The following is a 72,089-nucleotide window of genomic DNA, read 5'->3' on the forward strand; positions in this document are numbered from 1 at the left end:
ACCTATTGTAGGTCTTGAGATATTGACGTCAGAAAATCGCTATTTTTACTATACACTCACTGACTGACTGATTCACTGACTCACTCATCAAAAACCTAGACCACTTCCAATGGTCGTATTGACTTGAAATTTGGCATGTAGGTAGGTCTTTATGTCAAGGTAAAGGGAAAAATCTGAAAATGGCCAAGTGTGAGTCGGTTTCAAAATAATGAAGGTGTAAAATACCCAGTGTAAAGGACAATGGGCAGATTGGTATACCCCACCAATAGCAATGTCATATATATCATTGGATAGGCCTTTTTATGTAGAACAACATTTACTATGACAGCTTTGCTTAAATGTTTGTCCGTTCTGAGATATAAATCAAAAACTGTGCAAAAGTTAGAACTAAGTAATCTATTGATAACTCAAGTTTTTAAAGGAAAATCTAAGTACTACCAAGTGTAAGTCTTGTAAGTGCTACCTGCTGTGCCCGTTAGGGTCCATAATTGTTACTATTATGTAGCATTTCAACCTTTTATTGTATCAACTGGATTTTGGGCGTAATGAGAAACCGCACCAATAGCAAAGTCATATATATCGTTGGATAGGTCTTTTTAATTGGAACAATATTTACTATGACAGCTTTGTTCTATTGTTTGTCCGTTCTGAGATATAGATCAAAAACAATCTTTCAATCTTTCTGATCAAAATCAATCAACAATTCTTTCGGTGTTAGATAGCCGATAGCTTTTTACCCGGGTTCGTGCAGAGGTTCCCACGGGATGCGGGTGAAACCGCTGGTGCTACATAATAGTAACAATTATGGACCCTAACGGGCACAGCAGGTAGTTCTTACAAGACTTACACTTGGTAGTACTTAGATTTTCTTTTCAAAACTTGAGTTATGAATAGATTACTTTGTTCTAACTTTAGCACAGTTTTTGATCTATATCTCAGAACGGACAAACAATAGAACACAGCTGCCATAGTAAATGTTGTTCCAGTTAAAAAGACCTATCTAACGATATCTATGACTTTGCTATTGGTGCGGTTTTTCACTACGCCCAAAATCCAGTTGATACAATAAAAGGTTGAAATGCTACATATAATAGTAACAATTATGGACCCTAACGGGCACAGCAGGTAGCACTTACAAGACTTACACTTGGTAGTACTTAGATTTTCCTTTAAAAACTTGAGTTATCAATAGATTACTTAGTTCTAACTTTTGCACAGTTTTTGATCTATATCTCAGAACGGACAAACATTTAAGCAAAGCTGTCATAGTAAATGTTGTTCTACATAAAAAGACCTATCCAATGGTATATATGACATTCCTATTGGTGGGGTATACCAGGTCCCATATATTTGTGCCCATTGTCCTTTATACCCCTAAGGAACTAAAACGAACTAAATTTATCTATATTTATATAATATATCTTCGAATGGTCGTACCGATCTGAAATTCGTTACAAAGGTTTGTATTTAGGCAAAGTAAAAATCTGAAAACGGCCAAGTGTGAGTCACTTTCGAAAATAACGAATGTGTAACTTTGATCCACGAACATAATATATGATAACATGTCATGTCAGTCAGTTGGTAAATCTAGTCCATTTAGTTAATCTAGTTCATTTCTTTGTAAGAAGCATAGTCCATATTCAAAAATCTGAAAGATAGTATAAATGAGACATTTCCTTAACTAACTTAATCATAAGAAAAAATAAAATAAACAACCTTACAAAAATAAATGAAATCCCACCCAAAACAAAAATGTGAAAGGCTGCCAAGTTCGATAATATGGAAATCCTTCGCCTATAAAAGAAGTGAGATCTGAATAAGTACCAAGTTCCATACACATACCTCAGTCAAAAATAGTTACTTTTTAATAATGTTACTTGGCAAGTTTTAATAGAAAATTAAATACTTGATTCATTGCGTTTAGTAGGTTTATAAAAAGGTGTGTGAAAACTTGCCAAGTAACATCATTAAAAAGTAACTATTTTTAACTGAGGTATGTGTATGGAACTTGGTACTTATTCAGATCTCACTTCTTTTATAGGCGAAGGATTTCCATATTATCGAACTTGGCAGCCTTTCACATTTTTGTTTTGGGTGGTCAAATTAAAAAGAAGTGCCTATTAAAGTTCATTTATTTGATAACTCAGTTTAAAAATGAAACGAGGTTAAAAATCTATGTAAAAACAATAATAAAAATTACTTAATTAATTGAATAATTATTTTAAGCAGTATTTTTTTTGTTTAATATGTATTTGTTTGAAAAATCTTATCTTATTGTCACAAATGGAGTATTGCACACCATGTTCTAAATTCAAATCACTTTGCCGCTCTAGAGGATAAAAACGACTTTTGCGCTCAGATATCAAAGGGTAAAACTACTCTTTCCGAGATGGTAGGATGAAAAATCCTTTTCCACTTCGCCATCGACGATATACATATGTAAGTTATATTTTAACGTTAATCTTTACTACGTTTTTCTAAGTTTCTACATCAAAGAGAACGTTTGCTTTTTCTATAAAATACCAAAAGTCGCTGAAAAAAGTTTCATAAATTAATAAAGATTATAACAGCGTCGCACAATTTCAAACTAGTTTAATTACTCACAAAGTCTATATCACAGACTTGTATTAATTTAGTTACAAGACAGAGATTGATTGCGCCGGATGTCGTCATTATTTCAGACTTGTTATAATCCCGACCTAAATTCTAATTCCATCTCAGACTTTACTATTATTAAAGCAGAATTTGTAATTTGAACGTGGATTACACTTTAGATATTAGTTCGTGCTAAAATAATCATAATGGTAGAGCTAAATTAGTATAATAGAAGGTTATTAATCTGTTTAATAGACTGAACAATGTATTTGTGTAATTAAATTAAAAATCCCTCCTTCATTGTTGAAGATTTCGTATAGTATTAGGTACCGCAACCTGTTTGATTTAGATATTTATTTCGACGTCTCAAGGGTCGTTTGTTAATCATTCAATTCTTAAATTTACCAATACACTCATAAAATAAGCCGATTAGAAGTAATCGTGTAATTAATATTTTACTTAATAATATGCTAGTTAATACATACACACAATTCTTTAGAGATGAATGTGCACCTAATAGATACAAAGATTACATGTAGAATGAAAATTATACACACACAAGTTGTTCAGACTTCATGGTCATATCCTCTTTTCTATCTTTATTTTTCTTCCTGCCATGACGGGTTTCGCTTTTGTTTTCACTTCTCTTTGGGAAAGTCAAAAATTTGGTATCGCCCGCGGTTCGTCGCGCGATAGAAATAAGAAAAACCCTTAAAAGCCTCGCTAGAAGTGCTGTTCGTTAGTACCTCGATCACCCGGACCCGTGAAAAGACAATACGAAGCAAGTGCAGAGAAAGTGTCCCGCTGGCCGGCCGGCATTCGAGCGCCCCGTCGTCGGCAGACTACCTTCCTGTCCACTTCCCTGTTTCCCAGGTAAGTTTGCCTTTTTCACCTACATTGAGGGTCACGGGGTTTCAACGGGGACTTCAACGGAGTTTGCAGTAACGCCACAAGTAATTTAAATACGGTAAATATATTTGTCGGCGCATTGATAACATTAAAATTATGAGCGGGTAACCCCGAATAGAGTAGTAAGTGTCACGACGAGTGATGGCAGCAGTCATTCTGGTGACAGGTGCCAACTGAATTGTGCACATAGTAACCTATTGGCTCGAAATCTCATTCCATCTTACTGATTGTGAATAAAATGGTGAGGAAACCAAATAATGGAACGGTGGACTACACAAGCGTGCCTTTATTTTTGAATTCCGGTCGTTGCAACGCCCACGAAGCAACGTGACAGCCATGACCGCCGCGAGGCTCCTTCTGACGCTCCCACATATTATTTTACTGCATATAAAACTTAATTTAATCAATAAAACTATTAGTGCTTCTATTATTAATTTAATATACTTGATAAGATATGTCTACGGTTATAATGATTAAAGATAAAGAAAAATAATATTGCTTTAACTTTTTACATTATGTTGTCGATGCGTATCTGCCATTTCATGTCGTTATCAATCCAAATTCCCAGTTTGGTACTGTTCACCTCTTTAATTTGTGTCTCTTTATATACTGTATTTCGGAAATATTGCGCTTATTGCGGGTAGTTGTTTTTTTTTATTTAATTACTAAATTAATTTTAGCTAGCCATTCTATGACTGAGATCTTATATTACGTATTTCATGTAATTAACTTTTATTTTTTATTCTGTCAAGTTTGCAACTTGCAAGTTGCAAGACTGGATAAGAAGTCGGTTGTTAATACAGTTTGATTTTACCTTCACAAGGCACACGCATAAAGATAAGCAAGTTAACCGCTGTTCTCACCATTATATCCATAACTCATGAGTGTAAGCCCTCGAGATCGGTGTAAGTTTCCAAACCTGTGATTAATAACGCTCAAGACGGGATAATCTGCTATTAAATACCTGTGTAAAGCCAACCGTATCGCTTTACAAACTACACACCCACGGCAAAATATACGCTGAGTTTGTAACAATTTCTTTACATATTATGTTCGCGTATTTAGATAATTAAAATAGGATCCTCGTAACGGCAATTTGATGAAAAGATTTGAATTGCGAGTGGGTATATAATCCAGCTTTGTGTCCGAACATTTGTACAAACGACCTCAATTACTCATCTTTTATTCTCCACTCAGTTTGATGACTTTCCATTACCAAAATCATAATCCTTCATGAAATCCTCATGCGCATTCCAGTCCCCCGGATTTAACGGAATAGAAATTTGACATTATGTAAACACTAAATTCGAATAATTCCGTTTGTATGATAAGGTAATGGAGTCGGTGGGTGCCGTATTTGGGATGTGTTATCAAATGGACCCAAAAGTTCGGCCGGGCCTGCCCCGTCTGATAATACCTACTTGGAAGGACCGTTTTCCATCAGACCGGATTTTGGGAATAAAATTACCATACAAACGTGTTATATACGGTAATATACTGAACCGTTTTGGAACTTTATCAAACTTGGTAGATTTTATTCTATGGTGTTTTGTTTTACTTACTTTCCAACTTTGTCTGTTTGGGTTAGCCAATCGGAACGTCAAGTGGTTTAGCTGAAAACTGTAATTTAACTATTTAACTATCATTTGTATCTTCCTCTTCTTTCTTACTTAAAACCACTCAAACTTACAACTAACTTACTACCCACATCTAATAGTTGTGATAAAACTGAGTCAGCAATTTCCCGGGCAAATATTCTCGTAGTGCGTACGAGTGCGGCCACTGCGGGCAAGTGTGGGCAATTTAGTAACATTTTTGTGTGGCCGCCATATGTTGCGAGTGGCCGCCGCTCTTAATTGCCTCTGTTGGAACCCTTCTGCGGATTGTAGATTGCGCTGCGGTGAAATAATTCACAGAGGAACTTCTGTGTGAATTAGTTCTGCCTATGTGCTGTGGTATTGACTTAGTGCGGATGAGTTTCAGGGGTGGAGTAAGTGGTAGCTTTGTACGTATGTTGTATAACTTTACTGTCTATAAGATTGTGAAATTAACATTTTATTAGGTGAACAGTTCTTTTGTGAATATTTTTTTCTTCAATCAATGTTAAATTTTACCTTTTACTACACGATTAATTGCAATAATGTTAATTGCAAACTTTTAGGCCTTTGGATCCTTTGCAATTCGGTACTTTAACTTTTCCATGTTTGAAGGTACGTTAACAATTCCGTAAGAGTATATCAAAAGTTCAGAACTCCACATGGAAGTAACGTGAGCAATATATCTGGAGTCTGTTAACTGATCGCACTGGGATTACGATAGTTTAATAATATCAGTTTAATTATGACTTCACCTACCGGGATAGTATCGGTCTCGCTGTGAATAACCCTGTATGGATCAACCTTACATTAATGCTTTTAAGAGGATTACTGACTAATTGATCCCCGTCGGCCGAGACGAACTGACTGCCTTGATCCCAGATTAATTGTTATTATCTATAGCCTATATAATGGAAGGAAGTACCTACTCTTGAGTTTCCCTTTGACGTAAGATCGAGTAGAAAATAGGATTATTGTTTGGCGATTTGTGGCTAGATTTTAATTATTTCTTATTTGTCAGTCTGTGTTTGTAAAAAAAAATGAAAAATATGCCATTTTGACTATATTATATGCTACTTTTACTCGAACATTTAGTTTTACCAGTTCCAAAATTACCATCTTTATATGCAGGCTGATGAGGAAGTGGTCATGTCTGCAGACGGTCTTTGAGTCCAGCGTCCAGGTGGACTGACGATCGATGAAGAAGGTGACACTTCGTGGATGGCTCCGAGTTGCCCAAGACCGGGATAGATGCAATGGTAATGATATTCAGGATAACTTTGTAGGAAAGTCTGTGATAGCCGTATTTATGTTATTATGTCGCAATTTACTATCTTTTTAAACTTTGATTCTCGTAAGATATGATGGCTTCCGGAATATAAAAATACTGTGTAAAACTCTTTATTAGAACTCGCAACCTTTTCATTCAATTTGTTGTAAATAGCGCAGTTAGTTTCCCTTTTTATAAGGGATGCTCAGAAGGGCTCGGTAGTAACCTGTGATACTTTAGTATGGCAATCTTTTGTTCAACGGACAGCTCTCGTCCTATTCCACAAAATTTCTGGAAATCACAGGCTACAGTATTTCTACTATCTTATCCCAATTCAGAAATTAATGCTATACATACTTATGTATTATTTACAATATCCTAAGTAATGTGCAGTTCAACCAAATGCACAGCCTAATGATAACTATTTTATTAAATTCTTCTATTTATTTAGTTCTTTTTAAGGTATATAATATCTGTTATTCTTATAGTACATAGTAACTAGTTCTTTTATCCATAAATAAGCCACAGCTTTCATACTAATGTGGTTTAATATCTCCTATAAATAAACTCAAAGATCTTATGTCAACAAAGTTATATTTGTTTGAGCTTTTCTATCATCAGAAATCCAAGTAGATATTCACAAATCAAAGGCTTTCCACGAAATTAGTTTTCGTATGAAAACCACAATATTGTAAAGGAAAATAAATACAGACGTAATAATGTGTGACATTATTATTTTATTGAAAATATCGGGAAAATAGGTAGAATAAAGAAAAACATCGTAATATAAATAGACAATATTATTGTATAAATTTTTGTATACATATTAATATGTATAACCGAATTAACTATATTATTACACTGACTAGATATTTTTCACTAAACAATTTGGCAGTTTCGTTTCTCAACTTCCTGAATCTTGTGAGCAACCTGAGGACAAAGACAAACAGAATTAATTACATTGAAATGAAAAAATAACGAAGATTTATTAAAAAAGAAAATACATCCGCTGAATTAAAAAGAGGGGAGAAAAAGACGGTACCTTACATTTATTGACTGACTTAAAGAAGGATTCACATTTAGTTCTGGCATTTCAATATTAATTTTGTTTCCTTACCATGGTCCGGGCAGTAATGTCGTCGGCGTCTCCGTCGCCGTTGAGCGTCGCATGCGTCTACGCAGGTCTCTTCTGTACACAAAATAAATTAATTTATTTACAGAGTGTACAATTACCTCTTTTTAGGACTTTGAAGTATAAAATTAATTAACTTAGCTATTTAAAAAAATTACAAGACCTTGTTTTTAAAAAATGCCATAGTTTTACAGATTTAAATGCTTGTAATAATTGTTTTAGAAAATCCATCAGATTCTAGTCCAAAATCTCACTATCACAGCGTTTTCACACGAGTGAATTTTCCGAGCGAAACTGGTGTTTTGCTCGGACTTTTCTATTGTGTTTTGTCGGAAAATTCGCCAGTGTGAAAGCGCTACCAGTGGACGATAAATGATAATGAAACTTCAACTACCAATAAAACCTTTTACTGTAGCACTAAAACTCATTATTCTCTTTACCGTCACAGCAGGCGGGGTGGTGCGGCGGCGCGGCGTCGTCCTCGTGGCGGGCGAGCGCGCGCAGCTGCAGCGTGTAGGCGCGCGCGCCGCCCGACGACGCGTTCGCGCCGCCCGCGAATGTCGCGTATGGACTTATTTCGTACACATCTGATGACAATACTCGATAAGTGAGGTTTTGAATATAATTTAGCCGGACCTAAAACAGTTGTGTTATGTTTTATACCAGCGGATTTTCTGCTTGGATTTTCGGAACAATAACGCACGGGCGTCTTTTTGTACCGTCAATTTATTGTCAATTGTTTGCTTTTGTAAAGATATAGTGCTAGGTTTTCCGGCTCGGAAAATCCACCAGTATGTAAGAGACGGACAAACTGAAATGTGTTGCGAGATATATAGGCAACTTATGATTCGCTCTAGTTAATAGTTTATTACTATTCAGAACCACTTTTATGATTGAATAAGGAAGGGAAAATTAAAATACTAATGAATAACGTTTGTTAATGGCATTTGTAGCAAACAACCAGATTTTTTCAGCATCAGAATAATGCAAATTGAATTTCCATTAAAGATACGTAGACAATACACACAAATAACCAGTACAATGCCATGTGTCCACAACAGAGTACTCGGAATAGGGTAAAAACCAAACCATTATTCGGTACCCAATATATCCGTATCTAAATAAATAAGGCTTTAGTGAGCAGCGAATTTCATGCTCTTCATGTAATATAATATTTATGCGGAACAATTTTTACGAAAAGTTAATTATTGTATCTGCAGGCCTTTGTACTTTATAGAGTTGAACAATGTGATATTACAGGCCCGGCCTAAGCTTAAAGGGATATTTGATGAAATTGGAACCAGAGTATTAAATATTAAATTCCCCAGAGTGTCTTGAAAGCCTGTAAAAGGTTCTCGACGCATAAAAATTCTTAGTAGCCGTATTCCCAAGGTTTTAAAGGAAATTGATGATGAAAAGTATATTGAATAAAGATGTCGAAATACTTGAACTGTGCAGAATATTTTTACTTCCGTTTAACGTAATAGAAATTATTTTATATGTATTAAAAGTAGATAAAAAATAAAACGTGATCGTAAAACAAAACGTGCGCGAACCATCTCCGGGCGAAGATTTTATTTTCATTCGATTTTCTATGAGATTGTGACGCTCCGGAAATTCGTCACATCAGGATACCATCGGGCGAGCACGTGTGACATACAATGGAAAGCAACAAAACTAAAAAGTACTCTCTACTTCCAAAACAGATTTGTAAGGAGAAAATAGGCTAGTGTAACACGATTGAAGCAAACTTACGTCAAAGACTATTTTTGAATTTCCTCTTTAAAAACATTATATTTGCGTAGATTTGCTATTATTTAAATACATATTGGAATAATCACTCCTTGTTCCACGGCATGGTTTTTCAAACAATTGACCAGTAGCCATACACAGATGACGTTTGAAACCGAACGACCGATTTTTGCCATTTGCAAAGTTTCTCTAATAATGTGTATGCGCGACAAAAATTCACCACTTTGACCGCGCTATAACTCTTTCAAATTGTACTACACTTCAAAAGGAATTCATGTTTTCTTACCTGGCGGGTCTGGTGGCAGTTTTGTAGCTTGATGTTGTGGCGCCCTGTAGGTCCCACAAGTGGGCTTCTCAGCGCTCGTCGACACGCGAGCGACGGCCCCGTCAGTCCTGGTAGAAAAACGTATAAAAATAAATAAAGGAAAAAACCTACCTATAAGTAAAAACAAACAATTAGACGGCAAACCAAAAAAATAAAAAAACATATATAAATGATTAAAATTAATAGTGTGTGACGATGAAACCTTTTAATTAATATTTATTGGTATTATATTTATGTACCTATTTATTTCAAATGCTTCGTGATTTCAAAGTGACCCAGATTCGGTGGTCCCAAGTGTAATGGGCGTACATATTCAAAACGATACAACATTAGCATTTTAAATTAAAAATTGTACGGACAAATCGCCTCCCTAGCGATTCAATAATTATGCATCGCCGAATTAAATTGTAATTGTAAATTCATGGTTCCAAAAGATGTAATTGGTTTTGCAGCGAATATTAATAAATCCTTTTTTTTATGTAAAACGGCCTTCGTCAGATTAAATCTGTAGAAAGAACTTGAAAAATGAAAAACCTGTCGTCGATATACAAAGACTATTCCGATTCATTGTACCCACAACGCGTGCTTTACAGATTTCAGTTTTCATTATCGAAATGGATATTGATGGTGCATTCCCGAAGTATAGGCGACGTTTAACAAACTGTATCTGGGTCACGTTTAGTTCCAATCCAACCGTTTATGAATATAGCCAGTGAATATTCATACAATGTAGAGCCTGAATTTATTACAAGTCGATCGTAAAACACGTTTACAGCCGTGCCTGTTGACTTACTAACTACTGTGGATTATTTTATGGCTCGTATATTTGCAGTGTTGCCATTGTTTTGTTAAGTTTTGATAATTACTGTGCAGTTCTGTGCAACAAGGAGGACCATTAAGTCCTGGTGGTCTGGCAAGCTGCTTTTATTCCTTTACATGTAAAATGTTTTGTGTTTCGGTTTTATTTTTCTACGTATTTCCAGCATTGTAGAGAAGTGTGTTGAAAAATAAAATACGAATATTCTAGAACATTTTGTTTCTCAAAGTTATTTAATACAGTTTTAATGGATGGGTACTTTTTCACAGAGTAGGATCGCAAATCAATCATGATCAAAAGTCTATTGTTCAAGTTGAAACGTTACAGGCGACTGTTGAACAAAGTTGGCAAAACATTAAAACAAAAAGTTTGCTTTTGAACAACTTTTAGTTCACAAAATTGATGATCAGTTTTAATACACTACATTTGGATCGATCCAAATTGTTAAGGCCCCTTATATTGATAAAATTACTAAGTTACTATTTATTAGTATTAAGTCGTGTTTTTTGTAGGTAAAAATACAAAAGTCAACAATATCAGTCCCCTGACTTTCACACACTGACTTCGCATTTCACATGTCTCATTTGTCGATCACATATAAAACGTACGTGAACACGCAAGCCGACGCGGCGTTAATAATTTCCGCGTAAAACGTAACGCAAAACGAATCACTCGCGTCAAAAGGAACGTTCACCCGTCATGTCATACGACTCTCCAAGACTGGGTGAAAAGGGTCGATGGAGCGACACCGCTTATGTCAGCACTTTGTCACGCACAGATCACAAAAGCTAACGATCCACCTTTATTTTTACTAATAAATATTTTTATCGTACTCAGCTTAATTATTTGTCTTTGATCAATTTTAGTCGCGGTTGATGTTGATTTTGATCTCATTTATTTGAGATACTGTCTCAGGCACTTTTACTTAAAAACTAAGCTGACAACAGATAATTATCTTATCTTCTTTCTGAATATTTATTAAGAGAGTATGTTTACTAAAATCAATGGACAGGGTAGGCCGTGTCTTCGATTTTTTAACGCTCCAGACACTATTAAGTAGGTACTAGAGTAAACGAACTAAGGAAACGAAAATAAACGAACGAAAAAAGCTCGCTGTACTTCAAAATATTAGAATATTTTGCTTATCATTTTTCTATTAGAAGAATGTATTTAATCGACTTCACTTCTAGGTTATGGACACAACACATTTGAACAAAAAAGTTTAAAAAAATCAAAACTTACCGTTTTCTCCTCAACAATATGGCGAGTATAGTGAGCGCTGCGAGAGACAACGCGGCACACAGCGCAAGCAACAGCGCGAGCTCGCCCGCCGTCGCCGGGAAGGGCGCGTCCACCTCCTCCGCGAGGTGCCCGTCCGACGCCTGCGTGGCGAACTCGAACACCTCGCGCGTCCAGCCCGCCTCGTTGGACGCGCGAGCCGCCACGCGGTACCGGGAACCCGGTGATAGACCTACATGTACGTACAGTCAACTTCAGGTCAGTGGTAATAGTTTTATAGGAAAATCGTACTTATTACTATTGAGTTAATGGGCATGACAGTTACCACTAATGTGCAGTTTACTGTACTTATAGTAATTTCCATCTATCCTAATATTGTAGAGAGGAAATGTTTGTTTGTTTGACGTGGATAGGTTCCGAATCGAGCGATTCCTAAAATTCTCTCCCTTTTGGGAGGCTATATTATTCCCGGTAAACATTGGCTAATTTTTACCCGAGTACCGGAAGCTGTATTTTATATTAATAAATACTCGAGTGTATGATGAAATTGTGATCGCCATAAAGCTGACAATGTTAAAGTTTCGCGCAGCTGTTACGTTCGATTTATAGATGGGTCGTTAAAACTTGGGGACTTCCAGCTACCTACTAAAATAAAGTGTACGGTATAACAAACAGTAATTGTTATCAACAAATTATGTTTTTAGCATGGGAACGAAACGTACCTCCTAAAATAACTTCTCCTCCAACAGGTACATCCCTCGCGCCGGCCACACCTGACCCTGCCCACTCTAGTTTCAAGGCCACTGGCCCACATCCCCCATCAGTCCAGGCACTGGTGTCGAACCTCGCATGTGTTGCATTCGCTCTGATCCACCTCGCATCTGGAGGAGCAGTAGGGGGACCTCCAGAGGTCCGCACGGCAAGTTCGGAACCCGGAGCCCCTCCGGCCGAACCGTACGCTCGATACGCGGAACCACAACGGAGACCAGATAACGTCACCGGACCGGGAGTGGCCAATTGTATTCGCCATTCACCCTAAAATGCTCTTGAAATGTAAGCAATAGATAAGGCACGTTCAAAAGGCAACTTAAAAAAGGGCAATGAAACATTGAGAGCCAATTATGTGCCAATATTATTAATTTGCCATAAATATGAAGACTAAAGCTAGCTACCTCTGGTGACGCCAATCTCCAATGTAAGCTGTATGTCTTAGGTATTGCATGTCCAGGAGCCCTTGGCGCTGGCCTGAGTTCGAGCTCCAGTTCCCTGGACCTCGCTTCGAGTAAGGCCAGGCCTGGTGGTGCCGGCGGTCGTAGAACTATGACGCGCCATGTCGCAGAGTCAGAACCGTGAGGGTTCTCCGCGACGCATGTGTAGTTATCAGCGTGGGATAACTCTAAACCTGTGTACGAATAAATACCAATGCAAATACATCTTTAAAAGATTTTCTGAAAACCAAAACGATTATGAGACACTGATATGTTTCTGTTACCTCGTATGAGCAAGGCGTCTCCGTCAAGATGAAACGGTGGTCGTGGATGCAGTGGAGTGCCCGCTCTCAGCCAGCGCTTAGCTGGGGGCGGAGCACCCCCAACAACACAACGCAGTGACAACGACCCGCCCGCCGCGCCCAGAGCCACGCCGCCAAATGATGAGATGCGTCCCGGTGCTAAACCATCATTCAACTTGGATCAATATTTGAATTACGAACAGTTTCAAGTTTGTTTTGAAGGACTTTTGAACTATATTTGACCAGTACTAAACATTCCCTTGATTCCTGTTCAGTTTTGTCAGACTATCACGTTCTTAACTTTTCCGGATTTAGATTTGATTTAGCAAAATTTAGAGCTCGTAGTACGAGTTTTGAATACAATTGAAAACTTTTGATCTACGAAAATTTTGCTGTTGAAACTCAAACCAACTTAATAGAATCATTATCAAGAGAATTGTGTTAATTGGGCTTTTACGAATACTTATCATAAACATTGTTCAATATAATATTATATCAGACCTCACAAGCATGTTATGAGAAAGTGATATACATATTATTTGCAGGAAACTCACCCAATGAGCTGGTCTGGCAAGCCACAGCCGGAGAAGGTGGACCTTCGCCAGCAGCAGTGGCAGCACGGACCCAAGCCTCGTAAGTACGCCCCGCGCGGAGACCTCGCATGGTCCGCATACATTCTGAAGTGGTCCCCTCAACTTCGGCACATGCATTTACGCGGGTAACGTTGGGCTCTTGTGACCTAGGAAAGGTATACGCTTTGTTGTAGATTATAGCAAAATCAAAAATATTGGTTACTCTTGTATACCTACAACTTTTGGAAAAAAATACAATATTATACCCCTAATATGCTGGCAAACTATAAGCAAGATATTTATACTTGGACTAAATTGAAGAATTCATTTGAAATTTCGATAAAGTTGAAAACCGTCGGCACACCACGTAGAATTCAGTTTCTGACAGCACAACTTTATGATCTAATTTATTCCGTGAACATCTATGCAGATACTCAATGCTACAAGAGGAAATTCCTTATTCGCAATAGAAACGTTGTTGCTTTGAAGGCAACGCTTCCCTGCAGGTAGGTATCGTCCGGTACGAGGGAACGTTAGCACAACAAACTAGCCGAAGTAACGCGGTTAGACGTAGCTCAATTGGAGCGGTATTTAACTTTGATTGCTGAACAACTTTGCTTATTCCCAGGCAGGGTACTGTTTCAATTATTTATTAACCACGCTTACGGCGGTTGAACTACGTTATTGCTTTTGTAATGGCCGGGAGGATATAGATTGTGGAAATGAAGAATTTTGCATACAATTGTGTATTAAAATGGTGTATTTGTTCAGTCCTGTTTCTTTTTCATTATTTTCTAAGACGATGATGGTAAGCTCTTAGCTGCCAAGATGAATGACACAGTATAAAAGACGACTTTATTTCCCAGGGGGGAAGAATTTTTCCGTTGTTGCTACCTAAGACGTTTTGAGTTATACACACCATTGCTTACTATTCATCATCTGCCTAGCCTTTTTACTTATTTAAAGATACCAATCATGATTGCCATCAGTTCTCGTCACTCTATGCCAATATAGGTCCGGTAGCTTAATGAAAACATTACCAAAGCCGTTATATGAATGCCTGAACAGTTTACCTGGTGCAACGCAATATCCCTTTCGCTTTGTCAGTCATCTCAGTGCGCTCGCCGTATAATCTCATTAACGCTCTCAGTGGAGCTCGGCTATCTATGTAGTTAGAACCATCGAACTATTCAGATTTGTTGCCGGTGAAATGGCGTCAGATTGCTACGATTCGATTTGGATGTACAGATTTAACAGTTTGTTGCATAAAAAAGTAGTATTATTTCTTTATATTGCAATTAAGATTTTAGACAAAGGTTCGATATACGCGATCAATCTCCAATTAGAGTTTATTTGAATAAATCCACTTATATTTGTTGGTGAGAGATCATCAAATGACCCCACTACAGGTGCAGCGTGAGAAACTGTCTAGCTCTTACAGACCCACCCTATTCTCAAGCCCTTTGCCAACCAGAGCCGATAACTCTTTCGAACAATAGTAGTACAGCAGCACTTACCCAGACAGATCCTTGACATAGAGCGTGTAATGCGTGAGCTTGCCGTTGGGCTCGGGCGGCGGCAGCCACGACGCGCGCAGCGACCGCTCCCCCAGCGCGATCAGTTTCATGCCACCCGGCGCGCTTGGCACTGATATACAAGGACATGTTAATTACAGCCCACGATCGAAGGAGGTAAAGAGTACTTTGAATACTTTGTACTTTGATACGAGGAAAATAAAAAATAATTTTATTGAGGCTGGCAAAGATCAACAAGTGGGCATTATGAACAACAAGTGCACAATTTGTTAGTTAGGTACCTGTCAAACCAAAATATTTTTTGTTAATAACGAAAAAAAATAAAAGTAATGAAACCAAAAAATTTAAACGCTTCGTAATAAACCCAATGAGCTTTTTAAACACTTGATAGTGAGTAGATGATAGAGTCTGCCAAAAATAAAATATGTTCAACAGAATCGTTTGAGTTTTACACAAAGATTACTAAAGATGTAAGTACTACGTAACAATAGTTTAGTTCCCTCAACTTACCGTCTTCATCAGTCCTGCAAACTTGCGGCGCGGACAGCGGGCCCTCGCCGGCGGCGTTGTGCGCTCTCACGCGGATCTCGTATTCCGCGTACGGAGTTAGACGAGAAACTGTTGCTTCTTCACCCTACATGGACGAATTTCGTAAGAAAATTGACGAAAATAAATGTACTGGATGTAATCTGTAAGCATTTTTTTCCTATGGTAAAATCATTAAATGATTCCTTTTACTGATTAAAAACCCATCGTGTTCCTTCGTAGGCCTTTTATGTACCTACCAGGGAAGCGGTGCGAACAATGTCGCAGCCCCCGGCACAGATTATGTAATTACAAGTCTGGTGTACCTATCAGTTGGATTATACATATGTAACAATACCATCAGCATACATTTTATATATCATATATTATATCAGCATATAATTAAGCATTAATAATTTTATATCTGCCACAATTGTTGCCGTTTCCTTTTGACAGTTCAATTAAATACATTTCGTTTTTTAATAATAATTATAATGCAATTTGAACATAGGTATTGTATTTCATTGTAGTTGTAGTTGAATTTACTCCTATTTTTGCCAATTGTTTCAGGTTACACCTCATTTAAAGCCAAACCCCATCTTTCTAAATTCAAATCACTTGAACTGGTTCGGTTCTACAGTGACAGAATTACTAACAAAGTTACTGACAAATATTTATAATATCCATAAGCATCGTAGTTAGCGAAGTAAAGGTACAACGTTATGACCATTCGTCTGTAAAAAATCATCGTATACAGAAATAAATCTCATAGTTACCTGTATCCTTAGATACGCATCCTGTGTCGGCAGCATGGGGTCGGCGTCCCGTCTCGTGTATTGTAACGTATAGTGCGTGATCAGCCCGCCTCGGTTGTCTATGCCCGGCGGCCGCCATGATACCCGGAGAGATGAGGATCCGCTAGATATGCAGGCCACTCCTTCTGGACTGCCCGTTGGAGCTATTCAAAACGTAAACAGTACTAAATCTGAACTTGACCTCAGAGAAAAGAAATATATAGATATTCTTAATAGGTGTAATAACCCACTGGCCTAGTTACAAACTATCCTAAATAAAACAAAAATCAATCACCTCATCAAGAAACAAATACACCTACAGTGTTTTGTTTGATCAACATTAATGATCCAACTTTCCTGAGACTAATAAGATCTCCTCAAAGATAAACTTCTCAAAGATCTATTCCAGCAGCTGTTAAATATTGTTTGTATTAATTTTATACTCTTGAGTTAATGTTCAAAGCTTTTTCATCTCTAAACGGTTGCAAAGCAATTCCTTAATAACAATCTTCTAAGATTAATTACGCGAAAGCTTGTTGAGCGCACATGTGACTTATTAAGAGCATTAATTATGTCTTTTCAAGTCGGGATCGTTTAATTTTAAGGAGAAAAGAGCAATGTTTTTACTACGCGAATAGATTCTAATTAAGTTGATTCAGAAAATAAACAACAAACAGTACCTAGTACCTATCCATAGCGTAGAGACAAGCCGATAAAATGTTAAGCTTAATTCTCGTATTCGTAAAAGCGCGCTGTACTGTAAAACCTCTCTGATCGATTGCAACAGATGGACAAACGGATAGACGAACAATTGAAACTATATTTCTTTTTGCCTCCGAAATATAGTAGCTACCTTAAAAAGAATTGGAATTTCTATTTTTGCATGAAGAAATAAAAATGAAACAAACGCAGAATACAAAAGTGCCATCAATTTGTACTGAATCGTTTGACCTAGATCGAGAAGGCCACAGTCCAATTAAGCCATTTTGCATTTTGATGGGAAAATTTACGATCGTCGCTTCACGTCGATAGCGGCGCTCAGCTATTTACTACTACGACAAAACTTGCCTTGTCCAAGTTTCAACTCCGATACACTTCTGCGGCTGACGGGACATTAAGCAAATCGATCTCATTCATTTTCCAACTTTCAAATTTTACACCGCTTTGAGGGTGATTATCGAAACCAGGAATAATTCTGGGAAACTTTGTTTTTGGCTTCGCTCAAGATCCCTCTTAGCATATTTCGTAAAGATAAAGTATTGAGAATTTATCGGAACATCAAAGTGAAAAAGTCTGAAGCAGTAAAGTGATCAATTATAATAAAACTTTAGCTTACCACTCATTTGGTTCATATTTTTACTTATTTAACAAGAGGCATAATAATGCTATTTTAGCAAGCATATAAAAATCTAAACTCACGTGACTCAAGCGTGTGTCGATAATGTGGCGGGGAGAGTGGACCAGTGCCCGCCGCATTATAAGCTCGCACGGTAATCCCGTACCGCGTGGCCGCCTTCAGTCCTCTCAGAGTAGTGCTGGTCGCGTCAGCACTGGCCCCGCTTTCTGAACCCGGACTGTCGCTAAGTGTCCCTTTACCCTCTTCCGATACTTCCCACCAACGAATAGTGTAGCCTAGTAACGTGCCGTGCCATGTTTCCCGCGGTGGTGGCTATAGGGAACAAACATGTTATGGGTAACTAGGAACAGTCATGGATAGAACTTGGTAAAGTCGTAGAAGTTTACATAGACATTGTGATATCTAACAATTAGTGAAAAGCTATACCTTGTAAATGGTCCTAAAATATAGAATTGAAACGTAAACACCATCACAACTTGAACATGAACGTTGAACCCATCAGCATATTTTACGTTATCTCGGAATAAACGAGAGTGCTGTATAAAATACATAAAAAAGTTAAAGATAATGCCTACCTGCCAAGTGATATGAAGTTCTCGCGCCCTAAGTGCCCGCACGGTAATGTCGCGAGGAGCTCCTCCGGGCGCTTGCAAAAAAACCACTGTTAGAAACGGCACCCACAAAAAAACTTTGCACATTGACTACAAACTCTCAACGAACAATCAACTTTATAGTCCACAGGATAGAGTCGAAAATGACTTGTAACATAAAGGCGTTTTCATCCTGTGAACAAAGTAGAAGCACATTCTCATACATCCAACACGCATTTACGAAGCTTCCTGCGGAAATTGCACAGCACTGTTTTTTAATGGGCGGGAAAGCTTCAAGTTGGTCTCACTTCGAGCCGACCTTCAGGAATATATTAATGATATCTCCGCATATTGTGCGGAGGTACTTTGTAAGCGTATGTCACAGCGATGTGATTTACATAATTTATACAGGAAGAATTAGGACGGTTTCCATTTATAGGACCTAAGTAATTGAGTGAGGTTATATGCTTTTATGGAAATGTTTTATAATGCAACTATAAATAGCTCTATTACTTAGCGACCTTTTCAAAGTGACACCCAAAATTACCTTTGCCATTCTATTGGGTGTTTGTAACTATCTTATTTGGAAATAGGATTAATACTACTGAGGTAATATAAAATGACACTATAAATACTATACTATGTATATTTTCTATTTTGGGTCATGTTACTCTCACCCACGTTTTTAGGTCACCTTCCCAGCTCTAGCAAACACTTGTAGGTAATAGGTGTGCTGTATACAAATATTACCTTCCTCCCGTGTAGTGAAATGCAGCGGCGTGGTGTAAGGCGAGGCACCGACGTCGTTGTACGCGGCCATTCGCATCGCGTACCGCGTGTCGGGAGAGAGGCCAGCCACGGACGCGCCTGCCCGGCCTGGCCCTTCAGACCTATGATGGTATTTTGAAAGTGTATTGGTTGCTTCAGAATAGCTCGTGTTGGGACAAAGGACCAAGAAAGACACTCTTCGTAAAGTTTATAGTTCACACTTGTTTCATTTTTAACCCGCTTTACGAATAACCTTATCTCTAGAGGTAATTCTTTGAAATTATAATATTATACTAACAATGTTAAAGTTAATGTTTATTCCTTCATAATTTAGTAGAAACTTGGGAAATAATTCTTTGCGATTCTAATTTAAAACTAAAACATCGTATAAAGTCCACGACAACATCGTAATAAAAACTGGAAATTAACTTGCAAAAATTACGGAAACATTAATTGGCTGGTCGGTTGATTTTTCCCGTCTAGCCGAGTTATACAAAGGATTATAAAATTTCAGTTCTCCCTGTTGGCCTAAAAGCTATTAAAGTTTAAATCCAAAACAACTGTTACAACGTAGCCGGTACCTTTTGTAAGAACTTGATTTTTCTGATCGACTTTTCCTGGAAATACACTTCAACCGCTATTCTTCTTGTCACTACTTTTAAAACCCTGGTACTTTGAATGACAAGTAGCTAGATATAAAAATTTTGGATTTGCCTACATTCAGAAAAAATATCAGATTATGATGATTGGATTGTTTAATAATGTAGCTACATGAATAAAATCGTCGTTCCAAGAAAAAGTAATTGGACAATTTTACCGTTCCTACACAACTTCTGGAAACCCAAACACTAGATTTATTAATCTAAGCCGGTTAATACAAACTTAGTAATTCACTTTCTCCAAGTTGCGCCTAAGTTGGAAACTGAGATAGCTATCAAAGGTAATAAAGTTACCCTCGTGTGTCACTTTGTCTCAGAATAGATAATTTGCGACGACACCGTTTGTAGATCCCACTAAGTAATAATTTCTCAGAAACTGATGTCATGTTCACGATGGTCAAGGGAAGCACAATAATATTGCAAGTGCCAACAGTGTAAAATAGTTCAACGACATGATTTTCAATTATATTAAAGAAGTCTAAGTAATAACATTTTTGCAAAAATAACTTAGATGCGCAGAAAGTTCGGAGTACCCAGTACATAAACTTACCTTGGAAGTGAACCTAGTAACAAAAAAACAAAAATATTAACAAGTAAGAAAATATAAACTTACGCGACGTGCAATAAATCCGAGTTCGCCAATGTGATGTTGAGGACATCTTGAGTGTCCCAATTGTCGAGCAGAGCGGGCAGCGGAGCGTCGAGCGGCGCGAGAGTGAGCTCGCGCGTCAAAGCGCGGTATTGTAGCGAGTAGTGGGACACTAGCGCACCTCGCGCGACGCGCCATGTGACGCGCGCCTTACGTGACCATACTTCCGAAACACGCACCTCTTCTGGCACGCTTGGACGTTCTGTGTGAAACGAGGATTTCGTCAATCGAAGTTACTTCAAGATTAATTAGAAAGTCTCACGACCGATTTTCAAAGTTATCAAAACTCGGAACAAGTTATTTGTACAGTGCGGAAATGAAACCAATAGACTTGTACTTGGGGCCAATTTCTAAGTCATTAACAGTTTCAAAATATTTTTATGTCGAGGATTGCAAATTATTATGGCACTTAGATGTAACCCCAGATAAAGTGCGGTATCTGACTTCTAGTAGATATTTACGTTAGGAAGCCCACTTAACTGCCTTCACGATATATTAGAGAAAATATAACGACATCATACTCTTTACGCCCGGAAAATGAAAATTTTAAACTTGGTATATTTTATTTACGCCATATATAATCATAACCGAAACATCACGTGTAATAAATTACACGTTTGTAAGGGTTGAGGCGGGCAGCGCAAAATGAAATCAGAAAACCCATTTTATGTGCTTTCGCACAGGTCAGAGAAATAAAGTGTTTAATAAATGAAAGAAGGCAAAAGGTCGCACTCTCGTAATCTAGAACCTAATTAAGAACTTTTTCGCAAAAGATTTTATTTTCTCTGGTATAAGTTAGGGTCACATAAATTGGACTTTCATTTTAATTACGTGTCACGTTCCCACAAAATGGAGTTTTCGGCTGCGCACTCTTCGTTTTCAAACGCATTCCTTGCCTAACATGGTTTATTGTGGCAAAGCGGCCATCTTATGCTGTGGTACTTCTGTAACTATTTCCCTACTCGAAGCTGCAGTAGAGTGGAGCCACGTATTCAGTATTATCGCGGGCGCACATTACGCTTTATGGCCCTCGACGCGAGTACATGACGACCGGTGGTCGGCACGGGAACAACCACTACGTATGTATTGTTTAACTTAATGTTGTTTACATGTTAAATAGGGATGCGAACCGAACTGCTAGGATTTTGAGCAAACAGACACTGTTTAGTTTTAAGGTGGAAATTCGAAATGTTATGCAATTGCTGGGTAAGTGTAACATAAAAGGATGTAAGCATAAACGTAGTTGTTAAAATATACAATTTATCAAAAATGGTAAATATATAGATTCATATTTATTTTGTGCTTGTTGTTGATTGCCAACAATGATTGCGAATAAATTTTATTTTGCACGACAAATACTATTATTATATTAAAACTCAATCGAACTGCATACAAATATTTTAATGTTCATCCAATAAAACATTCTGAAAAATGTTGTTGTCTTTTTTCTGTGAAAAGCTATAATTTCATAGCTATTGTTTTCATACAATGTATGCACCACAGAATGACGTAGGTAGGTACTATTCATGGAACTATATAGAAACCTATACCTGTTTGTAATCGGTATTCAGTATGCCTATGCCTACTGGTAAAATCCATAAGTCCTAACTACTGGATAAGTTACACAACTTCCCGTAGCATTTATCACTACTGCACCCTTTGATGGTAAATACCCTTATATTTTATGACTACATAACAAAATAATAGCCTACCTTTAACAAACAGTCGGTAGACCAGCTCATCACTGCCATACAGATTGCGCGCCATACATCGGTACTCCCCGGCGTGTTCGGGGCCAGCGTGAGGTATGGTCACCTCTGATGTCATCGCTCCACCACTAGTCTCACGGTTTTCGACGCCACCTGAGCCACTAAAACAATAATATATTTTTAATGAATTATGCTTGGGTTATATGTTTTTTTTAATTACACAATCACTTTCATGGTCATGATCAGCTTTTTTATCGCACCACAGCTAGGCACGGGACTCCTCTCACACAGAGAAGAATTCAGCAAACATTACCTATTTAATATAAATTCCTTGTGAAAAATGGAAGATGCTCTTTATTTAAAAACTTATTACTATGAGTCAAACATTGAATGTAATTTTAGACTATCATTTTTCTGCAAGAAAATATTGAAATTGATTTATAAATTAACATTGGAAGTATTGGAACGCGTTATCGAACCAAATATCAATACAGGAAATTAAATTGTCAAGTCTTCACGCAAAATGATAAAGTTGTGAATTCTCCCGTAACTTTAATCAATCAAATAAAGTGTTTTTGATTGAAAATGTACGAAAGATGACGCAATCATCGCGGCTGTCAATCGCAAAGATTTTGACTGAATTACGGACCTAAATAAATCTTAGCAATACCAGTAAAGAGCCTTATTACGAAAGATCAAGGAATATCTAAGTATACTTACTGCAGAGATAAAGGTCTAGAGTCATGAGTCCAATGCACGTGTATCTCTGGCTCCCCTCTGACCGTGCAAGACAGTCTCGCTGTAGTTCCTCTTACGACCCATCTCGTCTCACCGCTTCCACTTCTGCTGAGTCTTGGAGGTTCTGTTGGGATTTTGTTAAACCGTTAAGAAATATCCCTCGATAGCACACAAATGCATGTCTTCGATAAAAGGAATATAAAAAGTGACAGACAGTCTCTCACTTTGCTATGGAGGTCAAAACAAGAGAGTATATGGTTCCATATTATCAGTATTCAGCTCTGAGTATCAAGTTTATTTCATTCGACTTTGGTTAAACTTCTAGAACAAGTTAAATTGTTATCCATTATGTTGGTTGCTTTGTCTCATTAAAGAACAAATTAACATAGAAAATTAGTCACTAGGGTCAAAGAGAGAGTTAAAACTACCTCAATCGAACACAACTTAGAACTTACCTCTAACATCGAGATAGAATGAATGGTGTAGGAAGGAATGCTGTACTCTTGCAGTGCAGCGATACCAGCCTTCGTGTTCAGGACTAGCAGCTCTAAGCCAGACAGTACCATCTATTAGGATGGAACCACCGCTAGTGTCTGTAGCTTCTGATTGGCCCCAGAGCACGTGACGCCAGTTGTCACCGTCTAAATAATTGAATAATATTTCATCATCACCTCAGCATCGACAAGGAGCCGAGCGACTACCTATCTAACCTCCTCAACCCAGTTAACCGGGCAACCCGGCCTTGGTTACTGGCTTCTGACCACTTCTGACTACCCGTAACGAATGACACTGACAGCAATTGATTCATATTTCGATAACTAGTAAATCTCTTTATATGATTCGCCGCTTTCCCGCGGTTTCACCCGCGTCCCGTGGTAACTACTGCCCGTACCGGGATAAAATATAGCCTATGTTACTCGTGGATAATGTAGCTTTCGAATGGTGAAAGAATTTTTTTAAACTGTCCAGTAGTTTTTGAGCCTATTCATTACAACCAAACAAACAAAGTTTTCCTCTGTATAGATGTCCAATTATTCTTATCGATATTGTCCACCTGAAAGTGCCTAAATACCTATAACTTCTAACTTAACCATGAAGTTTCTCGCTGACCAACAGTACCTAAGTCAATTTCCTTACAAAAACTTTGCGGGTCAACGGTCGCGTTTGTTGGAACAATTTTGGCTTTGCTGTTACATTACGTTTATTATTCTTGTTTAGATTTTCTTCGGCGTATATCCCTCATACTTTCAGCTGCTTTTTATTAGTCCTAATATACATGCATGATCGCATTTAGATCAATTAGCCCATTCATATTAAATGCTTTTCAAATAAACCAACTCACTATAGAATTACCACAAGTCCACAACGTAATACATATCAACATATAACATGACCTTTGTTTTCTATTATATGCACGTAATCGAAATACATTATTGGATATCCCGGTGCCTGAAATTATGTGACCACTGAAATTTGGTTATTACCTATACAATTCAGTTCACCTCCATTTGAAATTAATGCTATTATGCACGTTTGTTGGAAAATGAGGGTATTAAATTAGATAGGTAAAATCCTTCAAATAAATGGTTAGTGTGTTTGACCAATAGAATGTAAAAAACCATTTTAAGACATATTTCTAAAAATAATAACGTTCTCAATTCGACTTTCATGACTTGAAATTTCAAAAAAAAAACCGACACCTACTGAATACTTTAACGTGACTTTTAACACGCATGACTTTCAATCGATCATGATTAGAGTTCCGTATTGAACATGTTAACAGAACTTTCGAGAACATCATTCTACTTACCCGTAGAATATTCCCAAGATATCCTCGGCGTGGGTTGTCCCTTAGCCGAGCAGGGCAGGAGTAACGCCGCTCCGGCCGACACCGACGTGTTCTGTGCTCGCCACACCCATGTCGGCGATTCTGTGCGGAGAGACTGCTTTATATGTTACGCTGGCCCTCTTAACAGTACAGAAATAGATCAGAAGAGAAGAAAAAAATGTTTAGGTAGTACATGCGGAACAAAGTAGAGAAGAGAGTAAAGTATACAAGTATCATTCATAAGAATTTAACTAGCATTACTGATTACTATGGAGCTACATTAAATGAAGGTGATCGTTGCAAACCAAGTCTCGATTCTCAAATATTTTTTCTGATATTTTCAACAAGATTATTATTTTAATCCTCAATACGATACCAGAATTCAAATATGCACTAAAATACTCGAGTTGCTCATATAACTAGGCCACACATGGTACAGTGCGACCAGACTAAACTTAGAGGTAAGATAATAAATACCTTTGACAATCAGTGAAGCGCTATGGCTGACTGTTCCGAAGTCGTTTGTAGCTCGGCAAGTGTACTCGCCGCTGTGGGCCGAACTTAGATCTTGTATGATTAATAGAGAGAAAAAGTCCATATTTTTCTGTTCAACCTGATGAAAACCAAACAGAAAATGTATGTAGAACAATTTTATGTTTCGCCAATATCTGTTTTAGATTGCTTATTGCTCTGTCAAATATACACTCGACCATAAATATCACTATGCAAATGTTAATAATAATGTGATATGTGGTGAAATGCAAATGGCGCATTGTTAAATTAGAGCCTGTATTAGCATAATTGGCTGTTAATGATAGATCAGCGAGATATCCCCTTGTAACACAACTTACTTTGAGCATTGAAGGAATAGGCAAGTTATCCTTATGCCACGTGAACTGTATAGGTTTGTCTCCAGATATCAAACTACAGGTAGCTTGAGTGCTTCCCCCCACTTCAAGTTCTTCGGGGAACTGAAAGGGGGCTATTTTCGGCGGCTCTGTTGACAATACACTAGATATTTAAATATTGCCAGAAAGTTGTAGTATTTCGCTCAAGTAAACGAAGTCCTTACTATGAACGTCAAGGCGTATGGTCCTTCGAGCAAGTTCGCCACTCTCGGCCCTCACTTCACACGTGTAAGTGCCCGCCGCCGAACTTCTCACTGAATTCAGTCTTAAAACTCCTCGTTCGTCACTCGATTCTAATATGCTGTCTACTATTGAACCGTCTTCTCGTTTCCATACCACTTCCCTAGAAATTTACAAGTGTTTTGTATCATGGATACCAATGACATCATTAAAACTTGTGAACCGTGTTAATGACTTACTTAATGGGATATCCCGAATATGGGCAATGTATTGTCACATCAGTGTCAGTCTTTACGTGTAATGCTGGCAAATATCTGATATTTGGTGGACCTGTGACAGAAATAAAACCACTTGGAACCTCAATCATTCTTTAGTTTAGAAATACGCCATTTATGAGCTCACCTACCATAAACATTCAGTCTTGCTTGGTGTGCATGAGATCCTTGTGAATTGGTGGCGTTGCAGCCATATCTACCTCCTTCGTCTGCTGTCCTGATTGTCACACTTAGAGTGGATACTATAGTTCCCTCTTCACTTCCTGGGACTGCTTCTGCTCTCGTGTTTACACTATACCTACCATAAGAAAAGAAGACTTAAGACGTTAAGAAGACGACTGTATTGCTCCAAACTGGCTGCCGTCTTCTAGAAGACTCCATATTAATTTAAAGAACAATTTTAACAGCAGTAAAATTTAGGGCCCTTTTTTGACTTACTTATCTGGAGCAGCTGGTAACGGTCTATCATCTAACGTCCAAAGGATCCGTGGCGATGGAACTCCAGTGGCAGCACATCTTATAACAATACTTTGTCCGATCCTTGTTACCGCTCCACTAAACGTTGACACCAGCCTTGGAGGCCTGTCTAAAATACGGAATCAAGATAAATGGTTGTATGAAAGTTTACTTTATAAAACACGAGTCTAGAAGGTAGCTAAGGCAAAGAAGTTTTTGTAAGGATTGCCTTGATTCTGACCTGTAAATCAAATCACCGACAAGACAAACACAGCATTTTTATAAACATATTTTTTTTTCTCAAACTCATTTGCCTTAACTACCTTCTTTACAACTTCCAATATTCAATAATTACCAGCAATAACCAACTCGGCGCCAGCAACAGCGGAATCAGAATGATCATGAGCAGTGCACTGGTATAACCCCGCATGGTGGGACCGCACTGGACCAACAGTGAGACGGGACTGAGGTGCATGTAGCGGCCGACCTTCGTGTTGCCAACTCAGTGTCACCCCACCACCACGACCTCCCACCACTGAGCAATTTAGGTGTCCTGATCCGCCTGTGCCTATCATCTACAAAAGAAGTCACATTACGGAGTAAGTTTATTGAAACTCACAAGCAACTACAGTCTTAATGGACCTTATACAGGCTGTATTCTTATAAAACTTGGGAGTACCTATTTTTATTGGCCTGAATGTTGGTAAATGCCTACTAGGTTCAGTGAATTTAATTTAGAATTTTACGAGTATACGGAATGCAGTAGTGGTGGTTAAGGATTTATTATGAGAGTGCTAATGATTCAAATGAATCTAATTATGTACATAGGAAATATTTTTTGAATCACAAGACCGTTCATATTTCTATAACTTACCAACGGATTCGGCGACACACTAACAGTCAGCGGTTCATAAACCACCAGCTTAACCAACACTCGTGACGGCGACTCAGGATTGGCCGAGCACGCGTACCTCGCGGCGTGGTGCGCGCGCGCGGCCGAGAGGACCAGAGCCCCGCCTCGCACCGTGCCCTCGCCGGACACGGCCGCCCAAGTACCGGACACTTCCTGCCGCTGCCAACTGATGATTAAATGCTATACGTTCAGTGGGATGAAATGGTAGACTGAACTAGTGGTGAAATGAAGTTCAATGGACATAAGTAGACGCTGTTATATAGAAAAAAGAACAGCTTCAAATTAGACCCGTTTAATAGTTTGTGCATCTGTACTTTGGGTACCAAAAATGATGTTGTTTTTATGAAATGTTCCTTATTCACTAACGAATATTCTGTTGATATAAATACTGTCGGTATGACAAATGCAATGAGTGTAAGTACTTACCTAACAGCGTGTCCAGTGATATGTCGTAGTATGCACGGTAAAACAACAGTGTCCCCAACACGAGATTCTATTGAATTCAGTTCAATGTTTTCCAGCCAGCTACTATCTATACAAGAGAAGAAAATCACGTGTATCATTTCATTGTATAAAGAAAATTTAGTACAAAAAGGTACACAATAAGGTAAATCAGTCATTTAAAGGATGTCGAAATGAACCTTTGTATATCCATAATGCTATTCTAATCATGCGTATTCCCTCTTTGACGATTAAACACAGAGCAAATCCAGTAAATCTAATCTCTGCAGATTGTAGGGGACATTCTAAATGCATATAAGCTTGACTGACCGTCGGTAGTGAGTTTCAAAGGCGGACTAGGAGTGTCGAGCGCCACGCATGAATATTCCGCCTGTATGTCCGCTTGAGTCAGGTCTAGTCCAAGCAGGATCCCACTGGCCCCGGACACCCAACGAGGTTCTAAAACAAAATTGAACTTTCTAGAATAATTAGTCGTTTGATGAAAATCTCATGCAAGAATTTCAAGTGACTCTCATGAAATATGAAAAGATGTTGGAATTTCATGGAAAAGGTCAATGTTTTGAAGAAGAAGAACTTCTATAAATAATAATTACCAGAAGAAAACTTAACAGGTAAATAAAGTTTGCAACTCATCTTACCACCACTCAGATATCCAGAGGACAGTGGGAGCCCATCCTGCAGCCAAGTGATATCCACTAAGCCGACTTGCGGTGACAATTCACACCTCAGTATCACAGCACCGCCGATCTTGGCCGGAATCAGCTGCCGAGCAGTATGCGAGAGGACACTATCTTCCACTATAGAAACAAAACACGAGAGAATGCCATTTTATTAAAATAAAAAAAGAAGAATGAAAAAAATGGGTGTTATGATTTCAAAACCTGCATTATATAGTAAAGTAGTAGTTCATTTGTTTTGGCCAAACAAAATAGCTCTGCCTTTACCGAAATAGAAACTTTATCAAAACAGAATCCTGTACACTGTAGTAATGGACCTACTACGAAACTTTGTAACTCAAACGTAGTAAAGAAATGAACAAAAATGGACCTCGCATTCACAATACTTGTACATTTGGAATATTAAAAATGTTCCTTTATTTATGGCCAGATTGGGGTCTGCTTTAAATCAAACAAAAATGGTACAACATAAGTTTTTAATTTGTATCTCAGTATTTTATAGGTACACCTCAATGTTTGCGGACTTGTTTAGGAAAATATATACAAAAGAAGATGTTTTATTTTACATGTTTTGAAAACCATGAGACATTATAAAACTTTACGTTCATTTTAATAATGCGTAACTTGAGACTTTCATAACTTGTCAAAAGAAATAACGAAACAAAAATGAGACGGAATAATAAATAAAGGAATAATTGCGTCCGACATGGCTTTGTTTGTGAAGCCATCTTAGGCCTGACTCCCGTCAATTTCAAGCTATATTTAAGTTCGCCTTTTGTGTAATTCTTTTACGTCATCTTATTGCTGCCCAGACGAAATAAATTGAATAAATATGCAGAGCTAAAAATATAATATACTTTGAGAAGTAAAATAAAGAAACTGTTTCGTAACGCGTTGTCTTTTGATTTATTTATCGCGCCGTTTTTAGTGCCGGATGAGGTAAATCTCTAGGTAGCTTAAATTAGTTAGTGAACGTTTAAAAATAACAGTGGATTATATACTAATTTACCGATAGATTGAAAAACATAGAAAAATCAGTAACAAGGTAAATAAGTATCGCAATATCAGAGTGTCGAATACTTTCTTCGGAACTCATTTGAATGAGAATAAGCTTCTACTGCGCCCCCATTTGTTGCCTTTCAATTTTCCCTTTGTACTCAGCTTCATTGTAGGGGAAAATATTAAAATATGGTAAGTAAAATCTGTAAGTTGAAAGCTAGTTCATGAGTTTGTAAAGAGATGTTCTTACTAGCTACCACTTACGATTGTGGAACTCGTTAACGTGGCTGCGTTGTTAGGCATTAACTCCACTGGTTTTGTGTTGTATCGAGCCCCGTAACGAAGTTCATTGAGTTAACGAGCTCACTGAAGCATTTGTTTGGAGTTGTCTTAACTGACAGTCTCAATTGATTAATGTGCCTCGAAATATGATGAGGAACAAAATGAACGAGTAATCGAGTGGTTTATTCAAAACTCAGGATAACAAAACTCCGCGTTTGTTATACAGCTGTAGCAGAAAGTTACGACGTAACCACATTCATACATTGTTGTGCGTTAACTAAATATTACCGTTTTCTTTTCATCACGAGGGTTTGTACCAATTTTTTTTTTTTCATTTTTCATTTTGTATCTTGAATCTAAGTCGAGTTTAAGCTGTACTTAGACAATTTCATTTAACTGATTTATTACCCATATCCTAGTTACAGTTTCTAATACTTTATGAAATTCAACGTTACCGTATCCAATACTAAACATAAAAGACTGCTTTAAAGACGAGACGAGAGTTTTTTTTTTTACTAGGTCAATACAAGAATGTAGTAGAAACGTTAGGCTCGAAGAAACAAAATTATTTTCAATAACAGACCGTCGGCTTCGTTATAACAAGGTTATTTTTCCGAGATGAGGGACATAATGTCGCTCAATCTTTAATTAAAACTTTCCGCGTCTCGCTGGAAAAAGTAATTGGAGTGAAAAATATTCATCTTTTCAAATACCTAATATTAAAGTCTGGAGGCTACTGGTATGGAAAATAAGTGTTGTTAATATGAACTAATTATTGTACACAAATATAAACTTAAAAAAAATGAAAACAATAATATGTATTCTTATGTTTTGAATTAAAGTTCTCAAATTCGTTCTCAAATTCCTCTCTAAATAAATTATTTATGTCTGAAAAGATTTTTTAAAAATCTGCAGCAAACCAGCGAGTTGATAAAATTCTTTTAACTAAGCCAATTACTTTCGAAAAAAGTAATTAAGAAGTTTATTTAAATAAACAGATCATGACTAATTTGATAAATAACCCACTTTTGTTTCTAACGTCCCCGAAAAGTGCTTCCAACTTTCCAACATTTTGTGTTCTTAATGAATGTTGCGAAACTTAAGTTACATTATTTTTCTTTCTGTAGCCCTCAGGGACGGCGAAGATTTTAACAAGACTTATAGTGAGGCAGCACTCAGTGCTTATCTATTTACCTAATCGTAATTTAAGCCCTGTTCGAGCTTGCCTTGCGGATTCTCAGGAAACAAAGAGAAAGTTACGTTGCTACGAACTCACTCTAATGTCATTTTTAATCCCTTAATTAAAAGTTTTTCTGCGTAAAAAAACTCTGGAGCCGTGGGCTGTTTTTCATTTTATTTCATATTTCCCCTGCTGTAACGGAAAGTTAATTGGTCCAACTCGACTCGAAGTTGTAATTTGTTTTGCCCTCTTGCCGTACATCTGTTTATTTCACAAGTCTGTTGTGTACAGTTTTTATAATTTCCATTATTGCCTCTGCGTAATTGAGGCAGAAGCTACGCTATAGGTATCTGTGTGAAAACGACGATCAAAATAATAAATATTTTCGGTCCGCAATTATTTATTCATTACAAATGTTGCTTTACGAGGTCAAACCCGAATAAATCTCTTTGTTTGAATAAATAGGTACCTTTTGTTCGAACAGAATTTGGCTAATTTTGTATTATAATTATGGTAATAAAGAAACACGAGTAGTCGCAAATGGATGATATTTGTAATCAGTTCAGATCTCTACAACGTGAGAACAATTTTAATATTTATTGTTTTGTTGAAAGTGCTCTTAAATTATATACCAACGTTGTTATCTTTAGAAAAACGTAGTCTTAGATTAAATAACATGGAACTCACCGGGTTGTAACATAACAGGTCTGGATAGTACTGTGCCTGCTCGGTTCGACGCCCGACATCTTAGCATTGCGCCAGCGCCGCTTCCCGCGTCCATCAGCGACCGTCTTGCTCCAACCACTAGTCTGCCGTCACTTAGCACGTGCCTAGGGCAAAAATACTTTCTTAACAACTAATTGAAAAAAAATATTTAAAAAAGTCTATGTATAGTGACAGCCGACTTAAAAAACTGTAAATATATGACTGAATATTGTCTTTCTTATTTATTCTACTTAGAGCTAATGGAACGGTACCAAAAGGGGACTACTATTAGACGTATAATTTCACATCGCTCTTGCACTGAAATGCGGACCATTTTATCTCGTCATATCGTAACAAGGCTTCTGCACTCGACATAAAACTGCGTTTAAATTAAATTGATAGCTATCAAATAGAAATGGCACAGCTACAATATCTATTATTCTGGAGTAGACGCTTGTCAATTGAGAAAACAGAAAAAAATAATTGCTCTAGTAACCAATGAGTAGGAAATGAAAAGCTGAAAGAGTCAGACACGCTTTAATTAGAAACTAATTAAAAATAGCGGTCTCTACAAGTGTTAAGAATTTCACCCGTTTTTTGTGGTAGACAAGTGGTCAAATGTCTTCTACACGATCTATATTCAGCCGTTTCAATAGCATTTCTCAAGTCGAGTTTGTAGATATTTATTTGCGGCCCATGGTAGTGTGCTTGCTTAACCAATTCCATGTGATTAACCCAATATTATAGGGATACCAATTTTAACAGCCTTATCATTAGGGGGTAATGTTTCTTAACCTTAGGATATCTCTGTGGTAATTTATCGTAAGGTTTTTGCACTGTAATATTGACTTTCCAAAAATAAAATTATATAATAAATACTCTTTCAAATGACTTATGAGGCATGATTGTGTAGCTAAACAATCTGTCACTCAAAACCTGCATGAACATAAACATGAAAATGATGAATTCGAAAATGGTCGACATGTAATTATTTTGACGAGACATCTAGCTTCGAACATTTACCAAAATGATTGACATTCAATTATTGTTTGCCTTACCATACAAAGAACATGTGTAATAAATACATTTTACTAATAAGATATCTGTGTATCAGAAAATAATTTTCAAACTGAAAACACGGATATATGTATAAAACTTTTTAACAGCATGAATCTTGGCCCAAATTTATGTAATAGGTAGAAACTTATATTAGTTACACCAGAGTCTTAGCTACACCGACAATTATCTCAAAATTCCACCTACGAGTTTCCCCTATTCCAATTTGAACACCGCAACCGCAAAACGTATGCACCAAGTTACCTGTTCCGAAAAACTTGAACGAATTACTGTCATCATGCGGTTTCATTTCCATTCATTTGTCAAGATGTAAGAGGCTCGTTTACAACGCGTCAAAACTTTAACCGGCGGTATCGGTACGGAACAGCCGACTAGGAGATGGAACTTGGCTCGTATAAAAGTACGTTATGACGGTAATCGTTAGCAGTAAAGATACAGCCATTTCTTTAAGCGCCAACTTCTTTACGTTCATGCACGATATTTGTGATCATCTTAAAATCCTGTATTAAGCTTCCGATATTAAAGCTGAAATGTAGGCGCGTTTTTATAGGCGAATTACGTTTCGGTGAAAATATTTCCGCTAAAAGTAGGTTTATTCAAAAATAGGAATATAATTTCTTCTTGGATTTACCTTCGTTTGTAACAAATAGAACAAACAGATTTAGATTACACTTCTTGGAATAAAGAAAATTGAGGCACAGTTTTATCGAATCTTTTATTGACATATTAAATATGATAGAAGTTAGCCGTTTATTCCGTTTAATGAAACTAGCATTAAGCTTTAATGATTAAAGGTTTACTTACGTAGTTCTTAGTAGCGTATTTCAAAGTTTTCAAGACTACGTCTCAGCGGTCTTATAAAGATAAGTACACCATGTTACAACAATAGAACGTTCACACCTACTATTTATCGATAAAAGTCGTATATAAAAAACAGTTAAAGATTCTTTTGGCCTCAGAAACTTCCATTAACGGGAGTTAGAAACTTCATTCTTAATAAGTTAATTTGTGAGTGATTATAACGACGGGCAGTAAAACTGAGTGTAATGTACGAGAACTAATAGCTATATTGGCTTCAGACGCGAGACTATAATAAATATATTGCGACTAGCTTCCGCCGGCGCCTTCGCCCGCGTAAAGTTCGGTTGTATCGCGTTTTCAAGAGAATTCTTCAAAAGTCGGGGTAAAAACTATCCTATGTTCTTTCTCAAAGTCAACTCTATCTCTGTACTAAATTTTATTAAAATAAGTTCAGTGGTTTAGACGTGAAAGCGTAACAGACAGACAGAGTTACTTTCGCATTTATAATATTAGTAGGGATGGAGAATTTCATGTTGTAAATTCTTTATTGTAAAAAAAATTTGTCTTCCTAGCATAATATCGAAGTGTGGTTAGTTAGTTAGAAAGGAGCTCTTAATCAATGTTTCTTCGTTGAATAATGCTTTGTTATGAAATTGTTATTTTAATCAGAGTTATGAATCTATTTACTGGGTTATTTCCAGAAGCATAAAGAATTTAATTAGTGCACCAGACTGTGGAAGAAAAATAATAACTACTGGAACAAGTTTTAATTCATGCTCCTAAATGTTAACAGTGATTTAATAAGATTATGAGTCAAGGTTGTCTTAAGATTGATATTCTCAACTCTTGTACTCAGTGGCCGAAACAATAATACGTTTCCTATAAATTATTTAAAGTCGAACAAAAACAATTACAGATCTTTCCTATTAAATTCCTATATAGGTATGATAATGAATATGAATAAAAGAATGTAAATATGATAAGAATGAATAAAAACGCTTATGATAAAAACCAGTCCCGATAAATTATCTTAAACTATAAATTATTGCTTTCGACGCCACGTTTTCTCCCTACTTTCAATTCCAGGCTAAAGTAAAAATTTCAGTTTTATGTTACTTTTATAACTTTATAGGTAATATCTAAGTGTTTTTTTCCTGCTTGACGTCGTGATTAATTTAAGGGAACACATTTTTGGCAAATTTTAGTTTACGGTCAAAAATCAACTGCCTTTTTTGTCTCAAGAATGATGTTTGAAATGTTTTCTTTACAAGATCACACTTTTACCTATTCTTGAACCAACATTTTTCCTCATTTTCATTTCAGGCTCTTTTACCCAAAGCAAATTATCCTTTTATTGATTCGGTTTGAATGAACACCAAAACACTTTAAAACATATTTAAGTATGTTTCGATGTTTTTTTATCTAAAATGAATGCTTCTACATTATTACAAAAAATATACAGAAGGAACATTACGCAACGTGCGTTACGTGATCATAACTATAAAGAGTGCCATTATATTCAATCTCTTCCCGTCATCACACAGTCGTTGCTGACAGGTTATCTTCAGCCGTCTCGATATTCGATCATTGCCAATTTTCCGCTGACATAAACGTGCTATACAACTTTGTCTACCTACCTATTGATATGGAAATGGAAATCTAATTTTCTATTCCAATGTTTTGGTATCTGGGCTTAGTTCTGCGTTGAAACAATGTGATTAGATTGATCGTTCGGAGGACGAGTTATTTTATGCGAAGCAAAGTGAAATAAAAACATGCTTAAATACGATATTTAATATTTACGACATGAACACGAGAATTCCGTAGCGGTGTTTTTAAAGTCTCATGACGAAAATATTTTTCAGCTTTCATATAACAGGAAAATAAATGACCTGTCCATTTTTATTTCCCAACAAGTTTCATTCAGATATTGTGTACCTGGTTATCGTGTGCTCAGGCGAGCTATCTCCACGAATAAACCTTAAAATAAGTTCACAGGTGAAATGTCCAAAAGTTTCCAACTCGGCGAGAGTAAACAACGCCTTGTTACTTCTTACTGCTGACACGAGTTGGACGTGATACGTAACTAACCCAAACTACGTTTATTTTACCGCACAGAATATAGAAAACGACCCTCATGCCTTCACGGAGAGCTGTACAAGGTTTATTTAAGTTTCACGCTACTTGGTGTCGCTAACTTGCCACTCCCGTTCAGTATGCGAAAACTTTAAGTCTGACAGTGTCATAATAAGCCGCAGACTACATAATTCTCGGTGATTTTAAATGAAGACGTAAAATAACCTTGATAGTTTGTGAAACGAAACGTAATATCCCTTTGTTGTCAAGGGACCAAACATAATCATGCCGATAATGGAATGTGGAATCACGTTAAACGAGATCCCTCTTGTCTAGCCACTATCAGCTCTGTAACAATAGATTCCATTAGCGTTCAAACAATTGGGACGGGCACCTAAAGTATTAACTGATACTTAATACTAAAACAACCTCTGGCTAATGTTTAATCGTGCTTTAAATGGGTTCTGTACACATATAAAATGAGTATTTTTCTAAGATTTCTTGTGAAGAAGCTGTCTTACTACGTTATAAGAATTACATTTGAAACAAGAGCGGTTAGCATCGTTGAAAAAATATGGTAGCGTGTGAACGTGCCGTGGCCATTTATCGCTGCTCGCTGGCTATAAGTCAACTGTCACCATAATCGTTTGTTTCATGCTCACTTTGCCGTCGCCGGGAGTGGAGTGTATGGTAATTGAGAGTTACTTGCTCGTTACGCCGAACCAGCGTCTTGTTACATTTCTACAGGATAAGTGCCCCCAGTAATATTTTACTTGGGACAATGGAAATTATTTTCAAAATGAAATCTGGTTTTCAAAGTGCTCCGTTATAATTTCAGTATTATTTACTGTGCTCGCAAAAGTTTGTTCCAACGTTATGATGTTATTGTGTGTTATTTTTTGGTGTAAGTTGGCAGCCGCTCAGGACATGTAATGGCACTAATGAACAACATACAACATGCGTACGACGTGGTACATCGTATATTTTCAGGACTATAATTCAGGCAGACTATCTTAAGTAGTGAACTGCGCTTGCAATAAAATGAACATGTCACATATTGGAATGTCCATTTATGCAATTCTTTGTCGCTATTTTAACAGAGATGTGGGTAAGGAGCAAACTTATTAATATCTGAGATGTGTGAGACCAAAACGTCTTTTCATATAATAGACAAAAGCACGGGTGCAATTTACTAATACTTTCAAATTCCTGAAGACTACATCGAGATACTCTTGCTGAGAATTTGGTACAGCGTTAAGTTAGCGAACACTGAAGACTTTAGTAATTGCGCCTTGGAAGTGTATCGGAGATCGGCAAAGTTTTCAACTCAACACATAGGTAGGTCTCTCCAACACGTCCTCGCCTCGCAACTTACCCTTAACGGACTCTGATCGGAAACTCTGCCAATTTATTAGCGGCACCCCGCGGGGAAACTCGAATTAGTTACCCCACACATCATTTTGTGACTGTGTTGCTCTCCGCAGAAAACGTTAATTGAGCATTGGCTACGTTTCATTCAGCTACTCTATAAGATGAATAGAACATTCGTGCAAGTTCTTTATTTTTATTTTGTAAGGTGTTTAACTAAACTTGTTGTTTTATACGGTTTAATTACTTGCCGTAAGGGCAATATCAGTACGACATTGTACAGAGAAATGAGCAAGCTTAATTGAATCTAAGTGTGCAAGACAAGTCTAAAATGGCTCATTAACGAAAAATCTCATCAATCACTCGAATGGCCAGTCAATAACAATGCACATTATCTTAATGCACTTTTAAAATAACTTTAGAGTATTAAGTAAAATGCTAAGAAACTTTGGCTGCAAAGTTTTAAATGTCTCTTCGGTAAAGTTGGTGAAGTCGCCGGCACACTTACACAAGGCCTTATTAAAAATACAAAACTCGTCGAGTCGCTTGCTGTTAGTCATTAGACACTGTGAAGTAAAAACTTTGGGACACCCGGCGCTTGCGTAATGTTGATACATTTTTCTTGTGAAATTTCAACCGAGATTAATTGACACAACTTTGTCATAAGCTTTTAGAGATGGATGTTTTATTCTGCGGAAGCATTGCTGGTCACTTACTCTTAATTAATATTGCGGTAACTAAATACGGTGCTTTACAGTAAATGTAAGGACAAAAAGTGAAAAAAAACGCCAAAAAGTCTTTATTCTTCTAACATGTTTCGTCCAATTCAAAAATTGTAGCTTGAAAAAGTCTCTTACCTACTACTGGCTAACTATAAGTACAAGAAAGGTTAACTAGACGCAGGGGCTTTAGAGTAGGTATATAGCAATACTTTATGCTTTGTAAAACACATTAAGAAAATGTTTCTTAACAATACTCAAACCCAAAGTTCAAATCGTAAGTGTATCAACTCTCCAAATATTCAACCACTTGATCTTATGAGTTTCCTAATTGATATGTAATGTAACATAAATTCAAAGTAAAATATTCAACTAGTACACGTGTTTCAGAACGTAGCGAAGGCATTCGCCTGGGGTGCTCGCAGTAAATATTAACTTGCTCACTCCGGTATCGCTTTCTTGTAAAATATAGGTGAAGTTCGAGTAGTTTATTTAATGGACCCGTCGCCGACTTTCGCCTGCACCCTAACACCCAATCCTGAAGCAATCTAAAGACCGATCAGACGATCAGTCGCGCTTACTCTTTAGAACGCTGAGAGTGCCGCAAGACTACGTACAAAATAGCGCTTAGAAAACTTTTTACGTATCTATTGGAAAAATCTTTACTCGACTTTTTAGGATTCTTTCAGTATAATTAAATCTGAAAAAGGATAAGTGCACAAAGCATGACAGTGTGAAATTTTAAGCAATAGCTAAATAGTAAATAACAACCTCGTAATGTACATTAGATTAGATAAACGTATTAGATAAACCTGTGCATCCATTATTAAGTAATACACAATACGTAATAATCTGTTAGCAGAATTATTCCTATTTCCTCTATTATCACCTAAAACCGAATATACCGTTAATTGGGAATTTAGGTCGAACAATTTTAATGGAAATCCATTTCCTACGTCATACGGTCTACAATGCTACTGGCTTGTTAAAAATGTAATAGTCCAATGTTCACTGAATTGTTGCATCGGCGGATTGGCCAATATGAAATAGAAAAAGTTCAATTTTATTGCAATTTATGATTTATTGTTTTCATTCGTTTGTGGATTAGCAATAGGCAAATGGTAGTTTCGAATTGTTAATGCTTTTTGTGGATATGGGTGAATATTTTAGTGATGCTTTTTAATCATGTAATAGGATTAGGGTAAAGGCGGGATAGATGCCCCACTTTTTGAAATATGCTTCTAATTTAATAAATATTGGTGCTACATTAATAACACCTATGAATGTAACTAGTTTAATCCTTTATGTTTATTTGTGATTTGTCTTTTTGGACCTATATACTACACGTTTTGCAGATTTCAGCTTTTTGTAGAACTCAATTTTTGGGGATAGATGCCTACCCCTATGGATAGATGCCCCACCTTTAAAATACTAGCGAGGATAGATGCCTACGGTGTGGGATAGATGCCCTTCATACTGTATAAGTACATTATATTAATAATATTTATATATTTTTTTACTTTAATTTATTTGAAATGAAAAGTATTTTGCAGTTTTTTAAATCTTTTTATATTTATTATCAGATTAATTAAAATTAACACAATAAATTCAAAAAGTATTTGTTCAACAAAAATAATGTATTTTAAATTTAAACCCTTATTATAAAATATTAATTATTAAGTTTCAACATGCAAAATCATTAAAATCATTCTTTCTTAAAAACTAAAATAACACAATATACTTAGCATCATAATATTTAACCGGACAGTGCCTTAAGTTTTCCACATCTTGAGCAAAAAATTCTGAAAAGTGTACAGGTTTCATGTAACCAGTACTGACAAATTACACATTGAATCCAGTCGGATTCAGACTTTATTTGTTGATAGTTTTTAAAGCATTCTATGCAGTTATTTTTATTTGTATCTTTAGGCTCATCCCGTCCATCTCTTTTAGTCTTCTTTACCGGCAAACCTTTAGTTTTCTTTCCCTCAACTTTTTTCTGAATTGTCTTCATCTTCACTGTTTAAACTGTAAATCATTCGTAATCAATAAAAAGGGTAAATACCTATAGGTACATAAACACGTGAAAAATATAAAAAACACAAAAATATATTAAAAATATATATTCAAAGCACTTATAATACATTCAGGGTATACGTGGTGTATAGAGGGATAGATGCCCCTAGGGGCACCTATACCGTTAAAAATCAGGGCATCTATCCTTTTTGACAGGGTTAGATGCCCTAGTATTTTTTTAAATAAATAAGTACAATAGAGCAACTATTTACATCAAAATGTATACTTCATGAAACAATATACATACGTAATAAAAAATTTGACGGAATTAATATCGACTTATAAAGTTATACAACAGCAAATACTCACCTTTAAAAATTTGACGCTCGCTTTAAGTTCGCCGCGGAGATGAATTCACATACGAGCGAAAAGCAAACTCACCCCTCGACGGCGCATGGCTAACTTAGGTGCGGGGTGCTTGAGGCTTCTAGTTAAACGGTTGTTTCTCAATTGCGAGCATTGGAAGTTAGGTTTTTCAAAAATGGGGCATCTATCCCGCCTTTACCCTACGCAAAGTATTATATGTGCCTATTTAAAAGTAGCGGTAATCCTCTTTTATAAAATGAACTTATAGGTAATCTCACCTTAATCCAGGTATAGTAGTCAACAGTTGCCCTTCAGCGGTGACCCAATGCACGTCCGGGGGCGGGTGGCCGGTTGCCCGGCAGAGTGCGTGCGCGCCTCTTGTGGCGGGCCACAGCACGCGCGCCGGTGGTTCTGTGACAAACCGCGGCCGCTTGTCGCTTGCGCCCACGGCTTCTAGTACTGCCAGAGTGATTAGCATCCATGGCAGCTTATACTCTGAAACAACAATGTACGTATGAAAATCAGTTCACCAGTGACGAAGATGACATAAAGTGACCATATAACCTCTACCTCTATTCTGAAGTCGTTAAAAGCATTGAGAGAAAGTGTACCAGATTCAAAATAATATTTCTCCAGTAAATTAACTTGAAAAATGTTTTATCATCTAGCTCTTCTAAAAATAAAATTATTTGATATTAGAAAGCGCTTAGTACGGTATTTCAAATATTTTTAGATGAACGTTTGATCATAACTGGGAATACCTGACATTTCGTAGCTAATTTTATAACCAGTTGCGCACAACTTACTTCCTCAGAAATAAATATTTACAACGCTTTCACACTCTGATCAAAACCGAGCGTTTTCGCTTGGATATCAGATCCACCCAATATAATAACTTGGATTGTGAAAAAAAACACGATTCAATTTATCCAAATGAATTATTATTAGTATCGTTTGTTGAAAATACAATATGGCGGATTTTCTCAATAAGCATAAACATTGAATTTAATTTGGCCATTAGTAGGAATTAATCCAGAAATTAGTCTTGATTACAATTAATTTACCAACTTTCCACCACCATAAATCATAATTAAGTAGAGAGAGCATCCAGAAATACGAAAACAGTTACACGAGTGTTTGTTTCAAAAAGTTGAACTTTAATTTCCTTTAGCGTTTTAACATTCTGCATCCACGAAGTTGTTCTCCCTGGCATAATCCATCAAAAGTGAACCAAAACGAATCAACTGCCGGATCGAACGCTGAGTTGCGTTTTAAAACTTTTTCAAGGAACGCTTTGTATAAAATGCTTGGAGTCAGCACTTTTCACTAGTAAATTAAACTGGCCTTTTGGTAGATTGCGTGGCTTCTAGGAATCCCATTCGTTAGCGGTTCGTTTTCTGTTTTGCTTAATTTCAAAGAGTGCTTATAATACTTTGCGGAAATCTCATTTTAAGTTAGATAAGAATTCAAAGCAAAGCTTAAGTTTACTATTTCTAGAAATAATAACACAGGTGCTGGGTATTTTCATCTGCACAAATAATATAAATAATATTCTCAGAAGAAATGCAATACTTCAGCATTCAAACGATACTTTGATACGAAACTAGATACACCTACGCTATACATTACTTGTCAATACGAGCGTAAAAATATGTATATTTTCAGTATTTCAAGATGAAGCGGCGGTGTCGTTCATACCGGGGTCATAACATAAATCAGAGAGAACCTCTATCGTGAGGGGTGACGGTTTATTTACTGCCGAGGTGCGACCCACTTGCCGGGAACATTGCTCAGCTTTTAAATTGAGATTTTAGTTCACACATTCGTATGTTGAAATGTAGCTTTTATGGGTTAATAGTTGGGTGTTAGGAAACTACATTTCTGAAGTATAATATCTGAATATAAGTGAGTATAATAATTTTGTAGAATTCACCTGTCATTGGCAGAATCGTCGACATTGTCATCGACACGGATTGCCATAAATTAAAATAGAATAGAATAGAATTTTGTAGAATAAATGGTGCTCAATTCAAAATACCTATAACTCGTATTATAAAACACCACAAAATTTTTTGTGACCTCTGAAAGAGATTCAGTTTGTTATTTGCTACCAACATGTTTTCTGCCTGATCCAAGTTCTACGAAATATCGATGCTTTTTTTAAACCAAAAAATATGCCAACGTGCTTCTTTATGATATTCTGTTTCGTGTTATAGACGGTATCGTCTCTTTAAATCTTTATTTAACAAATATTTTCAAAGTGACATAAGCTTTTGATACCTACTTATTACTGTTACAGCCTTTTTTTTATACTTATAATAAGACAAACATTCTTTCAAGAATGATTTTGAATGAAAAGAATTTAAGTTGAGTAAACCCTAGAGATTCTGCGCTACTTCTGAAAGCTTTCAAATTATGTAAAATCGTTGTAAAGAAGTGAAAAGTTTTAGCACTCCTGAGATTTTAGCTTGCAGGTATTCCAATATTTTTGTAAAACTTATATCAACACTTTAACTTTTGAATACTGAATCGTTATCTAAAAATTAACAAGTTCTTAATGCAATGCCAATAGATTTTATTAAGATACTCTCAACTCTATACTTTCATCATAAAACCGTCCATTACGAAATTTGCATAAAAACCGAATAAATTAATCTAAAACCAACCTTTCATTATTTCCGCAATCACTGAACACCGCTTTCCAAACTACCCATCTAAGTCATGATTTCAAAACAGTCACAAAAATCCACATGCTTTACAATACACACTGCAGTTCCAGAGTCATATTATTTTAACACATTTTTACTTCAGCATCTTTACGGAGATCGTTCGAAGTTTTCCCTCCAAAAGTGGTAAGGGAGTCAACACATGTTTCCCCGACGGCGTTCGCACGCGGACTGGGCGCGAGCGACTGAAACCCGCCCTCGAGTTCTCGACTACTCTCAACTGAAACGCTACACTGGCCAACTTAATACAACCGACTTAAGTTTGATTTTATAGGCGAATCGGTACTCCATAGGTTCTTATGTTCAATTGCGTTTAACTTTTCGTAAATATAGAGTTTTGGAGTAACTTGGAACTGACATAATTACCTAGCATAAAAATATTTGTAGATGTAGGTAATAAACATATGGTGATTTTCTGACTGACTGAATAAATGAGTTTGTAAGGTATTGTTTTTCCTTCCTCTCACATGGTCGTAAAGCTCAACAATGTTGATTAAGCAAAATATAATTATATTATGTCTACGGTGTAAAGGACATAAAAGTCGGAAAAACAAGGTAATAAATAAAATGAGCTGATTTATTGATTACAGATTTTGCTAGTGTGTAATGCTCCTGCTCCACCTGCGTTAGCGTTAACGTTAATGTCAATGGCCAACTACACGTTACTTATAGCATTAAAAATGCGTGTTGGCTACACTTACGCAAAGAGTTAATCCCTCATGAAGTAACGCGTTAACATACATTAAAGAGATTAAACTCAGACACACAAAATAATTCTAAAAACTAAAGCTTTCTCATTTGACCATTCCATTATCGTGCTCGTAAAATGCAGTTACAACTTAAACAAAGTATCTACACTCGTCCTTGCATGCGTGCAATGAGATGGCATTAATGTAGCCAACATCACTTAGCGCTATAAGCTACGCACTAAAACCCTTTGATGCGTCCAAAAAACCGACACCCGAGTTATCGCTTAACGTTTAATGCTATTTATATTGCCATTAGTATAAATTGACATTAAAACGTTGGCCACATCTGCGTAATGACAAAATTTAACGCGTTAAGACGCAGGTGGAGCAGTAGCATAATACAGTAAAATTGTTCTGTCGTCGCATTGCGCTGGGAAAACTGATCAATCAACATGCTTTTATTTTTCATTTAATAGTTTATTGAACTGCTCACGGTATTACCTCTACATAGGTACACTTACATACGACACAATACTAATTTACTATACTTAGTCCTAGCATGTGCACAAAAACCTGCAGTATAGCTTTTGTCGTTTCAGAATGGAAATATTCCCGCAACCACTTTCAAAGCTATTCAAGGTTTGTCTTATTTCAGTGCGCCATTGAAATGGAAACATTTAATTGCAAACGGGCAGCGGGCACAGTTGCATTCAAATCGGCTCATACCGGTTATTACTGGACCAAACCGCTTTGGGGTTGCAATGCGATTGTAAATGTGGGAGCTTGTACCGTATAAGAAAATATACGGCATTCGTGTTATACCTCCTAATGGGTTCTCATTATTACCGTATAAGCGCTATAAACCAGGTATTAAATCCAGCTAATGCTGCTTTTAATAAAAACATTAAAAGGTTTTTAGGTAAAGTAACATTTATGGATATAGATTGGCTTAGGCAAGACCAAATAGTAACAAATAAATATAAAATGTTATTTCCGACACAGCTGAGTAAAAACTGAGACTCAATATTAAACCAAAGCAAATTACTCTTTCACGACCAAGTTTTCCTATACGAATAAAAGTAACTTAACATAACGTTATTTTCTTAAAAGTTATGTTTCAAGGTGAAGCTATTAAAGGCTACAACTTTTCTTAATAAACATTTAATTAGAATATTCAAATGAGTCTAAAATAAACAGCATTCAAGGCCTGCCTGAAATATATTAATTCTATTAAAATTGTTCGCGGACTATGATCGGCCATCGCGCGGCGTGCATTAATTTGTTGGACTCAAAGAAAGATTACATGTTTAATACCCATCGAGACTCATATTGGCATTTAAAGGCTTTTAACTGTAGTAAATTAAACCAGTCTTATGAGATAGACTTGCAGTTTTCCTTTTAATGAAATCGTAAACAAGTTGATAAGTTGAGAGTTCTACTAACTTAAGTACCTATTTGCTATGTTTGACTCACCTGATATTGTGATGAAACACAAACTCCATCTTCAACAGTAACAATTTAATGTATAACAATTGTGGATTCGTGCGTATACTTCGCTAACTTCTACTTCACCGTATTTTCATTCCCGCCATATTCTTTTCCACAGACCACACTGTTCACAGATAAAAAAATCATAGACACAAAGAGTTTCGTTGCCCAAGTAAAACTGTGCTGTAAGATATAGTAGGTTTTTTATAGTTTTATTTAGTCGCGTAAGATATTTCAAACAGAAATTAATAATTTCATTTTCTATATAATTTTAAAATGTCTTCTCAATAAGACATAAATAAATATTAAATTATAAATAGACTGACGTATTTAAAAGCGCCACTCAAATATAACGTTCTATTTTTGAAATATTCTTCACCAAACATTTCAAATCGAATGTTCCATATTCAAAGTTTTGAACGTGGTACGTCCTTGCCAAAAGCAGAAAGGGTACGGTTAGCTATCAATCTTTGCATGCATCTAATAAGTAGGCATTACGAGTTCCCCCAAGATTATCGGTTCCTCATTCAATAGATTGGAAAAGAGCCTCGATTTCCCTCAGAATGGCGGACAAAGTTGGAACGCAGAACATTAATTCTACTAATGCGTTATCCGTATTCACAGATATTACATTTCACCTGCTGGAACACCGAAATGTTAATATTAATAAAGAACCTCTTTTCATATTTACATTTTGCTGGTTATTGAAAACATTTATTTTCGTATTTTTTGTTTGCGATACCTAAATATTCACAAAAACATGATGAATGGATGAGTGAATAATGTTTGATATGAAAAACTGTTTTATTAAAATATGTAAGAGGTAAAGTAAATATTTGAGCGAATATCAGCTCTCTATAAATATTTTCAAGAATGTACATACACAGTAAAACACTGGTTTAATACTTTGTCCTCTTACTTTAGACACCTACAGGTTTATCACGGACTAACATAATCACTTTAATACTTTATTAAATACCCAATAACGATCAGATAAGGGACCATGCCATGTGGACTTAAAAAAAACCTTGTACATAATATGTAGATAAAGTTTATTGTTTACGATTGTTTTATTGTAAACGTTGTAGTCGGCAGCGTGTTTATAATATATATTTCATTATTGCGAATAGGAATCAATTAGGTATACTAGGTACCTATATTTACTCCAATATGTAGAAAATACTCCCTTAAGTATTCAGACAAGTGTCATGTCTGTTTTCATGGGTTTTCACACATTTTCTCTCAGTCAGCGATGGGGCGGAACACTGCAATCAACACTGATGAAAGAAGGAGGGTTCCTACAAAAGAGTATTTAACCTGACGTGTTAATTTAATATAAGCACTCATATACCTACAGGTTTTAATATTTCATACTTACATCGTCTATTCTGATTCACATTAATAAAAATCATAAGGTATATCTAAACCTCTGGACAAAACGTATTTTTTTACGTTACGAACTTCTTTTTTTTGCGAATTCTGCCTTCGACTTCGGTAACAAAGAAAATTTTCACACATTTATCTTGTTCCACAGCTAACTACGTCAGTTTCAGGTTATCTACATATTTAGACTTGCTAAAGAACATCTCGGCTGCCTAAGGTTCAATTTTGTGGTAATATTCAGGGAATTTAGAGCGCCTCTGAGAGTGTATCCTTAGTAAGCTGACTCAGCAAAGTTCGCAGCCCAGCCTTCAGGATCGCTACTTAACAATCTGCTTTCAATGCGGGCGCCAAAGATTCTCATTGGCTACGTGAGCAGTGCAAATAATTTTGCCTTGTAATGAAATATTTTTTGTAGAATTACCAACTGAAAATAGTAACCTCTACGTAGTCGTAGTTAGAAAGTAGCACAGCTCTGCCCTCATATCCGATAAGAAACTATTTTTATTAAAATCTAGCCGTTTTCCCGCGGTTTCACCCGCGTTCCGTGAGAGCTACTGCCCGCACCGGGATAAAATATAGCCTATGTTACTCGCAGATAACATAGCTTTCTAATGGTGAAAGAATATTTAAAATCGGTCCAGTAGTTTTTGAGTTTATCCACTACAACCAAACAAACAAAGTTTTTATCTTTATAATATTAGTATAGATAACAAAATAAAATGCCAAAAAAATATTTCGGCAATGTATTAATTTTCTTTGTTTTCAAAAATAGAACATCGCTCCGGCTGGACATTCATTCATGTAAATTCGAATTTCGAATCATCGACACTACAATAATTCATAAGCGTCAATAGCATAATAATCGATCGCAAAAAATGCAGATTTTTCTTTTACACACATCTGGAAGGCAACTAAGGTAATGAAGTCCCTATTTGTTAATATTTGATTACATGGTTCCAAATAATTAAACAAAAAAAACTATAAGCACGCATAAAGTAAAACTAAATTCACAGCACTAATACGAAACATATGTATGTGTAAACCTATGACCAACATGTATAGAGGTACAAATTACTAATGATTCCAGCCTTTGCGCGCAATACTGTTTAGCTAGTTAGGCACAATTTAGCTGAACGTGATGATTCGTACGTGTTCGGACGTTCCGTGGCACGCGCGCACAGAATAGCCAGTTATGCAGTTAATGCCCAATGACTGGTAACATACGCAAACAGTGTTATTCATCCGGGAATAACATAATGACGTCCGTATTATGATGATGGTATGCTAAATTGCTAATGAATATCAAGCATTCGAATTTTAAACAATGGAGGTATTCGTGTTGAATGCAACGAGTACTTTGTTTAGAATTTGATGATGAATAAAGGTAGGTACGTTTTAAATGCCAACTGTCGACTGCAGATGCCACGACTGGATTAAATAGTTGCCCTCAAATATTGACTATTTATATGCAGAACTAGCTGGTGCCCGCGACTTCGTCTGCGCAGGTTTAGTATTTCGAACAATATGTTTACAAATTGTAGCCTATGTGTTATTCTGATGTATAAGCTATATTATTGTAAAGTTTCATTAAAATCCATTCAGTAGTTTTTGCGTGAAAGAGTAACAAACATCCATACATCCATACATCCATACATCCATACATACAAACTTTCGCGTTTATAATATTAGTAGGATCTGCAAGTGCGGTCGGCAGTTAGTTTTCAATACGGACCTTAATGTTGTTCTAATCATAATATAGGTTTTCATACCCTTGGTTGATTTACGCAACGCCCCATAATTTCCAATTTACTTTAATCGACTTTCTTTCCAGCGTTATACAAAATTTGGCGGCCTAGGCTTCTGTTATTATTCAAGCGGAGCATCTGCCATCAGCGTTCGTAACAAAGTTATGGAAATGGTAATTCTAAGGAAGATCTAGGGCCGCCAGCCTTACAGTTCAGACTGTGAGACTTTCGTGAATTTTGGTTCGCAAAAGTAAATACAAAAAAACAGAGGTATTACAAGCCTAAAAAACATTGTTAACAAATAAGTCTGTAAGTAACATAATACTACATCATGTCAAACTTTAATCGCCGAGTTTTTTACTCTTCTACTTTCCTCGAGCCAGATATTAAGAAACACTTTCCAATCTTTTATCTTAAACACAGTCCCAAGTTCACGACATTCTTTTAAAGCCTACAAAATTTCTACCTCGTTAAAACTTCAGCCCTTGGAAGATGCTATCAAAATTTCAAAAAGTCCCTTCCTTCATTTACTCTCGAAAAAAATAACAATAAACTGAAATGACCAAAAGTCCATTAAAGTTTATTATTTAACAGTGAAGTTAGTCGTCCGGGCACTAAGTGCAGGTTTATGCAAAAGTTTCGCGCCAAAACTGTAATACCGTTATTCTTAACTTTGTAGGCAGCTGTGAGCGGCCACCGGTACCGTATTCTTGAGCGACATAATTTACTTCAGCAAAATAAACTTTCTCATAAAATATTGAACATATTTTTTCATTCGCCAACGTCTTTCTTTTGTGCATAAAACGCTTGAATATTTATGCCTCTTATTAATATCTATAAATTGCTTGTAATAAATATTGTACATACACATATTGGTGTATATGTGGTATAATATATTGGTAAACTTACAAATTCTGAAATCTGTATTTTTGCTTTCTGGTACCTATGAACTTATTCATAATTAATTTATGAACTTATAAATAACAATAATTAAATGAAATGTCAAACACGTTCAAAATTATTTTCTAGGTATACATACATATTTTTCCATAATCGAATGAACGGATCAATGACTAAAGCTAAGCAATACATAGAATAAACATAAAGATCCAATAGCAGTTAAGTAGTGCAGATTGCAGGCTAATTAGCTACATGCAGCGTAATGACCCAATTCACTCCGGCGACTTTTATAGCTTCCGCGGTAACTTCGCGGAGAACGATGCCTTTTATTTTTTTTTTATTTAATTCTTAATTAAACTGAGACCTTATACATATATACCTACACCTAGTTGGCTGATTTGGCTTTTTGTACCTAAAAAATAAATAAGGTTTCGTTAAAAACTGAAACCTGTAAGCGAAATATACCTCGTTGCGGTGTTGTATTGGACTGACGATAATTAATTAGGCTTTCGTGACTAATTGAGTTCTAGCTTTTTTGAGACGTCTAGCTAGACGTCTTAATTTTACTTTTTTATGTGTTTAAAACACACACAATATTAATAGTTTAAAGAACCCAGTGCCAAACCTCAAATTAGTATCGAGCTCTATCGATACCTGACCCGAGCGAGCCAGCCAGCCCAAGCCCAGCAAAATCCCTGCACCCAAGTTGGAACGTACAGCCAACACTAACGAGATGTCGTATATTTTCATTTACTTCGGTGCCGTATTCCAAAATTCAGGTAAGGACCGGCTTCTATCGATAATTGGCTTTTCTCTGCTTTGTTTTCCGGGGCAGTATACTTGCTATATAGTCAGATTAACTGGGACACAAAATAGACTAACCTGGTAAGTACCTATTGTGGAATACGGCTGTGTTTTGTTTTTTTTTGTCGTTATCGCATCGAAAGAATGAAATGGTAAGTTTTATTGTTTATAGCATCATAGGTATGTAGATGTATTGTGCATTAAAGTAATACTTAGTTATAATTTCAAACAACAAGAGAAAGTTCTGCCGATAAACCACAAAACTTTTGTTATTGTAGAGCACGTGGTAAGCCGGTCGCCTCCGAGAGCTTTTGTGGTATCGTATTCTAACTTCCAAGACCAAGACAAGAAAATAACAGGCATAGAAGTAGGTAATCGTTGTTCAAAAGTCTGACCATTGTTGTAAATATGGAGTATATTCCAGTACAAATTATTACTGCGTATGGAAGTCAGCTTGTAGTTGCTTCATGTAAAATATTAATATTGGCTAGAATTTCCAACTCCGATATTTTGGGCCAATTCTAGGAAAATAATAAATCATTTTGGCCCTATCGGTGTATCAAAATAGAAGTAAGATATTAATTTAATATCTGAACAATCAGGAATATTCCTAATAAATTACAGAATTAAGCCGCCGTCCAATATTACTTAACGAGCTAAATCAATTACTTCCCCCATACAGAACGCCCACGTACACAAGTTATTGTGACAAGAACAAAGTTCGTGTAATATTCCGTGTCGAGGTATGAACGGTCGTCAGTAAATTCGCTGCGAGTAACATGCCTAAACTAAGTTCTTTCAATGGCAGCAGTTTACTAAGTTCTAGCATGCAATCATGTTCCATGTAAATTTAGAAGTTCCTCTTTTGCAACTTTGTAATACAACACATTAAGAAGTTGGGGGTAGTTTCAGTTTAATGCCTCGCAGGTAAGGTCTAGACGCGACTGATCTTGCTTTTAAGGAAAAACACTTCGCTACTTAGTAGCCGTATCGATGGCAATCCTTTTAGCTCGCAACTAAGTACTTTGAGTACTTAATAATGTCGTTGTGAGCATAAATCTTCCCGCGCGCTGCTTTAGTGTAGATAGTAACGGTATGCACATAGCTTAGAACAAACGGATTTTCAAACGAATGCTTTTCTAAATTTTCATCCTTTGGCTTCAACGTACTTTTTTCCAATTGTGTTGATAATCCTTCATGTTCATAAATATTTATTCCTGTAAGTCCAGATATTTTGATCATAATACATACAAGACACCTCAAGACACCATAATATTCAAGTCCCAATACGAACAGATCTAAATTACGTACGTATAGGCGGTAGCAACAGATCTCACTCCCGTTCAGTTCACGGCACTTCGAGACAGGCCGCGACTGTCCGCAACTTGTACTGTCGCGCACACGCTAAACTTTACGGACAACTGTCAAAGGGCAACTCTCAGAGCCTAGGTAACCGTTTATTGAAGATATTACCATTATTTTGAGACTGAGGAATTCTGTGTTCGGTTGTCTCTATGTGAATCGGTGTAAATATTATAGAGTACCCTACAAAACTTTAGTCACTTTAGTTTAGCCGACATTTTTTTAGGCTCATAAATTATAGAAATGAATGGTTTGAAGTATGGAAAAACACATCAGGTATTTTTCCGTATCAGAAAGACAAAAACTTTGACGAAAGACACGATTTACTTAAATAATAATGATAGTGCTCACGTGAAAATCCCTATCCAAATACACCTAAGCATTATCAGGTACATTGACAAGGTTCGCAAAGTAAGTGAAAAGGTAAATATCCTCAAAATGCGCTTATTCACCGACCCCGGGGATTTCCCCGTCCCTTCTCGTTGGACCCACAGTTGCTTTGTATAAACAAAACTAAAAAGTAAACCAAACTTTCGAGATGACTGTATCCACCTTAATTTGTTATAGGACTTCATTAATGAAAGAGAAACAGTGAAGATTGATTTGATAACTTTAGAAACTTTATAAATTCATCTTAAAATAATAATTACGGTGAGTATGACAAATAAAAGTACGTATTTTTGACCACCAGTAAGCGATCTTAAGTATTTTCGCGATAGACTATGCAGTATGCTTTCAACGTACTTGCTTCCTATATGGTTACTTATATACCTGTACATATATTTCTCTATGACACCTTATGTTGTACATTAATCTCTCAATGTCACACATTTTAGTATGTAGAGAGTTTAGATAGCATAAAATGTTTAATAACTCGAGTAATGGTTAAGTTGTTCACGTTATGCATTAGTTAGCTAAACAAGAAAGTTCTCGCCACAGCGAAAGTCTGTGTATTTTAATATTCATACAAGTATAAAAGGCTTCTCAGTTAATTCTTGTCTGAAACTCATCAAGTAACCACCTGACAGTATTTACCTCATCAAACGTTATGTGTAGTGGTGTTTGAGAAACATCTTTTGACGATAGATACACGTTATGGAAACTTTTACAACATTCATCTTGTGGTATATTACTAAAAACACATAATTTATAATATATTTAGTATAGTTATATAATAGTTAAAACACTACAATCAAAAATTTCAAACATAAAACACCTGACGGTACATAATGGTTACATAGCACATTGTAAACTGCATTCCTACCCTATACATGCCAAGACGTGTGTATAAATCCTCTTCAGAAGGAAGGACAACTTAAACACTTAAGTATCTTCACTTTCTTTATAAACTAAAAATTACAAATAAATACAAGTACATAAGTACCACAATTTCCAGATACAAAAATGTAATCTACGTCACAAATGGAGCGACGACGGCTCGAATATTCAAGGCGGAGTTTGTTCAGACAACATTTTATACAGCGTTTACTTTATAAAATCTATTAAGCCGTCCGCGATCAAGTGTTGGTACTGAACATTTTATTCATGCCGGTATTAATTCCTCCAGGCTCGTCCTTAGTCTCACTAAATCTATCAGCTTTCGGCTTTAGTGAAACAAAGAGCCAGCGGCCATCTCTAAACGCCCTCGCCTCGCTCCAAACGTATCGGGATACTATTTAAAATCGGTTTGACTTAACAGACGATTATTGGGTTGGAATTAATTGCTATTCGTGCTCGAGTTTTTCCGTTCCGCTTCGTGCTTCTTTGAAAAAGTCTTGCGTACCGGACAAGTTTTTATTTTTTAGGTTTTATAGCCTTCGGGTGGTTAAATCGATTACAATACAATTACGAAGAAATTGTGCTACAATGTTCTTAAACAAGTGATCTTGCCTTTGGGTAATTCAATGTGTAGTCAAGTCTAGCTTAGAGCCATTTATCAGGCCACGCAGTGGAGCATGTCTTAATCAATAGTTTATCGCTAAGCTTCTCTCGAGCATAAAGCACGCAGTACCGTCGCTAGTTTTCCTAGTCAGTTAACATTGAAAGTACTCATCAACGGACGACGGCTACAAAACGTTATTATCCTATAAATATTAACAAAGGTCGTCTCTACTTTATAAACAATAGCTTTCTTTTGTTCTATTCATTTTCGTTCTTACTTTTGTCTTGAACATATCAATAAACGCTTATATGTAAGTATACCTAAATAACAAAAGGACTTTTCCCATTCAACTATCAAATTACTATTTTTCCTTCAATCAATAATAAAACGTACAACAACATTGTGTAGAATAAGTGTATTACATTATTCCCGTATTAGGTAAATCTGTGCTCGATACGTAAGGCCGTAATATCGGCCGTAGCACACGGCTTACATCCGGCGCAGATAAGCCGCACTTGTATCCGTCTCGCCGGCACTCAAGCCTGTTGTGCCCGATTATACCCACGGATTCCCTTTAATGTCGCCTACTTTATTGACAATGTATTTTCAACGGTCACACGGTAAAATATATTTGCGGAACACAAAAATTCTCTGTTAAACGAGAGAAAAGTTGTCATGTTTCTTTTGAAAAGTAGTCTTGAAAAGTGAAATATATTTTCATTTATTGTATGATACGTCTTCAAATAAACAGTTCTGAAGTTTTGAAAAGTTATGTAATGTCTCATGTTCTGCACCTTGAAAGCTAATTGAGCTATCCACATACTATAGTTCTCTTACACATCGGACGAAATAAACAAGCCATTACTACGGTACGTAGGGTGTAGTTTAAATCTCCAGCAAAGGCTACAATTACACGGTCGAGTGGCTTAGTTCAATGGTGCAAACACACCACAAAGATCAGACTGTAAGGAGTACGGAAATGTCTGTTTACATCACATGAACCGGGGACACACTAGTTAGGAACGACGTGCACGCGACCCTTCTTTAAAGAGGGATATTTATTTTTAAAACTTAAATGGTAACTGGTAAAACCTATTATATTGGAAAGAAAGTCTTGGTAATAACGAGATTATTGATAGATATGTAATTGTGCCAGAGACTAAAAGGATTCCAAGGGATGGCTCTTTATATCGTAGACGGCCAACTTACATCCAGATAGAAAGCCCACAGCTTGATTGGTCTCCAATGATATTGTGTTGGAAATGTACCTACTGATCAGATTACTTGATTGAGAGTTGATAAACTTTTTTTACGGTATATTATCATCTTAGCTTGCGTTAACTTATTCCTCAACAACCACATTACATTCAATACTGCAACAGCTAATCATTTCTTAAAACATCCTTCGACACTACACTTAGTGTGCGTCTATCCTGAAGGAGCACAGACAAAAGGCGGGTTCACAATAGAGGCGCGATGCGAGAGAGCATCGCAGATGACAGAGCCGCGATAATAGAGCTCCCTGTTTAGCGAGCGCGTCCGGGCCGCACGGAAATGGCGCAGCCCTACAGACAACCTTCATTTCCTGAGTAGTCCTTTTGGCAGAACCCGAGGGACGTGATGTTAATCTCTGTTTTTCCTGTCATAATTCTGTATTCTGGCTGTACTTATTAGCTTTTTGCAAGTTGTAAAAGCAGTGGTTGCTTTGTCGGTTTTTTTTTTTGTGACAAGGATTGTGTATTTGAAGGCCCGAAGTTTGCTTGTTGCTGGCTGTTCCCTCCGGCATCGCTGACAGTAACATATACTTTTTATGAAACTTTTTTTTGTCACAAAAACCATAAAGTACCGTCGAGATCAACTTACCTTCATCAACACCTATGTATATAGTAAATCATTTTTCTAAAAACCACCAACATTAAACCCCGAACCCATCATCGTCCAACGCGAACGAATAGTTGTTGTTGTTCTAACAATAAAGCTGACAACGTCAGTTGTTGCAAGACAACAGGATCGCGAGTGTCGTTGTCACGCGTCGCGCTCAAATGAACAACAACTGTTAACAATCCGTGTCGAAGAACTGGACACTGGCCGGTTTATCGACGAAAATGCTCCTTTATTTGCCGTTGGAAATGGAACAATGGAAGTTTATTTGTTGAGAAGGCTATAATTGTGTCCAGCGGTGAAGTTCAGGAATCTGCACAATGAGATATCTATTGGAAATTTTATTTTTGCGATATTTTGTTATTTGTTGCAGCTTTCGTTCTGGCTATCGGATGCTGTGTTTGCACCTACTCACTATTGTTATTATTAGTATAAAAGTGATTTATTTTCATTTGTTTCTTAGGTGTAAATTATAAATTATGACATCACCCTGTCGGGCACAGCAAATTAAAAATAAACATCTTTCATAGCAAATGTGAATCAATACCCAATTTTCTAAATAGTCGACATTTAAGAGCTAAGTTCTTTTCGTGTTATTCATGTCACGGTGGGTCCGCGCCATTTCTTCTCAGCGGCTACCCGGAAACACGTCTCAACGTAACAACGTCTGACATGCCTACTAGACAAAAAGGTTAAAGGATACCCTCTCGAACACCTTAACGTCCTTATAGACAGATAGAAAGGTGTGAAAGTGCTTAAGTCATGGTTTTCGTTTCTTATTGAAATACAACTACAGCAGATATACCTTTAAGAGTAGATACTGTTAATGGAAAGCGGACAGTTATCACAATCAGTCAATTTATACTCTATATGCAATGACATACTTAAATCACAGAATGTAAGCAATAACTTTCTCTGAACATAAACTTGCCCTTATTCCCGAAACCATAGTATTTTACAAATATAACATAATTGTATTAAAGGACTCATAACTTCTATCGAACACGGATGTACGCAAAAGGTCGGCTGATATTTATGAAAATAGAGCATCCAAGGTATCACAACTCAGTCTTCTCTGCATGTTGCTAAATTAATATATACGACGCTTGTCTATTCATATACAGGCTGTGTTCATTCATGTTACTAACACATAAAAAACAAAAGGCTCTCTCTTCCTGTGAACTGGACATTGGAAGCAGATATCAAATCAAGTCTTTAACTCACAATTTAAAAGGTAAAAACCTACACCAATATAATCATGGAATAGTAGACTACCTAAACATTTTTCAAGTTCCGACCATACATCACTACGGGATTCCTTTTTTAGTTGTCGATCAAACAGTTAACCTCACCATATCTGTTAAAGCCGAACCTTACTCAAAAACTCAACTTGTATCGAGAACCCATCTTTCTTCACACTATACTTTACCTCATATATAAAACATGCTGTAGGTAGTGACGTGCATGGGAGGCGATAGAGTGAAACTTTGGAATAAAGACTAACGCCAGTTGTGAGCTTATTCAAATTTAACCTAGTTCACCGCAAATAGCTGCCGGCGGTAGGTGCTAGATTTAGCGCCGAGTTATAGCAGGCTTCAATATTACTCAACCACATACTGTTAATGTGCTCATATTGAATAACAGTAAAGTTTAACATTGAAGTTAAATAACGGAAAAATGTATGGATTGTGAGAAGATATAGATGATCTTTTGCGCTGACTTTGCTGATCCTTAAAGCGTTACCTATACTCAACTAAGAATTGGTTTTAATTTATAGAGATTTCTGTTCTGTTAGGTAAAATGTTAACGTAACTTTTATCGTAAATGTAACCGTCTCTTGCAATAAAAGAACGAGGAAGTTGAAGCTACATGATGAACTATAGTGCGGCTGCGAGGCGCACCAATCTGTCATCGTTATAAACTTTTACTACATTACTCTGCGCGGTATGTACAAGCTCACAATATTAGATTTGCATGAAACTTGTTTCGTAACCAAGACACACGGCATCACATCAACATCTCACAAAATAATGTAAAATTATGCTAATATTTCGAGTAACATTATACAGAAATTTTCTCAAAACCCAAATATGTAACCGATCCCGAATTTCGGAGACAATTATTGTATTGTAACTTAATCTTCAGTGGAAATAAATTGAAGACACCGCTGAAATAAAGTTAGCATAATAAAAAGGCTCTTTCAATTCGTTGAACATTGAAACGGCGAATGATGAGTAGGTTAGTACATTTTTTGAATGCGGTATGAATATAAAATGTGTGTGGGTATTCAGAATAAGGGCACAGGTGGACAGCGCCGCTAAAAGCCGATCCGTGTAGCGTGCAGTCCGCCCCGGCGCGTATCAAGCATTTATCATTGAGTTTACACGCGGCATACATTACGCTTAACTAAGTACCTTTTTAGTTTCACCTTCCGAAAAATGGCCGCCGACACGGTTTGGATTTTATTGTGGCTTTTTATGGTGAATCCTATTTAATTATCTCGGGATTTAACGAGGTTGTTCCCATCTTTATTACTCCTACTTAATTTCCTGTGTACCCTTGATTATATAAACATGACAGAAAAGGACATATTTGTTATATAACTTTATGGGCAAACCCGTAAACTAATATATCACTGTACGAAGGTAGACTCTCCTTGAAAGTTTTTGGTCAGTTGTTTGAAACTAAACAGAGGTACACTATACCTACAAAGACACGTGAACATATTATACCTCTATTGATAGATGAAGGCAAAGATAGATATAGATTGAGTACTACTACTGGTTTTATTAAAGTTCACTGTGTAATTAGAATTCATATGACCCTGTTTTCTTAACTGTTTAGAACAGACTCTAGAATTATTTTACTCATATTTTAGAACCGCACTATTTATACGTTGAATTTAATTTTAAGCACCGCTTAAGTCTCTCTCGCGTTCTTGCCTACACGGAGCTTAGTTGAAATATTATAGAGCTTAGCTATCACTTTTATTCGCCTATATAGGAGGTGGGATAGAACAAATTTACTTTTATTTGAGTGTCAGTCATGCATCGCGGTGAATGCTTGGCGCTCCATGTTCACGGCTGAAATTCAAATGGAATTCGTTGGAAATTCACCTCTCACAATATGGAGTGCAGCGCCCCTTCTCCAGTCAGTGTACAGTTTCAGCTTTTTTTTTTCAAAATATAGTTCAGTCTCACTATACTGTAAATATAACAATACTAGCCTACGGGTTTGTAGAAAGAACTCGTTTTTTATCGCTGTATATTATATTTAATGAGAAAAAAATACGATTATCTCTGCTCAGCAATTTCCACAAAATTCTATAAATTGAATTTCTCCTGTCTCTTAAAATATAATATCGATTTCGTCCACCAATCTTTAAAACGTGGGTCCAATATAAAATTCATACCTCAAACTCGAAATCGGAATTCAGCACCGTAAAGTATTTCGCACTCAGAACGGAATGAATAATTCTCCATTCATATTACAAGAGAGGCTCTTCCATTTAAGATTTACAACTCGATAGAATACCCACTGACTACTGCCGGCAATTGAATACACTCAAATGAAACTGCAAATGCCGTTTTCAATATCTTTCCCGGAAATAACATTTCGAGTAGGGTTTCAATTTAATATAGCACGTTGCTTGTACGTTGTCGGGTGTCTTGACTAGTAGTTACAACAACAGAATTCTTGAGTCGGCGCTGTGTGCCACGCCTTACAAACGAGTAATAAGTGCAAGTGCTGCCAAATTACTTCGAAATCGCTGTTTGAGACGCTCTCTGAGGCTTTGTTTTACTACAAGCCAGAAACTTGACTTAAGTTGGATATATTTCTTGTGACGTGTGACGATGTTCACGTTCACGTGCTATACTATACGTAGTTATTGACGTTTCTTAAGCGGCTGTAATAGGTCTATAAGAAACCTTTGAGTTTGTCACGGGGAAATTGTATCTTGAAGTGTACCACAATTTTATTTCACTTGATTACAAACTCTAAAACCATGTTAAACAGAAAACAGTACCTACATACTGAAACACCTCAAAAACATAACAGAACCTAAATCCGCATGATACTTAGTATCCAAATCTGATGTGTATTCAAAATCCGCGCGCCGACTATTTTCCGGGGCGCAATCTTGCATTGAAAGAGTTATTCCGGCGCTCCATACAGGGTGGCACAAAGAGGCTTTTATCGCGAGCGGTCGCTGAGTGCCAGTGCCGACCGCAAACAAAATCCGACACACGATGAATACCGCTAAGTAGGTTACATGTGATATAATCTTGAGATTTACGATACTGGAAAAGTAAGTGCGACGTGAGTGTTTTTTGATGCGTGAATGCGATTTAGATTGTTGCTTGTGTTTTTGTTATCATTCGGTTGGGGGTGCTGAACCGCGATGTAAATAAATAGTTGTAATTTGTAAAACTGGCTAAGCGACTTGCTGCGAAGAACTGAACGAAAAAAAACGTAAATTTTGTAAATAATGAAAAAAAAAATTAATCGTCACAGTCAAAATTAAATTTCAAAAACGAATAAAAGAACGGATACATTAAAATGGCATCCATTAAAGTTACGCAAGAGCGGCACAATCGCGTCAATTATGTGCAATCTCAACAAAATGCAGCTTAATAAAGGATAATGAAGGCACCGCCGCTGTGTGGAAAACTGTTTACAATATGTTTAAAATACGTATAAAGTGTACAGAATAGTCTCGTACAAGACTATCCCATTGAGCTGGCGGTTGAACGTGAAAGAGGTTTTTTTATCGGGGCGCGGTGTGGCGTGGAGCGCAAGTGGCGAGCAGCACAGATAAAATCTAGCTTTGCTATCCGAGTAAATACGTGAGTGAAACGTGCCTTAGAAAGAACCCACTGGCTAATACCCTTTTGCTGTGTAGATTTACTGCCAGCGTGTGTAACGTGCACTTCAGTAAGTAACACTGTTAATTAAAACCTACGGATTCATAAAAAGTAAAAATATTACTTAATAAACTCTTTAGTCGTGTTTTCATCGTGGGTTGGTGCACATTTAACCTTATAACTTTTACTCGGTTTTATGTCTTCTTTTGTGTTTTATTTAGGAGGTAGATATTTAAGCTGACAAAGCATTCGAACACCTCGACTGCAAATAACATAAATCGTCGAGCGCCAAGGGTTACAAAGGATTAAGTTTCCGACGGGGAAGTCTCAGACAATGCATTTCCCGACACCCAATAATCCGTCGCACAAAGAAATGAACGTGACAATACATTTGAAACAAGTCCTGTGTGTCGGGCGTACGTGGAGCGGTAACCACAGCGAGCATCAGAGGCGTTATGTTACCTCGTAAACGCACGAACTGTTCTCCAACTACACATTTCATAGTACGTTTGATTCACAGTACAGGTAGAACTGTGATATCTTTTTCCATTATTTTCTCTCTATATTATTCTCTCTCTTCTGTTTATTACCATTTACTAATCAAGATTGAAATCTTTGTTTTTCCATTTTCCGAATTACGGACCCGATTGACCGAACACCAATCCGCACTTTAGCCTACTAATAATAATAAGCGTCGTAACTAACGAGAATCGTTTGTTTTCACTTGCTTGTCTTTGCACCTGTTCTTAACCAAAAAAAAGATACAATATGAATCTGTTACTCACTCAGCCTAAATAGCACAAAGCATTCATCTCGAAGCGGCATAAGTCAGGCCGTTTAACATTAACCCCAGCTCGGCAACTCACCCTCATCGTCTCGCTCAACTTACAACAAGTTACAACTTCACTCAGCAGATACGGTAATGACAGTCTGGGTTACAACTACATTTACAGCCTTATTCAACAACTTTGCTGAGTAAGGTAGTTTGTAGCCTGATACATAATTCACCAACAATTCTCAAAAGATGCGATTTATCAATGCAAACCAGTCATCGATCGATAGGGCTGTTTTTTTTATTTGTTTAGGTTCCTTTGATCGTAATCGGCAACGATTCGTGTGCATGCAGTGATTACCTGTAAGTGATTGTTACACTTTATTCTTATTTGTTGCTTCTTTCTTTGTTTGTGTCAGTGTATACAACTGTTGGTGAACCAAATAAATAAATAAATAAGTAATTATATTGCGAATGGTAATGTTAATCTCTCACTTTCACTTTAAAACGTACGATAATATAAACTAGTTTCTAATATTCTCTAACATTATGCAGGGAACTATGTACATTAGTAAATAATGGAGTACATAAATATATATTTTTTTAGCGTTATATACTTAAAACTGCTACGTGGAAAATACAATCTCAGCGTAATATAGTTCGTGAATAAAGACATCGTACTCTAAGTAGAAGCCATTGGATACAAGTAGGGAAAGTAAAATCTGACCTTAGATCTAGATTGTTCTGCCAAAGGGCCCCAGTCATAGTTGTTTTGTACATGCTGGAAATATGATTTGAACGAAGATTTTGTCTCTGTCTGAATACGAAGTTAATTTAAAATAACTATATTAGAATAACCAGAGCTATTATTATAGTATTTTATTCATATCAACTTATTTAATAGAGATCATCCGATATTTGAGTTCTTTCTTCAAAAGTTTATCTTTTGTAAATCAATCATCGTTCAATATTGCCAGAAGCTACTTATAGAAACGTTACTAATTTATTGATAGAGGTAAGGTTTCTTTAATTTAACAGTAGAATCTCATGTAGCCAGCTATCATAAGTAATTTCTAACTAAACGTAATGAATTACTGGTACTTAGGAAAAAATAATGAAAACATCAAGGAGGTTTTCTTTAAATGTAATATAATTTATGCATTAAAAAAAATGTCTCTGAGTTTTAAAATGCAAATACAAAACCATATTCACAACTCAATCTAAGATGCCTTACATGATAAACGCGACTTTTTCCTAACGAAACGCTATCAATGTGAAGCATGCTCAACAACAGAGGCACGTACTACGTTAACCTTCTCTCGTAGCTGAATAGCTACGTCGTAGCTGATAGCTACGCCGTAGCCGGCGTAGCGCGCCTGTTTAGCCCTGTCGTTTGAGATAAGGGTAAATTCAAAATTTCGCTGCGGAGATAAGCTAATGAGAATAATTTTTGGACTGCCTCACTAGCATATTAAACTGTTGTGTTATAATGTACTCATTTTCGCTACAGGGTTAGAGACGAGATTTTGTGTGAAATAAGCCTTGTGTTCAACGGTAAATGAAAATTCAGTAAGTTTCTAGAGTAAGGTTGAAAAATATAACGTAAACTTCTTGTGGCGTCTTGAGATTAAATACTTTAAGCGGATTTCGTTCGAAACTATGTCGCCTTCAGTGCTCAACATTATGACGTCAGATCTTTTACTGTTGTTTGTATTGTATGCAAAAAATAAATGTTACGTGAACGCCATAATCATGAATAATTACTTATAAATGTTGCTGTTCTTTTTCAATTTAAAAAGTCTTACATCGTCATTTAGAAACGTTGTTTATGCAGAGAATTAGTAAGTTTTTATTAAAATATACCTACGCTTGGCACCGCAATACTTTCGCGCAAAAACAGTAAATCCTCATAATCCAACCAGCGTCAACATTTCGGTGCAAATACTCAGAGCTAACTCTTCTGTGTTTTCTCAAAATTTTTTGTTCTTATAACCACGGTCTTAGGGTGCTGAGATTTAACCGCATGATGAATAATATAATATGTTTAAGAATTAAATATTGCGCTGTGTGCAAGGATTTCTTGCATACTTTCAGTTCTGCAAACAGTGGTATTCACAGTGTTTCTTGAGTCTGTTTTAATAACTTATATTAGTCGAATACATGGCACTTGTAGGCGTGACGTGACGTTCTATGTTGTGACAGGACCAGAGGGTGAGACCAATACTATAAAAATATTATCATGAAATAAAACACAAGAACAAAGTGACAATACAGAGACAATAAGAAAAGTGTTAATGGACACATTCTTAGTTATACTTTCCTAGCAAATTAAGACAAAAGTGAATTACTTATTATCATTAAAGCTAGATTGTAATTTTTTGTGATGTTATCTTATAAGGTCACATCATATACACAAAAAAAGTAGTAAATGAAACAAAAAAGTACGTTTTCTTAACGTCGTTGATCGTCCTCAAAGTGAAATGGAAAACTAGAATGCTAATGTTAATGACTTCTAGAAGCCTAATCGCTAAGTTTACCATACTATGTCGTCGAGCTTTAAGAATTTATATTCCACCTGGGAGCGATCATATTGCTTATAAGTTTGTTATTTATTTTATAACGATGAAAATTAGATTATTATACCTTGCGAAAAGTTTACAGGTGTTAAGGTGTGAAATTGTTTAAATAAATGGAATAATGTACAGGTTATATCGTTATGTTGCTCTTTTTTGAAGTTATTCGTTTATTAGTACACTATTCTACTTTGCAGTATTCTAATATGAATGGCTTGATGTGGTGTAAAGACAATATTATAAAATTAAGTCATTATCAGGCTCCCTGATGGTACAGATGTTTTTCTTACCCACAGATTTACCTCACGAAAGTGGTTGAGTCATAGATAATTCTACCTTTGTGTGAATGCAAACGTCTTTGAACTAACTAATTCTAATAAGTAAGGATATATAGTTAAGTTATAGTTAACGAAATATTTGTAAGTATGTACTATGTCGAATTAGATTTAGCTATCTGTAATGGCAAAGTGACTATGCGAATATAAATAAATATGGTGCTTTCATGAGACGAAATCCATATAACGCATACTATACATGTAGAAAACATTATGCAAAAAAATCTAGCCCTACTTTTAATAAAATCAGCAGCAAGCCCCATCACTCGTCTTCAACACATAAGAAGAAAGTCTTGACGTAATCTCCATTTCACGACAATTTGAAATCCATGCGAAGCGAGTGTCGACGCAGAATTTAATAACTACCTCAACGTGTGACAACCGTTTGTCATCCGAGACGGGTTATTAAGGTCAACAGGTCTGGTTATTGCAATCTAGTTTTTTCACCTACTATTATTATATTAACAGGTGCTTTTGAATGCATGAATATATGTATGTATATGTCACGATAAACACATTGGTAGATAGATACAATTTTAAAACTGTAAAATTTCTATATATTTATAAAGGTGTGTATCTTTTTGTACAAACTAAGTCATACGTCATGGACTATGATTAAATGCCACTATGTTTGCTTGATAATCGATAAATAACAAATCAATGTTTATAGATTATCGAGCAGAAAACAAATAGTCGTAGTACCCATACAATGTAGGTATGTAGGTACGGTAGACTGCACGTCAGTGGTAACTGTCATGCACCTTAACACAATAGTAATAAGTACGATTTTCCTATAAAACTGTTACCACTGACCTGAAGTTGACTGTACCTACTATCGTTAATATTAATCACTTTTATGAAACCTTCAAGATTTTTAGGTTTAATAATGGTAACAATCTTACGCTTCCATAAATTACGCCTTTCCCTAATTAACACTGAAATAAATTGTGTCATAAATAATTCCGGAGTGACCATAATTTTTGTGTTATACAAACATTTATAGGCTTGCTACTTTAACAGGAGTCTTTAGCCCCTTTCTTCATTACTACTGAGAAAATATCTATTCTTCTATATAATCAGTCTTACTTATAAACGTGAATTAAATAATAAGTTATACTTAAGGGGTGTTTAAGAAAAAATCTTACTCATAAACGTGGCTGAACTAAATAATTTAGTATTTTTAATGAGTTGTCGCCACACCTTGTTTAACCGTTAATTAAATGGCTGGATTTTATCAGCATTTGTTTATTGAGTCAATTTTAATTTATTTTATTGTTGCCATTACATAGATGACAAATATTTTGAATTCGGTAGTGTTGAGAATAGTATGTTTTTATGATTATCGTTCATTTTATACTAAAATGGGTCAATCACTTAATTTTAAGTAGTAGTTGAAACAATACTTAGAAGATGATTTGTTGATTTTTATAAGTAAGGCTGAATATACTTAATGATAAAAGATGAAAAAATTTACAGCCTTACTTATAAAAATCAACTAATCATTGTTTTAACTAATTACTACTCAAAGCCTTAAGTAGTGATTAATTTATTTTGACCTATAAACGTTGCTTAAGCATGTCTTAAGTAATGAACAGGTAATGACATAAAAACATACTAATTTCTCAACACTACCGGAATGTTGGTAGCTTAAAAAAATATTTGTCATGAAAACGTTGTGTAATGGCAACAATGGCATCCGTAAAATATAAAATTAAAAAGTTGAACTGTCAATAAACCGGAAATGACAAATCAGCTGGTAAGAATCCAGCCATTTTGCTAATTAGCGGGTTAAACAAGGGTGTGAGGCTACTTAATTCGACAGCTCATTTAAGACATTGCTAAGAAAATGATTTATTTCAGTCACGTTTATAAGTAAGATTTTTTCTTAAACACCCCTTAAGTATAACTTATTATTTAATTCACGTTTATAAGTAAGACTGTTAATGTTTCATTCATATTCATATATTTATTTGCATTCCATAATGTTACAATAGATGTGAATTCTCTGACGGCCGTGCTCTCGCTGTGGCGGAATATTGGGCTGACATAGTGTAGTCTCATATGACATGTCATCGACTCGAAAGAAGAACAATAGATGTTGAAGAGGTTTAAAGCTAGGTGCAATTATGAAGCCTGTTAGGGCACAGCAAGCCGCCTGTTACCAAATTTGAAAAATAAAAAAAGTTGCATGTTTGTTTGTTCGTATTCTAAAGGATCCGAGACTACTGAACCGATTTGATAATTTCTTTCACAGTTGAGAAGCTACATATATAAACACTTCTCAATGATCATAGTATCCGGTACGGGCAGTAGTTCCCACGGTATGCAAGTAGGTACAACCACGAGAGCACGGCTAGTTTAGAATGAGTCTTTATTATTCCTGCTCAACAAAAGTAACTGAAGGAAACAGTGCACAGAAATCCCGGAGCGAGCAATAAAGTGATTGTTCTAACGACGTTCCCTGTTATACAATGGCCAATTAGTATTATAATAGAGTTAAAACTATGCCAGCATAACAGATACATTTATTCCCTGGAGAATAAAGTTATTTGCATACAGGATAATAGCGACAATTACGACTTAATTATTTTATTGTAGAAATAAGTTTTAGGTAGCTCAGTGAAAGATGTTTTCACGAATAATCATATCTATAAGATAATTTGCTCAATACTCAGACACGTCCATGAATGCTTTACCGTGGTTATACCAAAACAAATGAGAATTGAAATAAATTCAATTCAATAACAAAAGAAAAAAAATGTTCCTTCTTAAAAATTCACAGGTCCTAAACATAACAAGCTTATTGGTGGTCGGAGTCCATTGTGGCAATTATGTTAAATAGATAAGACGGCAATACAATGCTAGAACGAAGGTCCCGCGGTTCCTAACAGTCCCGGGGTCCCAATAAAAAAGCGTTTTATATTTGAAGAAATTCGTATGATCTTTATCGTGCTTAAGAATGGGACATAGAAATTTTGGAGAATTTAAGAAAGTTGTGTCTTATCATGAAGGTAATATAAAGTTAGTTTTTATGTGCTCCTGTTTTTATAGTATGTATTTGTATTAGAAGCTTCTACTTTCCATATTTGCTTGAAATGCAAAAAGGTAAATACACACGTAAATTATAGTAAATACCCGATAAAATAAAATATCTACGAATTCTCTTTATCAAAATTATCTATCCCATTTGTGTGTAGTTCATTCAACCATAAGTGTGTAATAACATACTAACATACATAAAATAATAGCGTGTAATAAGTTTGACACAAAACTGAAGACATCAAAGTGAGAATTTCGAACATCCGAAATTCACAAAATTTGCTATTACAATGATCCTTTACAGCTCGCTTTATAAACGCTAACCATACAAAATTAAAGGCGCGTTTATTATCATAATGCGGTGCGTAAAAAGCTTTCGCTCGTTGTTCCGCCAAAATCACTTTCCCTGTGAATTTTTATAGCATTTTATTGTTTATGCGTGCTACCCAGCCTATTACAGCACTTTGCTTGTGAATTATTTGGCAACTTGCTTGCGCACAACACCCATTACACGATTTATGTACCATCCCAACAATGTACACAGCAAATAATACAATGCCCGTTAAAAAATCGTGCGCCGCATGTTTATAGCACTTTACCAACTTCAACTGTACTTTACCGAGTGCTTTTTGCTGCTATTCAATAGCTTTGATATTAATATTTTATTAAGTAAAGTTCGAGATGGGCTATTTAGAAGTTCGTGACTCGATGTGTTTGCAAGCGTAGTCTTAGAAGTGAGCAGTGCGATATGGAGTTAAGTAATAATGCTTAATAATCTAATTTCCTTTTACCATAATAAATATTTCTTTTTTTAATTCTACTGATAGTTTACCTATTCTGTATTTTCATTCTACGTATAAGACGATTACAATATGTTCTATCTATCGCAAGCAAGAAAGCGATATTTGCACGTAAATTCCAAAATAAATAAAGCTCATAATTTTCGCTCCACGTCTCTAAAGCTTATATGAACCACATACCTTAAACAGAATGAGATTTTGAATCCTCTTAGCGTTCACTATAATACCGTCGCATTTTCTTCTAATTATAACATAATGTTACGTAGTGAGACCACTCTTGATATCTAGTACAGTACCCCGCAGGAAAACACACAAATTCATATTAAGAAAACTGGAATTTTCTTCTTTATGTGCTTGGTTTACAGGTCAAAGTTGTTTGCGCAACTTTATCACATGATACAGCTATTAGTGCGGACGCCTGTACCTTTTTTATGGTAATAATATTCAAGTTGGAGAGTTAAGCTGACAACGCCGCATATATTATGCTTATAAGGTATAATTATCCGTAATTGAGCAGTCTTCGTTTTATTGTTTGAACTAATAAAAGGCAATATCAACTGTGTACCTAATTAAATTTTTATTTTATTCTGTACTGAGATATAAAATAAGGATACATAAGATGACAGCTTTATTTAATACTTAAAATTTCCATTTAATGTAAATGTAATATTTGTGTCAAATCTGTACCATCACGTTAATGCGATTAATATATAATTAATATTTTATGATTTGAAAGATGATAGATGGATCTATCAAGTCAAATTACGATTATAAGTGGAAAAGCTTATATTCGTGTTCCAAATCATCATTTTATCCTAAACGACAGGAAAAAATTGTGGCAATAATTTCTTGAAAATATAAGAAGTCAATCAAGTTAATTGAGTTTCTTCTAAACTGTCAAGTGATAAAGCCAGATAATAAAAAAGAGGAAAAATAGTATTGAGTACTTGAAAAACACTCCTCCTGCATGAAAAATCGCAACGTTATTGGTTTGTTGTTTGATTAAAAGTTATTGAATGCTTTTATAACAAAAATATTAATTTTACCCGTATGTACTTGAATACTTACCTAGATTGCTGCAATTAATGTGCCTGAAAAACAATAATTACAAAAACCTATTACAAAAAAAATGCGATTACAAGAGAGTTAAGAGATTTCAACATCAATTCAACGAAAAGCTTTACAGTTTACCAATACGTAAAATCAATTTTTTGATGTATTCAGCGTAAAAGCTGCACTTTCAATTGATCATAGTCGTAATATACAATTCAGAGGAATATTCAACAATAAATGAATAGTTTAAACATAAGCCCTTTATCTACTTAGACGACAGAGCCGCGTCGACGGCGCACGTTGTTCCATGCGCTCCTCAAAGAGATGTCAGCATCCCCAGCGGGGCCCAGTAGGGCCAAGGCCTGCCGGGGTTGCGGGTTGTTCGAAAGAGATACCGCGGCCCTGGTACATAAAAGGCCTACGACGGAATACGACGGTCTTTACGTCACGGCTTTTAGTCAGTAAGAGTCTGACACTTCCTCACCGCTGCTAACCCACAGCGGGAGGAGTCATTTGACGATTTTTCACGTCGTTAAAAAAAAAGCCCTTTATCACTAATTATGGATATTTTTCACAACAATCGGAACAGCCAGCAGCGTGTAACTAAGTCATTAATTACTATCCCATTTAACATTGAATTCGCACTAGTCGGCGCTAAGTCTAGAGTGCTATTAAATGGTACACCGAATGAAACATTTATTGGCGAGTAAAGCTTGGGCCGTATTGGTGTTGCGTCATACACGACTTGTATTCATATGAATACAAGTACATATGTATGTACTAGTGTTGCTTTGGATGTATGTTCGTTTAACACATATCGGATTATTTCCAGAACTCTGTTATGATGCAAGGTAAGTGAACAACGTGTTCTACAAATCCAATTCACAATTTCTAACGCACGCCAGGCATTGAGAATACAGGGGGTCCCCCCACAGCGTTGACTTCCACGTAGTGACCCCTGGGCAACGCCGCGCCTGACCACCGTAACGGAGTGGCAGGCCGGCGGCTAACGAACGCTGTGCGTCGAAACGGTAAAGTCGGTAAAGGTTTCGAAACTGTCGGTGGCAATGCCACGTCTCCCGAGGGCCGCCTCCGGGCGCTGTCTCCCCAAAGGCCCTTCTCAGGGCCAACCCAAAGGCCCTTCTCAGGGCCAACCCAAAGGCCCTTCTCAGGGCCAATCTCGAGATGCTTCGGCATCAGAGAGCAGCCGCGCACCATCCGCGGCTAGTCTCATGAGAGGTAATGATCTCGTGTCGACCGACCTGTCCGACACGGAGTCAGAAATGAGTCGAACGAGCGGTGTCGCAACCCGCCAGTCGAGGAAGAGGGCCTTCCTCAAGCGGGGCTCCGGAGGCTCCTTGGACGCAGCCGAGAAGCCCGCCAAGCGGGCGGTATTAGAAGCCGACGACCAGCCAAGCAGAACCAGCACCAGCCACGGCGCCTCCAGTGTTCTCTACGCGGACCACTCCGTGGAGGAAATGGAGCGCATGGCTCTGGAGGATCAGATGGAGATCCTAGAGGTGGCCTCCAAGTCCTCAAATCTAAAGGGGACCTTCCAAAAGGCCCTGAAATGCCGGGCAGCGAACTTGCTCGGCATTATAAAGGAGTTGGCGAAGCGCACCACCTCCGATGAAACGCGGCGACTGCAGGCGAAGGTGGATCGCCTGCAGAAAGAGGTGACCGCGATGCACGCGCGCGCTGCCGAGCCCACGACTCGGCCTGAGGGGACGTCGGAAGGTTCAGCAACGAGGCCCCCCTCCTCTAACCCTGAGGATATCATCCGCAAGGTGATCATGGAGGAGAGGGCCTTCATCAGGGCCTGTTTTGCCGGCATAGAAGACCGGCTCCTGCCGGAGACGCGGCTACGCCCTCCACTCGCGGCGGATAAGGCGCCCGGACGAATGCCCATTGCACCTGGGCCCTCAACGGCTCCAGCCCAGTCAGAGCCCCAGGTGCTAAAGACCGCCAAGGGCAAAGGAAAGGGCAAGAAGACCTCACCAGCCCCGACTACCCAGACGGTCCCTCCTGAACCGGTGAGGGAAGACCCTCTGCTGCCCTCTACCACCCCTTCCAACCAGCCTTGGATTAAGGTGGTAGCGAGGAAGCGGAAGGGGAAAAAGTCGGCTCCTGAGCCCCCTGCGGCCAAGCCTGCAGCCTCAGAGGACAAGAGGAGGAAGCTCGCTCCTCCTCCAAGAACTGAAGCCGTGGTAGTCACGTTGACTCCAGAGGCAGCGCAACGAGGGGAGACGTACGAGTCCGTACTGCGGCGGGCTCGTACAAACGTCGACCCTGCGGAACTTGGGGCTGGCCGAGTCACGTGCCGGAAGACCCAAACGGGAGCTCGTATCTTCGAGTTCTCGGGGGCCCAACGCGGCACCAAGGCGGACCTCTTCGTGACTAAGCTCCGAGAGGCTGTCGCGGACTCGGCCAAGGTTGTGAGGGCCGTCAAGTGTGTGGCTCTCGAGGTGACCGACCTTGACGACTCGGTCACACAAGAGGAGGTGGTGGCAGCGGTTGCGGCGGCGGGGGGCTGCGCCGTCGCATCTGTCAAGAGCCGAGGTATTAGACCTGGCCGCAGGGGAATGGGCACCGTGAGATTAGAGTGCCCGGTTGTAGCTGCGAAGGTGGTTCTGGCTAAGGGTCGCCTCCCGGTTGGGCTCAGCTCGGGTGGGGTCCGGGTACTTGAGGATGCGCCGATGCGCTGTTTCAAGTGCCTCGGCATCGGGCACACCCGGCCTCTCTGCCCGTCCACTGCCGAGCGATGCGAACTTTGTTTCCGCTGCGGAAAAGGGGGGCACAGGTTAGCCACCTGCGAGGCTGCCACCATGCATTGCGCAGTATGCGCTGCCAGTGGTCGTCCAGCCAACCACGTGATGACGGGCAGGGAATGCCGACCGCCACCAAAGAAGGGCAAACCGCAGGCGCCGGTGCGACCTGCCGCTGCCTCCGCCACTGAAGCTCCAGTTCCAGTGCCGGTCACCGAGGGAAGCGCGATGAACACCGACTAATGGCTGGGCATCGTAGACGTGTTCTTCAAGCGAACATCAACCACTGCAGAGCAGCCCAGAGCCTACTGGTCCAAACCTTTGCGGAGTGGTTGGTGGACGTGGCGGTTGTCGCCGAGCCGTACTCTATCCCTGGCAACTGGCTGGGAGACGACAACGGCACGGTTGCATTGGTGGCGCGATCTTCCACGGACTCCCCTCCCCTATCGCTCTTAGAGAGAGGACCAGGATACGTCGCCGCCTCGTGGGGGGATATAGCCCTTATAGGTGTGTATTTCTCTCCAAACCGCCCTCTCACGGACTTCGAGAACTTTCTCGAGGTCCTCGCCAGGGTGGCACGCGGAGTGGTGCAGCACCGGGTGTTGGTCATGGGCGACTTCAACGCAAAATCTGTGTTATGGGGTAACCCAGCCACCAATGCCCGAGGACGAGAGGTGGAAACCTGGTCCATGTCGTCCG

The 72,089-nt window shown here is 37.2% G+C and overlaps 1 protein-coding gene across 1 annotated transcript; it reads right to left on the bottom strand.

The window, feature by feature from the left end:
- Positions 1-7,086: 7,086 nt before the first annotated feature.
- Positions 7,087-43,230, bottom strand: LOC110371410 (cell adhesion molecule Dscam2). Its single transcript, XM_064040996.1, has 34 exons — positions 42,995-43,230; positions 40,607-40,823; positions 31,888-32,030; positions 28,701-28,859; positions 28,372-28,500; positions 28,027-28,132; positions 27,562-27,766; positions 27,043-27,262; positions 26,670-26,817; positions 26,363-26,529; positions 26,196-26,286; positions 25,941-26,119; positions 25,720-25,865; positions 25,346-25,481; positions 24,851-24,970; positions 23,496-23,681; positions 23,023-23,164; positions 22,306-22,463; positions 20,558-20,795; positions 19,268-19,407; positions 18,503-18,573; positions 17,990-18,239; positions 16,553-16,734; positions 15,762-15,885; positions 15,234-15,363; positions 13,699-13,883; positions 13,127-13,303; positions 12,807-13,036; positions 12,357-12,669; positions 11,638-11,866; positions 9,540-9,646; positions 7,942-8,088; positions 7,487-7,558; positions 7,087-7,299 (listed from the first exon to the last, which is right to left on the bottom strand). Exons 1-34 carry the CDS (start codon positions 42,999-43,001, stop codon positions 7,274-7,276), a joined length of 5,280 nt encoding a protein of 1,759 aa, XP_063897066.1. The 5' UTR covers positions 43,002-43,230; the 3' UTR covers positions 7,087-7,273.
- Between the last annotated feature and the right edge of the window lie 28,859 nt (positions 43,231-72,089).

Source organism: Helicoverpa armigera, chromosome 2, assembly GCF_030705265.1.
Source record: "Helicoverpa armigera isolate CAAS_96S chromosome 2, ASM3070526v1, whole genome shotgun sequence".
NCBI classification, from domain to species: Eukaryota; Metazoa; Arthropoda; class Insecta; order Lepidoptera; family Noctuidae; genus Helicoverpa; species Helicoverpa armigera.

Coding starts and splice junctions, on each gene's coding strand:
- LOC110371410 (XM_064040996.1), bottom strand. Junction 27,767..28,026: donor ATCACTGGACACGCTGTTAG/GTAAGTACTTAC, acceptor TTTAATCATCAG/TTGGCAGCGGCAGGAAGTGT. Junction 12,670..12,806: donor GGAGATTGGCGTCACCAGAG/GTAGCTAGCTTT, acceptor AGAGCATTTTAG/GGTGAATGGCGAATACAATT.